Consider the following 72,089-nt stretch of genomic DNA (forward strand, 5'->3'; position numbering starts at 1 on the left):
GGGTCAGGTGCCAGTTAGTGCAGCAGAGTACAATTGAATTTGTTCCTGACTTCATGCAGTGCAGGTCTGCAGAGGAAGTTGAAGTCAGAGAATAAGAAAGAGCCAGAAGATTAGAAGAAATTGCCAAAGTTAATTTGAGGCCAAACAGAGCAACCCAATGAGAAGCTGAAAGAATGAACATTGAATAAATCAGCTGGGAGAGAAATTTTGAGCCAGAAGAGCTGAGTTGAACCCCTTTCTAGGGTTCAGATAAAACTATAAAGGATTAGCATATTCAACAGGAAGCCTCCAAGTTTAGTGGCTTGCTCAGACATCATCAGAGAAGCTTCATCCTGTATCAGATGGGAAGAAATAGAGAGAACTCCAGCCAGATAATATGCAGAGTGAGAAGTCTTGAAACACTGAGTCCTAAATGGATTATCTCCATCAAATCCTTCTTGGGGTTCAGAGAATTCCTTGGAAGAGGAGGTAGGGAGAGTGTAAGAGCCATACCCAATGGAGGCCACAAAGAAACAAAGGGCTCTAAATCAACAAGATCACCAAACTATGAACTCATAGAGACTGAGGCAACTTTCAGAGAACCAATAAAGGTCTGCAGAAGTTCTTTTGCTTATATGTTATTGCTTAAATTTAGTGTTTTATGAGAATTTTAAATATGAAAATGAGTCTCTGATTCTGAAACTTTTTGTTGGACTTCATTCCTTCTGTTGGCTCACTATGTAAAATTATGATGTGGTAGCTTTTGTGTTATAGTAATATATTTTATTTTATTATAATTATATATTATATTATATTAATTATATCATATTAGAGTATACTATATATAATTATCCCATAGAGCATGTTTGCTTTTTAATGAGCTATAGAAAGAATTTGTATTGAGATTACAACAGAGAGAGAGAGAGAGAGAGAGAGAGAGAGAGAGAGAGAGAGAGAGAGAGAGAGAGGAGAGAGGAGAGAGGAATAGATGAAAGGGTCAGTATAATTGATATATTATGTGAAAAAATAACTATTCAAAATAAGAAAAAAAGCACTTGTTTTTCTTCTAGAGGAAATCACATAGATTTGATAATTGTTTGTGTTATTTCCTTGATTTTCATGGAATTAAAATTAATTATTCCCTAATTTTTCTATGACACACTTACACCTTGCGCTGTGTCCCCTCGACTTAAAGGACAGCCACTGTATTTTTATTATACTGCCATGACTTTGTTTTTAAAATAAACAACACAAGAACAGTAACAAATAAAGTAGAGTGTCAGTATTTTAAAGTCTGAATACCCAGTTTAGTAAATAAAGGTAAATGTGTGATTGAGAAATTAATGAGAGAAGCATGAGTCTCTACAAGATTAGTATCATTCGACTGTTTAATTTGTAGTTAAGTGACACCTCCATCATTTGTTCAGAACTGTGTTGGATACCAAAGTTCTTTTATGCATTGTTATCAATTTCACATAATATTCTGTACTTTTTTTTAAACCTTTCTTTTTTTATTAGATATTTTCTTTATTTACATTTCAAATGTTATCCCCTTTCCCCGTTGATTTCCCGTCCAAAACCCCCTACCCCTGCCCCATCCCCCTGCTCACCAACCCACCCACTCCCACTTCCTGGACCTGTCAGTCCCCTATACTGGAGCATAAAACTATCACAGGACCAAGGGCCTCTCCTCCCATTGATGACTGACTAGGCCATCCTCTACTATATATGCAGCTAGAGCCATGAATCCCACCAGGTGTTTTCTTTGGTTGGTGGTTTAATCCCTGAGAGCTCTGGGGGTACTGGTTGGTTCATATTGCTGTTCCTCCTATGAGGCTGCTAAGCCCTTCAGCTCCTTGGGTATTCTGTACTTCTTAATAGCAGTTTAGACATTGGATTTCTTTGAAAGTGTAGTCTATTTCTGATAGAATATCTATATCTTCATTATCTCAATACTTCCATTTATGAGCACATGACATCTTTCTATCCCCTAAGAACTTACTCAGTTTATCATTTCTGTGTTCTAAAGTTTCCATAGAAGAGATTTTTCACTTTTTCAGTTAAATCTATTTCAAGGTATCTTGACATAATAATCAAAGTAAATGGTTTTCTTATTTCTTGATCAGTGTATTTGTTATAGGGATATAGAAAAGTTATTGAAATGTTCTGTTATTTTTATATATTACAAAATTTTTTATCATGTTTGTCAACTATGAGACCCTTTTATCTGGGCATGGTGGCAAATACCTTTAATTGCAGCACTAAAATGGCAGAAGCAGGAGGATCTCTGTGAGCTCAAGGCCAGCCTAGAGTCCATAGAAATCTATGACAGCCAAAGCTATATATGGAGACCGTGTTTCAAAATTTTCTTTTTCTTGGTGAAGTCTTTTATTTCGCTTATATAAAGAATATATATATATATATATATATATATATATATATATATATATAGTGTTTCTGTATGTATACATATTACATGTAATTCAAAAAAAAATAAAAAAGATATTTTGGGCTTTGCTAGGGGAGGTGAGTCCGACCATGGTGGCACCACGGCTGAGAAGGCAGCGGCTGAAGAGAAAAAGGTCACAGCAGCTGTGGAGAAAGCGACCCTGGGCACCGAAGCCAGGTGTGTGTGTGTGTGTGTGTGGTTGGGGGGGGGGGTGGCAGGAGACAGAGCAACCTTGAGCCATGCAGGGGATGTCCCTCGGGGGACCCACCCGCTCTCCCCCCCAACCCTCCTTAGCACAAGCAGCCAGCAGCGGCGGGGGCAGGAGTCAGCCTGATTCCGACCATACCCTGCCCGCTTCCCCGGGCTCCTATTCTTTGGCCCCGGGACCCTAACCTCCTCCAGGGCGGTTCCCTGTGTCTGGGCATACGAGTACTGCCCACTGCTCTTTCATTCCCTCCCTGCACCTTCTTCCCTTCACTTTTGCCAGGGTTCTCTCTCTCCTCTTCTGTCCTGCCTGTCGCCTCCTCACCTCCCTCTCTTCCTCCAGCCTCCTTCCCTGGCTCATTCTGCCTAGGAAAGTTTGGTACATCTCCCCAGTACCCCCAATCAGGTCAACCAGACTCAGAGTAGGGGGCTATGTAGGAAGGCCTGAGAGTTCGAGGGGAGGGAAGCTGGAAGCTGGTTTCCCTGATAATTTCCCCTCATCTTTTTTGATTTAGAGTGGTTTTTTTTTTTTTAATTGTGTTTTTGAGGAGGTAGGAGGTGTTTAGAAAAGGATGTGGGAATGGAAGGGGTTAGATGAGTCAACCCTCTTACAAGATTCCAAGGGTGGCGTGTTACCAGATCCTTTTCACGTGCGGAGTTCAGGGGGTCAGGAGGTTTGGCCTTTATCCCCACATTCAAAGTTGCAACCTCTCCCCCATTAAGAATGGAGTTTTACTATCCACTTGTGGCAGGAATCCGGGGGGGGGTGAGGGGCCCTTTTTCTTTTCCTTTTTTTTTTCCTTCTTATTTTATGTTCTTAACTTTTATTTTGACAACCCATACCCTTCCACATACTCTCACCCCCAAATCGAATACCCAAGATTGTCAAACTTGTTTGGATTGACCGATGAAGACATAAAGTCTGTTCTGCTCTATATTTTTTGAGGTGGAGTGAGTTGTTTTTCTTCATTTTTTTAAGTGGCCAAATGACAGCTTGACCCAGTTTGCTTTCCAACAAAGGGCATTTTTTTGAATGTCTCTTTGTGGCACAAGAGCCAATGCAAAAATGATGGCGGTTTACAATGGCAGTACATCTACAGCTGCAGGTCACCACTACCACCATCATCACCACCTTCCACACCTTCCTCCTCCTCACCTTAACCACCACCACCACCCTCAACGCCACCTTCATCTAGGGTCGGCTGCTGCCGTACAGCCAGTCCAGCAGCATATGTCTTTGGCAGCTGTGGCAGCCCCTGCAGCAGCTACAGCCGCAGCCATGTTAAACCCTGGGCAAAAACAGCTATATTTCCCATCCTGGGCACCAGGTCAGGCTCCTGGGGCAGCCGCAGCAGCCCCAGTTCAGGTACAGGCTGGTGCAGCTGCTACAGTTAAGGCGCACCATCATCAGCACTCGCATCATCTGCAACAGCAGCTGGACATTGAGCCGGATAGACCTATTGGGTATGGAGCCTTTGGCTTTGTCTGGTCAGTAACAGATCCAAGAGATGGAAAGAGTAGCACCCAAAAAGATGCCCAACGTCTTCCAGAATCTTGTCTCTTGCAAAAGAGTCTTCCCGGAATTGAAGATGTTGTGTTTATTTAAACATGATAATGTACTCTCTGCCCTTGACATACTCCAACCTCCACACATTGACTATTTTGAAGAAATATATGTTGTCACAGAATTGATGCAGAGTGGCCTACATAAAATTATCGTCTCTCCTCAGCCACTCAGCTCGAATCATGTCAAAGTTTTTCTTTATCAGATTTTTCGAGGTTTGAAATACCTCCATTCAGCTGGCATTTTTTTTTAACTTTCATTACTTTTATTTATAATTCATCAAAATTCTTCCTATCAAACATAAAGCAAAAGGAACTGTGTCTGTGTTTCTCTCTGAGTATCACAACCAGAAGATGAACATCTAATAACCATCTTACAGTCAGTTTGGAAGAGATTAACAGCTAATATATTTTGAATCCATATTTACCAGATAATTCAAAAACTTCTCTATGGTTTCAATATATATTCCTTGAAAGACCATATTTGTTTTTCCTTAGATTAAAATCTATTTTTATCTTCTTTTTTTATTAGGTATTTTCTTCATTTACATTTCCAATGCTACCCCAAAAGTCTCCCATACCCTCCCCCACTCCCCTACCCACCCACTCCCACTTCTTGGCCCTGGCGTTCCCTGTACTGAAGCATATAAAGTTTGCAAGACCAAGGTGTCTCTATTCCCAATGTTGGCCGACTAGATCATCTTCTGATACATATGCAGCTAGAGACACGAGCTCCGGGGGATACTGGTTAGTTCATATTGTTGTTCCACCTATAGGGTTGCAGATCCCTTTAGCTCCTTGGGTACTCTCTCTAGCTCCTCCATTGGGGTCAGCTGGCATTTTACATGGAGACATTAAGCCAGGGAATCTCCTTGTGAACAGCAATTGTGTTCTAAAGATTTGTGATTTTGGCGCCCTCTCCAGCCAGGCCACACGTGAAGCTGTTCACCTGCTTTGCAGGATGTTGGTCTTTGATCCATCAAAAAGAATATCCGCTAAGGATGCCTTAGCCCACCTCTACCTAGATGAAGGGCGGCTCAGATACCATACATGTATGTGTAAGTGCTGCTTTTCCACCTCGACAGGGAGAGTCTACACCAGGGACTTTGATCCTGTCACCAACCCCAAATTTGATGACACCTTTGAGAAGAACCTCAGCTCTGTCCGACAGGTTAAAGAAATTATCCACCAGTTCATTCTGGAACAGCAGAAAGGAAACAGAGTGCCTCTCTGCATCAACCCGCAGTCCGCTGCCTTTAAGAGCTTTATTAGTTTCACTGTCGCTCAGCCGCCTGAGATGTTGCGGTCTCCTCTGGTGTGGGAGTGACTGTGGAAGACACTGTACTATTGAAGATGTAATGCAGCTTTCACTGGAGTCTGGGATTTGCAATTCTGGAGGGTTAATCATGCTTGTACTGTAATTTTACTAATGCAGTTTTAAATTAACAACCACTACTTATATGATATGAATATTTAGAAATGTTACTAGACTTTTAATCTTGTAAAGTGGTTGTGCTTTTAGAAGAAAAAAAATATTTTACCCAGAGTTGCACATGGTTAAAGAATTCAGTGCAGCTGTTATGGCTCACCTCAGAACAAATGAAAATTGAACCAAATTTGGGCATTTGGGGTTTATGTTTTTATTTTATTATTATTATCATTTAATGAAGTAAGATTGTTCACATGTATACACTGAGACACAGAGGACAGTCATACATTTTGATATTTGAGCCATTCCTAAAGATTAAGGGTTTTCTAAAACTAAAGAATCTAGAAAGCTTGCCAGTGACCAATCTTGGAGCCTTGTGAGCTGACTGTGGCTGTGCCTGGGGCATGGGCGGGAGAGGCTTGCCACCTGTGATTGGCGTCTCATTAGAGCAGTGCTGGTGGTGTGTGCTGTCTAACCTCCAATACTGGGAGAAACTAACCCTCGGTTTCCCTTCCCCGTTATATATATCTAATAATATATATATTATTAGAAGTTTTTCTGCTCTTTCTTACATTAAAAAAAAAAAGACCCAAGCATGCATCTTTCATGTGTGTAAATCATTTCTGGGCTAATTTCAAAAGAATCCCAACACTGTTGTATAGAGAACTAGCTTGCACATTTTAGGTCTGTGAAATTCTGTGAGACATTTTCCTGCACTGGACAGTGAAAAATAATAAATAAAAGACAAAGATTTTTTTTTTTAAGTTACAGCCATAAAGGCACATAGGGAATCATGTCAAATGTGTTTGTGTCCTTAGGCAAAGCTGTGGGAGTCTTGAGATGTCATAGTAGTAAATAACTTATTACTTTTTTGACAAATTCTTTTTCCTGCTGGAACACTGAACTCTGTGCATATGTGAATATGAGCACCAATGGAAGGCCTCTACCTCTTGGAGTTACACAACTTGGCATGTTACCTCCACACACTGAAGATGACTTTTTTTTTTTTTTAAGTTCAATGTGGAGACTTGAAACTTGAATGTCCTTTCCAACTTTTATATTAAAAATAAAAAGACAAGAAAATTGAAGAGTGTTTTTCACCTGTATGAGGAGTACTAATGGAATCGTCTAGAAACAGGTCTAGGAAAAAGCTTGGTGTGTGTTACGGACAATTAACTGTTAAAGTTATTGTAAGTTATCTGTATTTAGCAGCGTATTTTCATCTTGAGTGATCTGAGCTGAATTAGAAGACTATTAAGTTATATTTGGAAGTTTTAACTTCAGTGAAGTAATTATTTGCTGTGAAAGAAACAAACATTGAATTACTAAACAAAGATGCTGCAATATCTTTGTTGTTGTTGTTTTTTATGAGGCTCCTGAGAAGCTACCCAATGGAAGCATTTCAATTCCCTTGAATGAGTATCAAAAGAGCCCGAGAAGACACTGGTATGAAAGGTACAATCTCAGAGGTTGATCAGTTACCATGGCACACTTTCTGGTCACTTTGTACAATGTTGATTTGAAGTACAGTGGTGAGAACATTAAACGTGACATTTGAAAATGAAAAAAAAAAGATAATTTGACTTTTTATAAATGCATTTAAGACATACTACTGTTAAAATAATAGATACAGGGTACTGACTTTGGAGGTTAAAATATAGATACAGTATAAAAACTCAGTACAGACGGAAATGAGTTGATATTGCTCTTTCAAATTCAACTGAATAGCAACAAGATTTCTAATAATAACTCTTTATGCAAATGATTAATAGAATTAACTAGAAATTTATCTGAATAAGACACAAAGAATTGTAAGTATATGATAGAATGCTCACCATCAGTAATGAAGAAATGACAATCTAAAGTGCAATGAGATACAGTCTCACATGTGCGAATATCAAAGAAATAAAATGATACAAAATATAAAATCAGACAAAGGGGGGATGGGAACTCTGAAACATAGGTATTCTGAATACAAATTTATAAATTTATTATAGAAGCATAAGCCTTCAACTCCCAAAATAAAAGCAGAAAGAAAGCCTATGTAGTTCAACAGTGAAGAATAGAAAAGAAAAAAAAAAAAAGAAAGAAAGAGAGAGGGAGGGAAAAAGAAACAATAAATATGTTGAATTTATTTTGAAGATCACTTTATTTTGAGCACTATGTAATGTACAGTACATTTGTTATCAGTTGAAAAATATCAAAGGATGACATGAACAGATTTCTTGATACAAACTTCTATATACCTGGATTTTATTGTATAATTTCTTCCATTCTCTGTGGTTATAAATTATTAAAGCAGAAAATTAATCATTAACATCAAAGATGTTTAAAGCCTATTTAAAAATATTTAATTATATTCACAGTATATATTATTAATAAACAATTCATATTTTACAATTACCCTTGTATTAATTTCCACTTTTTAGAAAAATTTTTAATAAGTTTCATTAAAAGTTACTTTATGATTATTGACCACATTAATTGACATATAATATTAGATAATAGGTACTGAATAAATATTTACAATTTCAAAATGAATGAACATATATGATTTTTAATTTCTTAAAACTATAACACTTTTATATTTCCCTTTTGTAAGCTTCTTTGTGTCTATAAGTTAAGTATGTGGAATTAAATAATGTAAGGAAAACAAGTATTTTTTTAATGCAGTTGTTTCTGTGACCTTAACATATATTTGAATTTTTTAATATATAGAAAAGAATGAGAACATACTGGTTCACTAAGTATCTGTTATGGCTTCTGATTTCTCCTGAGACTCAATAGGAAATGACATTATTAAGAAACATTCAAATGTTGCCTATACTTTTCCCAAGATGAAGCAATTATACAATTGTCAATGGACTTCATTAATAGAGTAGAACAAGTTTCAGAATCACCCAAATAGCTTCACTCTGTTTTCACTATTTCCCCCCAGGATGTAATCATTTGTAATATTTATCCTATCTGTTATGTTTGCTTCAGTAAGTTTAAAGTTCGACTAAAAACTGTACCAAAAGATTGCCATTGATTAGACCCTTTGGGTATTTATTTAGTTAATTTAAATAATCAAAGAGTGCAGGCATTCGTACCAAAAACTAAGAGACAGAAAAGCTAAAATGATGACTTCACAAATAGAAGAGAGTCATATTTAATGTGGCTAGTGTGTTTTAATGATCTGAAGTCATCATTTAGTTATTTGCATTGTTTTTCCCTGAATAATTACAATGATGACAAGATTTTATTTGGTAAAATATACCATTTTGTAAATAATTATGAAAATAATGGTTCAGAGAAAGCTAGATAAGTTGCACTCAGAATGCTTTGCACAATTTCAATTAAGAACTGAAGTGAATTAGCAGTGTTTTACTTATTTATTATTTTTTTAGACAGGCTGTATTGAACCCACTATGTAGCTTAAGGGTGACCTTAAACTTCTGATCTCCCTTAATGCTCTGATTAGAGGCCTATGTATGTATATATAAGAAGAAATTGCAAGAGGGCTATGCATTTATTTATTTATCATCCACCTCTAAATTAAAAATGGACAGAGGTATAAAGACTTTGCAGAACAACTTTGAGTGCGCATTATTTTCTTGAATGGAGTAAAAGTTTTTAACTTGTAAGAGGATTTACTGAGATCAGAAATGCCCCCAGCTGTATATAAAATGAATGTAATGTTGAGACATGAAAGCACATACTAAATGTATTTTATCTTTTATGTTGCAAGCAAACAAGATTCTGAAAAAAATATTTACAGAATTTTTTTCTTTTCTCTGTATTTCTGACCCCATGGATAGAAAAAACATCATAGAATTCTAGTAACCTATTGAAAGAAAACACATGTCTAATAAGTGAAGATTCTGTAAGCCAGATATAACATATAATTCCAGGACTTTTGAGAAAAGGCTTTACTCCAGGCCTGTTCACTCAAGTTTCTAGATTTCTCAGAAAAATGAGAGAGCAATCATTCAAAAGTGCAGGCCCACTGGGGGACATTGCATGTGCAAATGGTAGCAGTGAACATTTCTGTTAGAATATCTCATTATACACCCACCCCAACATGACCTACACAAATATAGTCCAAGTATTTCAAGTTTTCATTAAAAGTGCTTTCTTTTATTTTGTGGATAATTCTATTCTTTCAACACAGAGACAGTGATAGTGAAAGTGTTTGTTATAGTTGCTGTTTTTCCTGAAAAACTCACATGAACAAATGTGGAAGGAAATACCAAATAGTTTTTTTGCTTCTCCTTCCAAATTAAGGTGAATGTTCTGGAAGGTTTGTTTGTTTGTTTGCTTTGTATTGGTTTTCTGTGTGTGAGTTGTTAAGGTAATGAAAAAAATAACAGCAACAAAACAAACTATGCAGATTACAAACTACCTGAAGTTCACTAGAATAATATGTATTTGTGTGTGTGTGTGTATGTTTGTGTGTGTGTGTGTGTGTGTGTGTGTGAGAGAGAGAGAGAGAGAGAGAGAGAGAGTTGTGTACATGCAGCACACATACCATGGTGCATATGTGGATGTCAGAAAATAATTTTCAGAAATCCCACTTTATACTCTGCCTTGTAGACACAGGATATTCCTCATTACTCTCTCATTCTACTACATAGCTAGGGATAGCTGGCCCTTAAATTTCAGGAATTTTTTTTCTACTCCCTCTCTTGACCTAAGTGTACTAAGATTGTGGATGTGTACTACACATGAAGTGCATTGTACAAGGTCTAGAGTAAAACACAAGCCATTATGTTAAAGAACAAAAACTGTATCTGTTGAGTCACCCTCCTGGCTCAATTCTCTGGCCTCTGATGATGTATTACTCATTATAAACATACATACTAATCTGCTCAAATTCATAAAGTGTATAACATACTTATTTTCCACACATATCCATTATTACTACATGTATAATTGGAGAAGAGTTACATTTACATTAGAATCAAATGTATATTTACATTAGAATCAGACTTTACACTAGACCTGTGTAATAAAAAAATAACAAGAGACAGGGCATGACTCAACAACTATGTGTCCCAGAGCTATTCATGTCAAAGGACAGGGCAGCTCCTGGACACTTTGGTAGAATCTTTTTATCTGTTTTACAGTTCTTCATTTTTCATAGTCTTTGTTCCCTAACTACTGATTGCTAGAATTTTTTAATTTTTTTATTAGATATTTTCATTTACATTTCAAATGCTATCCCAAAAGACACCTATACACTCCCCCCACCCTGCTCCCCAACCCACCCACTCCTACTTCCTGCCCCTGGTATTCCCCTGTACTGGGACATATGATATTCACAATACCAAGGGTCTCTCCTCCCATTGATGGCTGACTAGGCCATCCTCTGCTACATATGCAACTAGAGACACAGTTCTGTGGGGTACTGCTTAGTTCATATTGTTGATCTGCCTATAGGGTTGCTGACCCCTTTAGCTCCTTGGGTACTTTCTCCAGCTCCTTCTTTAGGGGCCCTGTGTTCCATCCAATAGATGACTGTGAGCATCCACTTCTGTATTTGCCAGGCACTGGCATAGCCTCACATGATATCAGGGTCCTGTTAGCAAAATATTGCTGGCATATGCAATAGTGTCTGCATTTGGTGGTTGTATATGGGATGGATCCCTGGGTGGGGCAGTCCCTCCATGGTCCTTTTTTCTGTCTCAGCTTTGAACATTGTCTCTTGGGTATTTTGTTCTCCATTCTAAGAAGGAACAATGTATCCACATATTGGTCTTTATCAGTGACTGCATATCATGTGTGTTCTTTAGTGATAGGATCAAGTATATGTGGATCAAGGAACTCCACATAAAACCAGAGACTCTAAAACTTATAGAGGAGAAAGTGGGGAAAAGCATTGAAGATAATGAGCACAGGGGGGAAATTCTTGAATTTAGGGGGACTAATATCCAATATATATAAGGAACTCAAGAAGCTGGACTCCAGAAAAATCAAATAACCCTATTAAAAAATGTGGTACAGAGCTAAACAAAGAATTCTCAACTGAAGAATACCAAATGGCTGAGAAGCACCTGAAAAAATGTTCAACATCCTTAATCATCAGGGAAATGCAAATCAAAACAATCCTGAGATTCCACATCACACCAGTCAGAATGGCTAAGATAAAAATTCAGGTGACAGCAGATGCTGGCAAGGATGCAGAGAAAGAGAAACACTCCTCCATTGTTGATGGGATTGCAAGCTGATACAACCACTCTGGAAATCAGTCTAGAGGTTCCTCAGAAAATTGGACATAGTACTACCTGAGGATCCAGCAATACCTTTCCTGGGCATATACCCAGAAGATGTTCCAACTTGCAATAAGGATACCTGCTCCACCATGTTCATAGCAACCTTCTTTATAATTGCCAGAAGCTGGAAAGAACCCAGGTGTCCCTCAACAGAGCAATGAATACAGAAAATGTTGTACATTTACACAATGGAGTACTACTCAGCAGTTAAAAACAATGACTTTATGAAATTCTTACGCACATAGATGGATCTGGATGATTGCTAGTTTTTAATCTACAAATGTGTATTGTTGTTTATTAAATGAGAAGCCCTTCTTGCAGAGAGACATTTGATCATGAAGTTTCTGCTGTGCAGGTCAAACACATTGCCTGCTCTTAATATCAATATCCTATTTTATCTATTTTACAGTTTTCAATTTTTGTAAGTTACATGGCACTCTCAAATAAGTGAAAGGAGAAAACAGACACCCTCTTCTGCCCTACAAAATGTTTTTGGTTTTTTTTTTTGAGATTATAATATAATTACATCATTTCCCTCTTTCCTTTCCTCCCACCAACCTTCCTATACACCATTTTGCCACTACCTTTATATTCAGTTGTTGTTACTCAGTCCTTTGTAACTTGAAGCTTTGTCAGACTAATTTTGCATGATTGTTAGGATCATCCTTGTTCAGTTCATATTTGAGAGTTCAGGTTAGTAAAACTTTATATGAGTAGCATCTAGTAATATTAGGAGACACAATACTATGACTCTCATACACTTTTTACTCTTTCTTAGGCAATGCTTGCTCCCAGAGTCTTAGGTGAAAGAGTGTGTTGTACATATATTTTCGGGACTGGACCCCACAGGTCTGTATTTTTATTAGTTGTATTTTAGTGTAGTGTTCTCCATCTGTTGCAAAGAGAAATTTCTTTGATTAAGAATGAAGACTATGCTTATCTGTATGTATAAGAATTGGTAACTACAGATTGTTATAAAAGATTATGCTGGTTTAATAAATTAGAGGCTGAAGATTCTCCCCACAATGACTATGACTTACTAACAGTATATATTCAGTTAGTAACAGGGCTAGTGTACCTCTTGTTAAACAGGTCTTAAGTCCAATTAGACAGGTATTGGCTACTGCTCCTACCACTGTTGTACAATTAAGACTTTCCTGCCATGCTGGTCATTGATGTGGATTACAGGTGTCACAGATGGGTAGAACTGTTGGCTACCTCCATCCTTTGGAAGCTTATATGCTATCTTCCCAGAGAGGAGCCATTCAGCTGAACTTTTTTTCATCTGGACTAACAATGCTCCCTCCAAGAACCAAAGACTACCTAAGAAAACCCCAAGTAATAGGCAGGAGAAGCCTCTGTTAAGCTGTCTAAGCACTGTCCAAGAGACTCCAAAACATACAATATTTGCTCTTGTTCACCCTCTGAGGTGTAAAGTAATTTCCTATTGCTGAAAACAGCATGCACTTCAAGAGAGCCTAAGAATTCCAGAAATGGAAGTGACCTAAAAGAAGTTTCAATCAGTTGTTTCTGTGTGTTGTGCCTGAGAATCTCTGTGCTGCTACTTGTTCTGCTCAAGAGTTATCTTTTTCTGATTGAATTCCTTTACTGGCATAGAAAATGATTAAGCCTCCTAGACATTATTCTTCCAAATATCACTGAACCTATACTTTGTGTTTTCCTCATATAAGTATCCTTCAAAGACTCCTGCAATCGTTGAATTCTCAATGGAAATTTACAGAGACTATAGAGGCATGTCAAGGAAAAAAACAAATTATTCTTAGGGTTTATAATGAAATATTGCCTTGTGATGTAAAAACAAATGTGATGTTTATTCTTTTTTTTTTTTTTGGAGAAAATAATAAAAATTTAATTGAAAGAACTCCTGGTGGAAAATAAGCAGGACAATATGAGCAATGAAATTAACAACATAGCCTTATACTATAATTCAAAGTAGGAAAAATAACATTGATGAATCAATAGTGACATGAATGAGTTTGCATAGGTAAGTAGGTAAATGAATAAAATAAATGCCCTATCAAGGTGTATTCTTTGTTTTGTTTTGTTTTGTTTTTTGATATTTAATTTTTATTGGTCATTTGTATTTCTTTTATTTTAAAGTGGATATTTTCTTTATTTACATTTCAAATGTTATCCCCTTTTCTTGTTTCCCCTCCAGAAACCCCCTATCACTTCATCCTTCCCCCTCCTTCTATGAGGGTGCTCTCCCACCACCCACCCACTCCCACTCCATGCCCTGGCATTATCCTACATTGGCTCATTGAGCATCACATGACCAAGGGCCTCTCCTTCCATTGATGTCCAACAAGGCCATCCTCTGCTACATAGGTGGCTGGAGTCATGGGTCCCTCCATGTGTACTATTTGGTTTAGTCCCTGGGAGCTCTTGGGGGTCTGGTTGGTTGATATTATTGTTCTTTCTATGGGGTTGCAAACCCGATCACCTCCTTCAGTCCTTTCTTGGTTTAACTCCTCCTTTGGGGTTCCCATGCTTAGACAGATGGTTGGTGGCAAGTACCTACATCTATATTGATCAGGATCTGGCAGAGCCTCTCAGGAGATGGCTATATCAGGCTCCTGTCAGCAAGCAGTTCTTGGCATCCACCATAGTGTTTAGATTTGGTGTCTGTATGTGGGATACCCCAAGTGGAGCACTCTCTTTCATGGTCTTTCTTTCAATCTCAACTCCACCATTTGTCACCATATTTCCTCCCTTGAGTATTTTGTTCCCTCTTCAGAGAAGGACTGAATCATCCACACTTTGGTCTTCCTTCTTCTTGAGCTTCATGTTGTCTGTGAATTGTATCTTTGGCATTCCAGGCTTTTGGGCTAATAACCACTTATCAGTGAGTGCATACCACGTGTATTCTTTTGTGACTGGGTTACCTTGGTCAGGACCCTGAAATTTCACCTCACACCAGTCAGAATAGCTAATATAAAAAACTCAGGTGACAGTGGAAAAAGGAACCCTCTTCCATTGTCTGTGAGATTGCAACTTAGTACAACCACTGTGGAAATCAGTCTGGTGGTTTCTCAGAAACTTGGACATAGTACTATCGGAGGACCCAGCTATACCATTCCTGGGCATATACCCAAAAGATTTTTCAAAATATAACAAGGACACATGGTCCACTATGTTCATAGCAGTCTTATTTATAATAGCTAGAAGCTGAAAAGAACCCAGGTGTCCTTCATCAGAAAAATAGATACAAAAAATGTGCTATATTTATACAATGGAGAAATTAAATTTAGTTAGCTATTAAAAACAATGACTTCATGAAAGTCTTAGGCAAATGGGTTGAATTAGAAAATATCATCCTGAGTGATATTTATTCCTATATAAGAGTCAATCATGCTGTTACTCTTCATTTTATTTCATTTAAAAGAACTCAGCTAAGTCATTTCTCTGCAGAGAATAATTGGCTGCACAGTTGTCCATAGGGAAGACAATCACTCTGGGATAATATCACACTTGTCATGGACTGCAGGATAAATAGCGATCTCTCACAAGCTTTACTTCCAAAACCCGGGGAGAAATATTGTCTCCAAAGCAAAACAGGTTCTACTGTTAAAAATCTTAAATGGTGCTGAGGTAAGTGTTTTAATTCCTTATGTAGCAGCAAATATCGAAGGTTAATGTTACAAAGCCAATGCTTATGCTTAAGATAATATGTGTCTTTGTTGATTCCATATGAGAGCCAGCCTTCATGAGGGCTAAGAGAATAGGTGGCAACAGACAGTATAATATACCTAAACTAGCCTCACCTATGACAATTAAACAGAAACACTGAACACTAATTTACATACTTCCAAGAGAAGAAAGCTGACTTTTTTTACATTTTAGAAACTTGAGAACCAATGGCAAAAAACACTCCGTAATTTTATTTACAGAACAGGAAGTTTTTTATTTTTCTTTTATTGGATATTTTATGTATTTACTTTTCAAATGTTATCCCCTTTCCCAGTTTCCCCTCCAGAAACACCCTGCTTCTATGAGGGTGTTCCCCTACCCACCAACACACTCCTGCCTCCCTGACCTGGCATTCCCTGAAACTGGGACATAGAACCTCTACAGGACCAAGAGCCTCTTCTCCCATTGACACCAGACCAGGTCATCCTCTGCTACATATGTGGCTGGAGCATGGGCTCCACTCTTTGGGTGGTGGTTTAGTCTTTGAGAACTTTTGGGAGGTTTGGTTGATAATGTTGTTCTTCCTATGGGGTTGCAAACCTCTTCAGCTATTCTTTAACATTTACTTCAACTTTTTGTTAAATTGTTAACAAATACAAGAACCCCTTTTATTGAGATTTTTATCCTCTTTTTGTGTGGATGTTTGTCTATCCTCTGTGTCCCACTCTTGTGCAGTCAACTGTTTTCTGTTATAAATATCAGATAGAAGGATTTGGCATTTCACTGTGTGGTACTGGAGACACAATGGCCATGATGGAACAGAGAGGAATAATAATGGTATAATGAGGAATAAAAGTACTTCCATACATCTGTAGTATGTTTTTGAAAGAGGGGATAGAGTAGCAACAGTTAAAATAATTAGGGAACACGTTGTTGGGTGATTGTTTTCAAACTATTCAGACACTTTATTTAAAAATTTACAAATATGGACTAGATCATTCCTAAGCTTCCACAACTGTAACTAATACTCTTTAATTATATAACCCAACCTGTAATTTCTACAGCAGTATAAAATAGTTCAAGATCATAAGCATTGCAGTAGAGTAAAAAGGCATGTGAACTTGGATAAATTAATTATATCTTTTGTTTCAGTGCAACTGTAAAAAAATTTTTCTCTAACATTATATATTACAATCAAGAAATCTAAATAAAATGAGACATGCAAATACACTGTCTACTGTCTATACTTCATAATTTATACTAGTTATTTATTACTTTTATCAGGACCATCATCAACATCATCCTTATCAACTACCATGGGTAAACAGGTGGTGTATGAAACTGTACCCCAGCTTTAAATCCTATAAATAGGAATAATCAAGATTTAAATTATATAAAGCTATTCTATGTACTGTTGCTTTATGGTTACAGGGTTGGTATTATAATGATTATACCTTATTTTTTTGTAGTGGCATTTATGCAATTATTAATTTTTTTCTTGCCTGTTTATTGTTCTGTTGTTTCCAATAAATATATTTTGATAAGTGTGGCTTATTTATGAAATTCTAAAAGCACATTTTAGTATTACATAAAGGTTTCTGATAAATTTTAGAGTTATAAAATATACTTGATCTAATTTTAGCCCCAAATTGTAATTCCAACATGGTATGATTATTATTAATGAGAAAATAGTGATGCCTAAATGAAATAATGTAGGCTATCCTATTTATTTAAAAATTGTGTCTATCATATATAAGTATTATTCTTGCTTCCTTAGAGGAGAAAACAAGGACATTGGTTCATCTGTCAACCAGAGAACTTTACATTGCTGGATATCATCAACTGCCAATGAGAAAATCAAGAAGCCCAAGAAGATGCAGTATACAAACTATACCAAGCTAACAGAGTTTATATTTATCGGATTCACAGATTACCAGCCATTAAGACTCACACTGTTTTTGGTGTTTTTCATAGTTTACACCTTAACTTTGGTGGGAAATATCGGCTTAATAATCCTAGTTAATATTGACTTAAGCCTTCAAACTCCCATGTATCACTTTCTTAGCAATCTGTCTTTCTTAGATATTAGCTATTCTACAGCCATTGCACCTAAAATGCTGGTAGACTTCTTAGCCTCCAAGAAGAGCATCTCATTCTATGGATGTGCTATACAGATGTTTTTCTTTGCATGCTTTGCAGATGCTGAGTGCCTTATCCTGGCTGCAATGGCATACGACCGCTATGCAGCCATTTGCAACCCACTGCTTTACTCTACATTGGTGTCTCGAAGGGTCTGCTTCAGCCTTGTTGTGTTGGCTTATTTTAGCGGAAGTGTGACCTCACTGGTGCATGTGTCCCTTGCATTTATGCTTCCATACTGTAGGTCCAATATTGTCAACCACTTTTTTTGTGATATCCCACCTCTCCTTGCTTTATCATGTGCAGACACTCATATTAATGAGCTTCTGCTCTTTGCTCTATGTGGTACAATCCAGACCAGCACTTTCATGGTCATCCTTATTTCTTACTCCTGCATCCTCATCACTGTTTTGAGCATCAAGTCCACAGGAGGCAGGAGCAAAACATTCTCCACTTGTGCTTCTCATCTCATAGCAGTCACCTTGTTTTATGGAACACTGCTGTTTATGTACTTGCGTCCCACCACTAGCTATTCCCCAGACACTGATAAGGTAGTTGCTTTGTTTTACACTGTTGTATTTCCTATGTTGAATCCAATAATTTACAGCTTCAGAAATAAGGATGTGAAAAATGCACTAAAAAAATTGTTTGATAGACTGGGGATCTTCAAGTGAATGAGAATACAAGTTGCTTATAAATGTTAATTCCTGGCTGGCTTTAAAGATATATGTTCTCATTATTAAAAAAATCCACAAATACTGTACTTTTATAATATAACTTTACCATTTTATTTACTCCAGATACACAGACACTGTTAAGTGTTTATTCTTCCATTGAGTAAGATACTTCTCCATTTATTCACATCCTCAATTACTTTCTTTAAGATTTTATGATTTCATTCAATATTGAATACATTCAAAGTAATTTCTTGACTGTATCTACTAAGACAATTTTTTCAATTCTTTTTCATATTCTTCGCAGCTAGTATATATGAAGGCTACTTAATTTTAATACTGACAATGTATTTTGAAACTCTACAGGATATATTGCCACAGTCTTTTTTCATAGTCTTCAAATTGTTTTGTGCAAGATTTCATGTAATTTTTAAACAGAGAAAATTTAGTTTTTAATTTTTTCAAAATACAAGACATTTTCTTCTTTTTCTGTATAATTATCTGACTACAAATTCTACTACTCTATGACTTAGTAATATCAAATATATGTGTACATTTAGAAAAATATCAGTTTTTTGTTTTCTATACATAGGTTTAATATAAAATTATTTCTTTAATTCGACATCATGAATTTATTTATTCAAATATCTGCTACATTTAAAAGTTCATTTGAAGAAATTATTGAAGGAATTAAGTAAATAAATGGTATGTTTAATCTCTTACATCAAAACTCACCATAAAACGTTCTACTCCAGAGAAGTATTGCATTTGTTATGGTTTTACTATTAGTAATATTTTAATCACATTTCAATGTGTTAAGTATACAATATGAAAAGAAAATTAGTGAGATATAATTCACAGTTTTAAATTAAATATGATAAACTACATTTCCATACTTGAAACTTACAAAGTTCAATTGTATGAGTGTGTGTGTGTGTGTGTGTGTGTGTGTTTGTGCATATGCATGTGCATGTTTAAACAGGGGTACATTGACATGTGTACATATGTAAATTCACATAATGATTGACACTGGGTGGCTTTTTCAGTTGAACCCAACCTTAATTTTCTCTCCCTGTGTTATGGGGTTCTCTCTTTTTCTTTCTTTCTTTGTTTCTTTTTTTTTTTAATTTTTAAATTTATTTTTTCAATTAGGTATATTCTCCGTTTACATTGCAAATGCTATCCCAAAGTCCCCCAGACCCTCCCCCGACCCCACTCCCCTACCCACCCAGTCCCACTTCTTGGCCCAGGCATTCCCCTGTAGTGAGGCATATAAAATTTGCAAGATCAAGGGACCTTTCTTCCCAATGAAGGTCAGCTAGGCCATCTTCTGATACATATGCAGCTAGAGACACGAGCTCTGAGAGTACTGGTTAGTTCATATTGTTTTTCCACCTATAGGGTTGGAGACCCCTTTAGCTCTTTGGATACTTTCTCTAGCTCCTCCATTGGGGGCCCTGTGTTCCAACAAATAGCTGACTGTGAGCATCCACTTTTGTGTTTGCCAGGCCCCAGCATAGCCTCACAAGAGACAGCTATATCATGGTCCTTTTAGCAAAATCTTGCTGGTGTATGGAGTGGTGGGTGATTATGGGATGGTTCCCTGGGTATGGCAGTCCCTAGATGGTCCATCCTTTGGTCTCAGCTCCAAACTTTGTCTCTGTAACTCCTTCCATGAGTGTTTTGTTCCCAATTCTAAAAAGGGGCAAAGTGTTCACACTTTGGTCTTTGTTCTTCTTGAGTTTCATGTGTTTTTGCAAATTGTATCTTATATCTTGGGTATTCTAAGTTTCTGGACTAATATCCACTTATCAGTGAATACATATCATGTGAGTTCTTTTGTGATTGGGTTACCTCACTCAGGATGATGCCCTCCAGGTCCATCCATTTGGCTAGGAATTTCATAAATTCATTCTTTTTAATAGCTGAGTAGTACTCTATTGTGTAAATGTACCACATTTTCAGTATCCATTCCTCTGTTGAGGGACATCTGTGTTCTTTCCAGCTTCTGGCTATAAATAATGCTGCTATGAACATAGTGGAGCATTTGTCCTTCTTACCAGTTGGAACATGTTCTGGATATATGCCCAGGAGTGGTATTGCAGGATCCTCCAGTAGCACTATGTCCAATTTTTTGAGAAACCGCCAGACTGATTTCCAGAGTGGTTGTATAAGCTTGCAATTCCACCAACAATGGAGGAGTGTTCCTCTTTCTCCACATCTTTGCCAGCATCTGCTGTCACCTGCATTTTTTATCTTAGCCATTCTGACTGGTGTGAGGTGGAATCTCAGGGTTGTTTTGATTTGTATTTCCCTGATCATTAAGATGCTGAACATTTTTTCAGGTGCTTCTCAGCCATTCGGTATCCCTCAGATGAGAATTCTTTGTTTAGCTCTGAGCCCCATTTTTTAATGGGGTTATTTTATATTCTGGAATCTGCCTTTTTGAGTTCTTTATATATATTGGATATTAGTCCCCTATCTGATTTAGGATTGGTAAAGACCCTTTCCCAATCTGTTGGCCTTTTTGTCTTATTGACAGTGTCTTTTGCCTTAGAGAAGCTTTGTAATTTTATGAGGTCCCATTTGTCAATTCTCGATCTTACAGCACAAGTCATTGCTGTTTGATTCAGCAATTTCCACCCTGTCCCCATGTCTTTGAGGCTTTTCTCCACTTTCTCCTCTATGAGTTTCACTGTCTCTGATTTTATGTGGAGTTCCTTGATCCACTTAGATTTGACCTTAGTACAAGGAGATAGGAATGGGTCAATTCACATTCTTCTACATGATAACAGCCAGTTGTGCCAGCACCATTTGTTGAAAATGCTGTCTTTTTTCCACTGGATGGTTTTAGCTCCCTTGTCAAAGATCAAGTGACCATATGTGTGTGGGTTCATCTCTGGGTCTTCAATTCTGTTCCATTGGTCTACTTGTCTGTCACTATACCAGTACCATGCAGTTTTTATCACAATTGCTCTGTAGTACACATAAAACCAGAGACACTGAAACGAATAGAGGAGAAAGTGGGGAAAAGCCTCGAAGATATGGGCACATTTGACAGTGTCTTTTGCCTTACCGAAGCTTTGCAGTTTCATGAGGTCCCATTTGTCAATTCTCGATCTTACAGCATAAGGCATTGTTGTTCTATTCATCATTTCAAATTTTCTGATATACTAGAAGAAGATCATCACAGCCTATGAGTGCTTTCCCAGATTTCAAACCCATTCTTCATTCACAAAATGAATTTACTTTGGTTACAGATAAATGGATGTAAATTAAAACATAAAATTCCATACAAGGAATGATGCCTTATACAACAAATGGACAAACAAAAACATTGTAAACTAGTGTGAATGATTTGAAGGACAGATTTTTACATCCTTAGAACCACTTTACACATAAATGCATAACAAATATTAAATAAACGAATAACAAAAATGCACTTACAATTTTATAATACTTATCTTTACAAACACTTTAGAAAGATTTTTTTTTTTAAAAATTCACTAGCTTCATTCTCCAATATGTCTAACATACATCTTTACTCTGAGACCTCATTTCAAAATTTTTGTTGTTTTTTGTTTTTAATCAAGTCATAAGGGCACAGATATAACAGGCAAAGTGATAATAATTGACTGTCTTCTGGAATGTAAAGTTAACATATATCCAGGATTCTTCTCATGTCTCCCTGGAGTCATGAGGAGGAAAGAAGTTTATGTTCTGTGTTTTAAAGATGTCTATCTCAGGTACTTCATTAAATGAAAAATTTTCCATTAAAACTGAGGTATGATTTCAGCCTTCACCTGATTCATCACATTCAGAAATTCAATTGTCTGAGAATCTGTTTATTTAGAGTTACAGGAAAATCAAATAATTGATTATTTTTTTTAAACAAAGATATACTGTCTAGTCATCAATGTGATTGGTTATATGAGGTATAAAGACACACATGATTTAACAGAGTCCAGGCAAGTCTTAAAAAGCCAGGCAACTTTCCATAATCATTCCTAGTATTCTTAAGTTCTTTATATTTTTGTAGACATATGAGTATTAGGGGGTTATTGTCTTTACCTGTATGTATTTACATGTAGAAGCTAGATAGAAAACCCTGGCACTGTTCATGAAGCATAATCCACCCTACTTTTTGAGAAAGGTTCTCTCAGTGGTATGGACCTTATAGAGTATGCTATACTTGATGGCAAGTTTCTCCCCTAATCTAATAGTCTCTGCCACTCAGAGTGGTATTAAAAATTGTGTGCCACCTTAACTGGCTGTTTTTCTAACACAGGTCTGTGAATTGAACGCAGACCCTCACCTTTTCATGGCAAATATTTTACCAAAACCACAGATATTCTTTAGACAGTTTAAAAACCAAAATATTTATACTTTGAAGATAATTTCCAAAGTGGCAAAGATTTAAATATATTTTTTATTAATATATTTCTCATTTTTTATTTACTGAAAAGTTCCAATATGTGATATTATCTTTTGGTATATGTTTTAATTTATGATCTGCTTCCTGAACTCTTGAAATTTAAAAGATATTTTTGTCACTTACCAATTATATGAGTTGATGTGAAATTAAATGGAAAAGTTCATGTGATTTGGTAGACAGGTACATATAATATAAAATATGTTTTGACCTTGTACCATGTCAGCTTATGATAATTAAACTACAACACACTTGAAAACAACTAAACTCTTAGTATCTTTTTTGTAAAAAAATAATGCCATCTTTCTCATAAAAGGTAGAGGATGTTGCTGAAATAAATGCTTTTATTCAGGGTCCACTTTAGAATGAAAATTATGTAGGAAGAATGTTAATTCCTGAAGATGTTTTTCTGAAAAATAACAAGTTTAAATTGTTTTAGTTGCAGAACACTTTAGCTATCATCCATGTGGTTTAAATATGACATTTTTCTCAACTTCTTCTCCTGTATTCACGGTCTTTATTCATCATTGTAACAGAATGCTTGAATTTAGAAAACAGTTACTTCCAAGGAATATTATTTGTAAAGGATACCCTTTCATAGCTTCAGTGCTGAAAGGAAAGGTATCCACTGAATAGATATCAGGAGTTCTGTCAGCTCATAGATTAGTTTAAGTCTCAGGAGATGAGAAGGATGGTAATAACTCAGTGTTGGCAACTGAGACACATAAAGAAGTAGAAGTAGATTTTTTCCCCCAGTAGAGCAGAAACTTCTATCTGCAACCCTATTATAAAGATCAAGTCCTTAAAGACTTGCGGAAGCCAGCTCTTGTATGGCAGATGTCTTGTTCTGAGCTTTGTTATGTTGAAAGAAAGAAAGTGTTAAGTTTCCATTTTAAGATTTTGATGTTTTCTGTTATTTCCAAAACGCTAAAGGAAACTCATTGCCAGTTATCCAAGTATAGTACTTATAGTACGGCTTAGAACATTATATTATTATTTGTGGATTATATATCTTTCAACCTTCCAGATCTCATAGACGAAAGCTTTATTTACCCAATGCTTATACACTTACATTAAATCTATATTCACTATTTTCTAGCATATGGTAAGTACAAGATTGTTTTTATTATTCAATACAATATTCACATAGTACCTTAAAGATATTTGCAAAGTCATGTAATTTCTAAAAATATGACTATATGAGAATTATAATTTATATATAATATATTGTTTCAGCCTAATTTTATAAAATAGTACTTTTAGATCATTTAGACATAATTTCTTCAAAAGTTTCAATACAGTATTTATAAAACTATTTTCTATTTTTCTTCCATCCATTTTCCATCCTGGTAGATGTTTACTGTTCAGAGTTCTGAGTTTAAGATGGCTCAGACCAACTTTGGTATGACAAATTCCACACTTTGCCACAAAAGCTCTGGTCTTCAGTCTGATACAGATATTAATTGTGAATATCTAGCTTGTCTCACTTATTTTATGCTATTATTGCTATAATACAGTTTCAATATTGGTTTAATCCTCAATGTCAAAATTTTATGTTTCCACATTATCTGGCATTTTACTTTATTTGTCTTTTACATTCAAACTATAAACTACTCAGTTTGTGTGTTTTAAAGTATATCCCATCATGCGGGATTCAGATATTCGTGGGTGTGAGGGGAACCGCAAACCTGGAAGGAGATGGGAGGAAAAGAAAGAGAAATAGGAGACCAGGAAGGGTACCTATAGAGGTCTCGTTTATTATGCTGAGGTGCCTTCTTTTTAAAGCATACATCACGGGGAATATGGGAGGGGTCAAGGGAGAATTATACAAAGAACAAAGAAGTGGGCATCTGCTGACATGGGGGCCGAAGTCAGAAGCCAAGCAGTGGGCACTCTGCATCTTATCTTCGAAACATCGATCCTCCTTGACAGCCTTGGGTGTCAAGCTGGGCTCAGGCATAACTCATGTCCTTGGATGTCATGGGAACTCAGGAAGAGATAGGGAAGAGGGGACTATAATTATTCAGCTTTTAATGCCTCAGGTGCCAGGAAGGGAATAGGGAGGAAAGGGGGTGATAACCAGCTCTTAGTACAAGGCCATTTGGCCTGTTAGGGAAATTGTGAAGGGCTCACTTTCTCACAGGATGGTCCCTGACATCTCCCCCTTCTGAATTAAATTTAATAAGACCACACTTAACTGAGGTGATCAAATAATTTTCTCATCCTTAGATGAGCGGGCGTTACCATGGCTGGGAGGACATTGACCCAATTCCTCCCGTGGGTGCTGTCACAGACCCACACTTGTGGCTCTTGGTATCTTTTGGGGAGGGGAGGCAGAGCCTTAGAAAATTTTTTACTTTTAATTGTAACTAGATACCAACCTCTTCTAAACCGGGTTTGTCTCTCAGGGAACTCAGAAACGGTCTGTTTGGACCTTCCCCTGCAATACTTAGTTTGCACCCAAACTGGGCCCATACCGGATTCGTATTTATCATGAACCAGCATTCACAGTTCTGAGTTCTGTGCAGCTCCCGTAGGAGAATTGTCAACCTTAGACTCAGTAAACCCTCTATAAGAATTATGCCAATTGTAACACCACAATTTGTGGTTCTCAAGCTGGAGAAGCTCAAGTAGAAGCTGGAGGTCACCCTTCTTTGTCCCTACTGTCTCCAAAGCCTGAGGAACCAAGAGGACTCTGCACTAGCACCAAGGGTGAAAAATTGGAGACGAGTCATTGTTTCTGCCTCGGTGGGAGGAGGATCTTCTTTGTCTGAGTCCTGGATATCCAGCTGATGGTAGTGGACTGCAACCGGCTTACTTAAAGCAGCTTCAATCTGTGACTTAACAAAACTGGTTAATTTTCTAAAGGCCCAGGGGCCAAAAGATAAAAGCAGTAAAATACCCAAAAAAAGTTCCCAAAAGTGTGGGAAGCAAGGTGGTGACCCAAGGAGAAGTAGAAAACCAATTTTTATACCAATATTCTTGTTTCTCTCTGCTGCATTTTCTCTCTTCCAAACTAGCTCTAACTTTATCTATACTATCTTGAACTAAGCCGGTCTTGTCAGAGTAAAAACAACATTCTTCTTTGAGAGCTGCACTTAACCATCCTTCTTTAAGAAACACTAAATCAAGACCTTGCCTATTTTGTAATACTACTTCAGACAGAGAGACCAAGGAATCTTTTAAATTTTTTAAGCCACTCTGTAGCTCTTGAATATCTCTGTCCACAGCAAGGTGAAGCTGAGTATATTGCTGTTGAGAAGTGACCAAGGAGGCAATGCCTGTTCCTGTGCCTGCAGCTCCTAAGCCTAGGATTACTGCTAAGGTTACTGCAGAAATAGGCTCTCTCTTATTACGGGGTAGATCTGTGTCACTCTTCCATAATTGGAGGAGGTCTTCTGCATGGTGTACTGTCAGCTTCGGGAGAAGCTGAACTGCAACACAATAATCTCTGTCATTTAAAAATGTCTGAGTAACTATATAAGTAGTAAGTCCAGTAGAACATGCTAAATAAGTACCATTAGGTGCTCCAAGGTATCGAGAGGTGGCCTCTACAATAATAGTTTGATTGCAAACCTCTAATAAGGCCTGGGGAGGAAGCATGGAAGGCCCCAAAAGGCAAAAGCCAATGCCAGACACCTGTCTCAGAGTGAGTCCATCATGGCTCTCGGGGTGCCATCCAAGTTTGCTAGAATCATTAATTGCAGTAACTGATCCGAATGTTGCCACCCCTTCGTAAAAGGGAGGTTGAAGAGAAAAACACACCCAACATTCTTCATACTGAGTAGCATTAGTTGTGTGGTTAGTAGCAATTGATGCATTTACATCTATGAATACAAATTTGTATGTGAATATGTAAGTATAAATTACATATACAGCTATTCATGCACAAATTATTTGGTTGTACATTCATGTCTAAAACATAAATGACTTGTTAATAACAAATATATTTAAATTCAATATTTCATAAAATTAATAAAAAATTTTAGCATGATCAAATCCTTTGATTCACACTTTTTGGTATTGGAAATCATTCTTTGATGTCTACCAGGATGACAGTATTAAATGGACGATAGCTCTGAGTTTATTTCTGAGATGGATATGTGTCTAGATTTGAGATCCAATAATTTAGAGGCTAACGAGGTATTGACAGATGGTGATACATTTCTGCATTAATCACTTAGTCACGTGCATTCAGTGGGTAGTAGCATAAACATAACTGAATATTATTTCCATCATACATAATTTTCTACTTTCCCTTTTCTCATTCATGGGGATCATCCATTAAAACATGTCTTTATTCAGAAATTTAAAAATACAGAATTAATGCAACTGGCCACAACATTACACATCTTGGTACTAAATATCTTTTATTTATATATTTAGAAATATCTGAATGTGTATATAAATACACATACATGTATTTAAATAAATCTAGTGAACTTGAAAGCGAGCAAGAAAAGGTATAAAGAAGAGGGTTTACTGAGGGGAAATTTTATGGAAAAATATCTAGCTGCATCACAATCTAAAAATATAAAAGAAGCATTTTTGTAAATCATTGATATGTTCAAAGGCACCTATTCCTGATCCTTTTTACACAGCAAAAGTAGATTCACTATTCTTCCAAAGGCCACTGATTTGGAACATAGACAGGGAACATAAGTGTATTTAGTTTCAGTCTATCAACATGGAACAGGACATGCCAGATTTACCTAGATCCTGACTGGGATATATGAGGTACTACAATATTTCTTTGAATTCTGTAGTGATTCACATGCATTCATAAGGAAAGTAAATGTTTTCTGATTGTTAAGCAGACATTGAAATTATCTGCTTATGAGATAAACACATTTCACAAATATCAGGCAAATTTATAATTTCAAAAGAAAAATGCTTGTTTTTTGCAAAATTAATTTTGTCCAAGCAAGATAAGTGACAAATGATAAAAATGAGAGTATGTAGCAAATAAATGTATACTAGAGTAAACCAGAAATATGGAATTGATGTACTATGATATCTTATGCAAACTTTCTCTCACTGAGAGTTTTCAAGTACTTTTCAATACTTTTGAATCATTTCCATTTACCCTTGCTTTTTCACCTCACATTTATGCAAATTTAGGAGCTTCTACTACATAACATTCTACATTATGGTTTGAACCAGCAATGTTCTTTCCAAGCAAAGTCTTTGCTTACACATCGACAAATCAAATTAATCACTTTTGTCATTTTGCACACGCAGTGGATCTTAAATTGAGTCCTTCATTGGACAGTTTATATATGACCGATTGAATGATAATTTCTAGTGTTATTTAAATAGGAATCTCCATTGTGCATAGATGCTGCCTCATATTGGAAAAGAGATTGTTCACATGTGAATCAGAGGAAGTCCACAAGACACAGGGAAAACCTTGGATTGTGAGGGTAGGAATTGTACATTACTCAATTGCTCTTACAAACTGAGACAGGAAGAAGGCAGAATGATGAAGAAAAAAAATCATTATATTTTTGCCTTAGAGGAAAGGGTCTTGTGCTACAGAGAGTAGTGTTATAGGCTCAAAAGGGCTATTTGGTTAAAAAATGTTTCCCCTCTTAGAGCCTCCAGTAGGAGTGTGGCATCATAGCAATGTATATTTCATCTAAAAAATATTAGATATGATTGTCATGTTTCTGACTTCCAAACTGTATGTAAATGAATATTTATTAATTTAAGCTATATATTTTTAGAAAAATTTCACAGTAAACATAATAAAACCGAAAATAATATTACTTATAGCACTACAATAATTTTACATACTAGTTATCTTTTTTGCTTATATCTACAAATGTTTATATTTCTAACAGTGCCATATGAAGACATGGTGTTGCTGATTTAAGTGCATCAGCATTTAAAAAGAGTCATAGAGGCTCATTATAGTAAAGTATACATATTTATCAACTGCATGAGAGAATATATGTATAATTTAATTATCTGATATATACCACAACTCTGAAGAATTGATAATGCATCATTTCAATAGGAAATGATGTTATGTTGTATTTTACCTTTCTAAATAGAAAATATATCAGGAAATTACAGGTTTCAGTGTATCACACAACTTATTGCTTCCTTATGATGCATGTAATGGATTGTTTTATTATTTTTAAGAATATTTGAGAATAAAAACAATATATAAAACTAAAATTTCACAAAAATGTGAAGGCAAAATTGTCATACAAACAACACTTCTAATGATTAATCATTTTAAAACAAAGAACAAATGAAAACAACTATGTATTTTTTTCCTGGTTCAGTTTTCCTAAATAATATGACAATGATTATGCCAGTCAGAGATTCAGGTGGAAGATGAGAACAAATTTGAAGCAACACATTTAGAAATAGAAGGTGACATGGTACTGAAGTCGGTGTGTAATTTCCAGGGTAACTGGAAATTAAATACATTGAATGGTTGCGTACAGGATAATGAAAATTCCCTTGCACAGATTGTTGATAGCTCATACTGCTCCAAAGCAGAAGTCTGAGGAATTTTGAAGAATAAGAGTCCATATATCACACTCAGGATCCAAGTCTCAATTGTATCAACTGACAGCTTTCTATTATAAAAGACATTTTTCTTAACCTTAGTATTCTGTCATAATTGATAATAGGGAATAAACTAATGTGGGTTTAATCTCAGCATATAGATTGTCTGAAATTGTAGAACACAAATTGACTATGGCTGAGGTTGCTGTTTTGATTTATCTTCCCCAGGGCAACTCTTCATGACCATGATGGTTATCAGATTCTGGAGAAAATCCTTTTTATAGTCCTTAAGTGAAATGACTATTTTGGAATTAAGTAGACTACTGAAAACATGGCAATTTGGAATCATACAGGTGTGAGTGAATTCATTCTGGTAGGCCTGACTGAAAATCCTAATTGGCAGGTTCCTCTCTTCTTGCTTTTCAGTGTAGTGTATTTCATCATTCTTGTAGGTAACTGGGGAATGATTATCTTGATCTGGTTGAATGCCCAACTTCATACACCAATGTACTTTTTCCTTAGTAACCTTTCTTTCTGTGATATCTGCTACTCTACTATCATTGCTCCAAAGATGCTGCTCAATTTCTTGTCAGAACACAAGTCTAGTACATTCTTTGCCTGTATTCTGCAGAGTTTCTTTTTTGCAGTTTATGTAACGACAGAAGTAATCCTCCTGTCTATGATGGCCTATGATCGCTATGTGGCAATTGCAAATCCCTTAATGTATACAGTTATCATGACACACAACATCTGCACTCAAATGGTTCTTGCATGTTACTTGGGTGGCCTCATTAATTCCCTGACTCACACAATAGGTTTACTCAGACTGGACTTTTGTGGTCCCAACATTGTGAATCACTTCTTCTGTGACATCCCTCCTCTTTTGAAGCTTGCGTGCTCTGATGCACACATCAATGAGATGCTGCTTTTGGTCTTCTCTGGAATGATTGCTATTTTCACTTTTATCATCATCATGGTGTCCTATATCCACATTATCATTGCCATCCTGAGAATCCGTTCATCTGAGGGGAGGCGCAAAGCTTTCTCCACTTGTGCCTCACATTTGACAGCTGTGACATTATTTTATGGGTCTTTGACTTTTAATTATATCCAGCCAAGCTCTCAGTACTCCATGGAACAGGAAAAGCTCTCTGCTATGTTTTATACCTTGGTCATCCCTATGCTGAACCCTCTGATTTATAGCCTGAGGAACAAGGATGTAAAGGAAGCAGCAAAAAGATTGATTTGTAGGGAGAACAGTACCTCATGAGTCTGTATTATCTCTCCCTCTGAAAACTGAATGAGAATATTCAAACCCACTTTATTAAAGTTATGTCAGTGACACACCCAACATAAACTACAATTGATTCAATTTTATGTCGGGCAAAAATCTCCAATTTGACCTCAAAACAAAAACCAGTCTTTACTAATCAACAGCATAAAATCTTTATTATTATGAAACCTGATAAATACTTAAGATATATTTTCCTGTTAAAATCTGAAGAATATTAACCCTTTAAAAGAGTTAAATATATTTTAGATCAAAAGAGTATTTTAATAATCTTTATTAATAAATTAGTGTTTTACTGAAAACTTACAATGTGCCCAATAGCATGGCTTTTATAAACTTTGTATACTTGCTTCTACAAATGTCCCCATGTAAGTGACATAACTATTTCTCAGTTTGCATATAATTGTAATAGTATAGTAACTGGATGCATAAGAAATAAAATTCATGACTTAAAGTTTTAAATAAATTAACTATATGAGGTCCTGGATTGTGACAATTACTGTAAAAAATAAATGTAACTCTTATATATTATTTTTTGTTGCAAGCCTAGCCTTTAATGGCTGAGCCATTAGCTTTCTCCCGAGAGGTTCTGCATAGCCTGACCAACACAGAAGCAGATGCTTGTAGAGAACCATTGGAATGAGCGTGGGGACCACAATGGAGGAGTTAGGGGAGGAATTGAAGGAGTTGAAGTGGTCTGCAACCCCATAGGAAAAACAACAATAACAACTAACCAGATGCCCCAGAGCTCCCAAGGACTAAACCACTAATCAAAGAGTACACATAGAGGGACTCAAAAGAACACTTGCTTAGTTGTCTTCATAGCAGCCTTATTTGTAACAGCTAGAAAGTAGAAACAACCTATATGTCCCTCAACTGAAGAATAGATGAAGAAAATGTGGTTCATTTACACAATGCAATACAACTCAGCTGTTTTTTAAAAGCAACATCATAAGTTTTGCAGGCAAATTGATAGAACTAGAAAATATCCTTACTGAGGTATTCCAGACTCAAAAAGGATATACATGTTGTGTATTTAATTATAAATGGCCAATTATTAGTCATAAAACATTACAATCTACAAATCTGGAGAAACCAAATAACATAGCAGGCTCAAAGGAGGCTGATTAAATCTGTCTCAGAAGGTAGAATAAAATAGACATTGGTGGTATATGTAGGGAGGGAACTGGGTGGAAGACGTGATGGAGAGGGGAGCAGGGTTGGGGTAATCATGTGTAGGGAGAGCAGGGGAGAGAGCAGAGTACCTATAGGATGTGCCAAAGACCTGGGATGTGGGAAGGTACCATGGTGGCTATGGGGGTGACTGTAGCTGGAACTCCTAGTACTGATGTATATGCATCCTGATGTGGCCATTTCCTTAGCCAGCCATGTCTCCCAGTGGAAGACTAAACACAGTAACCCACCCATAAAACTTTTGACCTAAAATATGTCCTTCCTTCAAGAGGTTCAGGTAAAGATACAGCAGAGATAGAAAATATTTTAAAAATTTTGATACTTACATAATTACGTGGGAACAATCTATAAACTCTAAAGTTAGACAAAATTAAGTTTTCTCAGATGAATATTCAGTTTAATTGAGAGAGTTATATTATTTATTAAGCTAAAAGACTAACTAGACAAATAAAGTATATGTCCACAGAGAAGTAGCTAATGAAATTTTAAAATAAAATGTAATGAAATGTTTCCCCATTTTTATTCAGGTATTTATTATTATGAAGTTCTCTTATGATATAATTTTGAGTCTTTTCTTGAGCCATTCTACAATTAAAAATTTGTATATGAGTATATATATTTCAGGAGAAAGTCAATCTTTTAAAATAAGACAAAACTTTTTCTAAATATACATTAGTAATTCTATGGCAAGAGGATCCAGCAATACCACTCCTGAGCATATACCCAGAAGATGCTCTAACATGTAATAAGGATATATGCTACACTATATTTACACAGCCTTATTTATAATAGCCAGGATCTGGAAAAAACCCAGATGTCCCACAACAGAGGAATGGATAAAGAAAATGTGGTACATTTACACAATAGAGTACTACTCAGCTATTAAAAACAATGAATTTATGAAATTCTTAGGTAAATGGATGGAACTAGAAATTATCATCCTGAGTGAGGTAACCCAGTCACAGAAGAACACACATGGTCTGCATTCACTGATAAGTGGATATTAGCCCAGATGCTCAGAATACCCAAAATACAATTCACAAACCACATGAAACTCAATAAGAAGGAAGTCCAAAGTGTGGATACTTTGATCCTTCTTATAAGATGGAACAAAATACCCATGGAAGGAGTTACATATACAAAGTCTGGAGCAGAGACTGAAGGAATGACCATCCAGAGACTGCCCAACCTGGGGATCCATCTCATATACAATCACCAAACCCAGACACTTTGGTGGATGTCAACAAGTGTTTCCTGACAGGAACCTGGTATAGCTGTCTCCTGAGAGGATCCACCAGTGCCTGACAAATACAGAGGTGAATCCTTGCAACCTACCACTGGACTGAGCACAAGGTTCCCAATGAAGGAGCTAGAGAAAGGACCTGAGGAGCTGAAGGGGTCTGCAGGCCCATAGGAGGAACAACAATATGAACTAACCAGTACCCCCAGAGCTCATGTCTCTAGCTGCATATGTATCAGAGGAGAGGCCCTTGGTCTGGCAAAGATTATATGCCCCAGGACAGGAGAATGTCAGGGCCAGGAAGCGGGAGTGTGTGGGTTGGGGATCAGGGTGGGGGGAGAGTATAGGGGTATTTTGGAAAGGAAACTAGGAAAGGGGATAACATTTGGAATGTAAATGAAGAAAATATATAATAAAAAAGGGGGGTCTCTTCCCCAGTTAGGGGAATGCCAGGGCTAGGAAGCAGGAGTGGGTGGGTTGGTGAGCAGGGGTAAGGAGTACGGGGTAGGTGGTAGAGGGTTTTCAAAGGGGAAACTAGGAAATGGGACAACATTTGAAACATAAAGAAAATATATAATAATAATATTAATTACAAAGGAGATTCCTACAAAGAGAATATCTTCACAGGAAGAAAACATTCATTAGGACACAATTTGGATTCAGGGACCGATGTAAGCTTGACCAAGTTTCTTGCTCTTAGAATGTATACTTTTGGAATGTTAGATTAGGATAAAACAGGCCTCCTAGGAACATCAATCAAAAAGAGCATAACAAGCTGCAATAAGACTAGGTATATAGCATCACATCAAGGCTTGAGAAGGCAACCCAGTAGGAGGAAAGGGGGCTACATATAGGCAAAAGAGTCAGGGACAGCTCCTGCTCCTACTGTAAGGATTTTAAAAGAAGACTAAGCTTTTCAGTTATAACATGCATATAGAAGACCTAAATCAGAACTCTACAGGTTCCCTGATCTCTGAAATTTCCCATGAGTCCTGGTGAGTTGATTCTGTGGGCTATGTTCTCCTTGTGCATCCCTTACCTCTCTGATCTCTTTGATGATGATTCTGCTAGGCTCCAGACCCAGCACTCTCTTCAGTCAGAGCAATCTCTAGGTTGAAGGTTTGTGACTGGAGTTCCACTTGCAGTTCCTCCACTTGAGGTCTTGTCTGGTTACAGAAAATAATCAGTTCAGTCCCCACATACCCCATTACTCAGAGTGTTTGCTAGGGATACTCTTACAGATTCCATAGAGTTACCATTGCACTAGGTTTCTAACTCACCCCACAAATACATGCCAATTTCAGTTGTTTCGCCCAATATTTTCTCTCCATTCCCATCTGATCCATCGTGTTCTCAACCCCATATATACCCAGTTCACCTAAAAAACTCTATTCTGTTTTCTCTCCCTTGAGAGATCCTTTTGTCACCATTTAAGAACTTGTTACTTAGTTTCTTTGTGTCTAAAGATTGTAGCATGATTATACATTACAGTGAATATCCAATTATAAGTGAGTATATACCACAATTTCCTTTCTGGGTCTATGTTACCTATGCAGAATGATTTTTTTTTTCTAGATCAAACCAGCTGCCTATAAATTTCATGATGTCATTTTAAAAAAATTTTTATTAGGTATTTTCCTCATTTAAATTTCAAATGCTATACCAAAAGTCTGCCATACCCTCCCCCCCCCAAACCCCCTACCCACCCACTCCCACTTCTTGACCCTGGAATTCCCCTGTACTGAGGCATATAAAGTTTGCACGACCAATGGGCCTGTCTTTCCACTGATGGCCAACTAGGCCATCTTCTGATACATATGCAGCTAGACAGATGAGCTCAGGGGGTAGTGGTTAATTCATATTGTTGTTCCACCTATAGGGTTGCAGATCCCTTCAGCTCCTTGGGTACTTTATCTAGCTCCTCAATTGGGGACCTTGTGATCGATCCAATACCTGACTGTGAGCATCCACTTCTGTGTATGCTAGGCCCCAGCATAGTCTCACAAGAGAGAGCTATATCAGGGTCCTTTCAGCAGAATCTTGCTAGTGTATGCAATGGTGTCAGCATTTGGAGGCTGATTATTGGATGGATCCCCAAATATGGCAGACTCTAGATGGTCCATCGTTTTGTCTCAGCTCCAAACTTTGTCTCTGTAACTCCTTCCATGGGTGTTTTGTTCCCAATTCTAAAAAGAGGCAAAGTGTCCACATTTTGGTCTTCGTTCCTCTTGAGTTTCATGTGTTTCACAAATTGTATCTTATATCTTGGGTATGCTAAGTTTCTGGACGAATATCCACTTATCACTGAGTACATACCATGTGAGTTCTTTTGTGTTACCTCACTCAGGATGATGCCCTCCATGTCCATTCATTTGCCTAGGAATTTCATAAATTCATTCTTTTTAATAGCTGACTAGTACTCCATTGTGTAAATGTACCACATTTTCTGCATCCATGCCTCTGTTGAGGGGCATCTGGGTTCTTTCCAGCTTCTGGCTGTTATAAATAAGACTGCTATGAACAGAGTGGAGCATGCGTCTTTCTTACCAGTTGAAACATCTTCTGGATATATGCCTAGGAGAGGTATTGCTGTCTCTGGTTTTATGTGGAGTTCCTTGTTCCACTTAGATTTGACCTTAGTACAAGGAGATAGAAAAGGATCGATTCGCATTCTTCTACATGATAACTACCAGTTATGCCAGCACCATTTGTTGAAAATGCTGTCTTATTTCCACTGGATGGTTTTAACTCCCTTGTCAAAGATCAAGTGACCATAGGTGTGTGGGTTCATTTCTGGGTCTTCAATTCTATTCCATTGGTCTACTTGTCTGTCCCTATATCAGTACCATGCAGTTTTATCACAATTTCTCTGTAGTACAGCTTTTGGTGAGGCATGGTGATTCCACCAGAGGTTCTTTTATCCCTGAGAAGAGTTTTTGCTATCCTAAGTTTTTTGTTATTCCAGATGAATTTGCAGACTGCTCCTTCTAACTAGTTGAAGAATTGAGTTGGAATTTTGATGGGGATTGCATTGAATCTGTAGATTGCTTTTGGCAAGATAGCCATTTTTACTATATTGATCCTGCCAACCCATGAGCATAGGAGATCTTTCCAACTTCTGAGATCTTTAATTTCTTATCATACAGATCTTTCATTTCCTTAGTTAGAGTCACACTAATGTATTTTATACTATTTGTGACTATGAGAAGGGTGTTGATTCCCTAATTTCTTTCTCAGCCTGTTTATTCTTTGTGTAGAGAAAGGCCATTCACTTGTTTGAGTTAATTTTATATCCAGGTACTTCATTGAACCTGTTTATCAGGTTTAGGATTTCTATATACTATCATATCATCTGCAAAAAGTGATATTTTGACTTCTTCCTTTCCAATTTGTATCCCCTTGATCTCCTTTTGTTGTCAAATTGCTCTGGCTAGGACTTCAAGTACAATGTTGAATAGGTAGGGAGAAAGTGGGAAGCCTTGTCTAGTCCCTGATTTTAGTGGGATTGCTTCCAGCTTCTAACCATTTACTTTGACATTGGCTTCTGGTTTGCTGGAGATTGCTTTTATCATGCTTAGGTATGGGCCTTGAATTCCTGATCTTTCCAAGACTTTTATCATGAATGGGTGTTGGATTTTGTCAAATGCTTTCTCCACATCTAACATGATGATCATGTGGTTTTTGTCTTTGAGTTTGCCTATATAATGGATTACGTTGATGGGATTCCATATATTAAACCATCCTGGTATCACTGGAATAAAACCTACTTGGTCAGGATGGATGAATGTTTTAATGTGTTCTTGGATTTGGTTAGCGAGAATTTTATTGAGTATTTTTGCATCGATATTCATAAGGGAAATTGGTCTGAAGTTCTCTATCTTTGTTGGATCTTTCTGTGGTTTAGGTATCAGAGTAATTGTGGTTTCATAGAATGAATTGGGTAGAGTACCTTCTGCTTTGATTCTGTGGAATAGTTTGTGCAGAATTGGAAATAGATCTTCTTTGAAGGTCTGATAGAATTCTGCACTAAACCCATTTGGTCCTGAGCTTTTTTTGGTTGGGAGACTATTAATGACTACTTCTATTTCTTTAGGGGATATGGGACTGTTTAGATCATTAATTTGACCCTGATTTAACTTTGGTACCTGGTATCTATCTAGAAATTTGTCCATCTCATCCAGGTTCTCCAGTTTTGTTGAGTATAGACTTTTGTAGAAGGATCTGATGGTGTTTTGGATTTCTTCAGGATCTGTTGTTATGTCTCCCTTTTCATTTCTGATTTTGTTAATTAGGATGATTTCCCTGTGCCCTCTAGTGAGTCTGGCTAAGGGTTTATCTATCTTGTTGATTTTCTCAAAGAACCAGCTCCTTGTTTGGTTGATTCTTTGATTAGTTCTTCTTGTTTCCACTTGGTTGACTCCGCCCCTGAGTTTGATTATTTCCAGTAGTCTAGTCCTCTTGGGTGAATTTGCTTCCTTTTGTAATAGAGCTTTTAGTTGTGTTGTCAAGCTGTTGGTCTGTGATTCTCTCTAGTTTCTTTTTGGAGCCACTCAGAGCTATGAGTTTCCCTCTTAGAAATGCTTTCATTGTGTCCCATAAGTTTGGTTATGTTGGGCTTCATTTTCATTGAACTCTAAAAAGTCTTTAATTTCTTTCTTTATTCCTTCCTTGACCAAGGTATCATTGAGAAGAGTGTTGTTCAGTTTCCACATGAATGTTGGCTTTGTATTATTTATGTTGTTACTGAAGATCAGCCTTAGTCCATGATGATCTGATAGGATGCATGGGACACTTTCAATATTTTTGTATCTGTTGAGGTCTGTTGTGTGACCAATTATATAGTCAATTTTGGAGAATTTACCATGAGGTGCTGAGAGGAAGATATATCCTTTTATTTTAGGATAAAATGTTCTGTAGATATCTGTTAAATCCACTTGTTTCATAACTTCTGTTAGTGTCCATGTGTCTCTATTTAGTTTCTATTTCCAGGATTTGTCCATTGGTGAGAGTGGGGTGTTGAAGTCTCCCACTATTATTATGTGAGGTGCAATGTATGCTTTGGGGTTTACTATAGTTTCTTCAATGGATGTGCCTGCCCTTGCATGTAGAGCATAGATATTCAGAATTGAGTGTCCATCTTGGAAGATCTTACATTTGATGAGTATGAAGTGCCCCTCCTTATCTTTTTTGATAATTTTGGGTTGGAAGTCAATTTTATTCGATATTAGAATGGCTACTACAGCTTGTTTCTTCATACCATTTGCTTGGAAAATTGTTTTCCAGCCTTTCACTCTGAGGTTGTGTCTGTCTTTTTCCCTGAGATTGGTTTCCTGTAAGCATTAAAATGTTGGGTCCTATTTGTGTAGCCAGTCTGTTAGTCTATGTCTTTTTATTGGGGAATTCAGTCCATTGATATTAAGAGATATTAAGGAAAAGTAATTGATACTTCCTTTAATTTTTGTTGTCAAAGTTGGCATTCTGTTCTTGTGGCTGTCTTCTTTTTTGTTTGTTGAAGGATTACTTTCTTGCTTTTTCTAGGACGTGTATTTCATCCTTGTATTGGTTTTTTTCTGTTATTATCCTTTGATGGGCTGGATTCATGGAAAGATAATGTGTGAATTTGTTTTTGTCATGGAATACTTTAGTTTCTCCATCTATGGTAATTGAGATTTTTGCCTGGGTATAGTAGCCTGGGCTGGCATTTGTGTTCTCTTAGTGTCTGTATAACATTTTTCCAGGATCTTCTGGCTTTCATAATCTCTGGTGAAAAGTTTGGTGTAATTCTGATAGGCCTGTCTTTATATGTTACTTGACCTTTTTCCCTTACTGCTTTTACTATTCTATATTTATTTAGTGCATTTGTTGTTCTGATTATTATGTGTCGGGAGGAATTCCTTTTCTGGTCCAGTCTGCTTGGAGTTCTGTAGGCTTCTTGTATGTTCATGGGCATGTCATTCTTTAGGTTTGGGAAGTTTTCTTCTATCATTTTGTTGAAGATATTTGCTGGCCCTTTAAGTTGAAAATCTTCATTCTCATCTACTTCTATTATCCATAGGTTCGATCTTCTCATTGTGTCCTGGATTTCCTGGATATTTTGAGTTAGCATTTTTTGCATTTTGCATTTCCTTTATTGTGCCAATATTCTCTATGGAATCTTCTGCACCTGAGATTCTCTCTTCCATCTCTTGTATTCTGTTGCTGATGAATTTATGGTTCCAGATTTCTTTCCTAGGGTTTCTATCTCCAGCGTTGCCTCACTTTGGGTTTTCTTTATTGTGTCTACTTCCCTTTTTAGGTCTAGTATGGTTTTGTTCATTTCCATCATCTGTTTGGATGTGTCTTCCTGTTTTTCTTTAAGGATTTCTATGTGTTTGGTTGTGGTTTTGTGTTTTTCTTTGAGGACTTGTAACTCTTTAGCAGTTTCTCCTGCATTTCTTTAAGTGAGTTATTAAAGTCCTTCTTGATGTCCTATACCATCATCATGAGATATGTTTTTAAATCCGGGTCTAGCTTTTCGGGTGTATTTGGGTGCCCAGGACTGGGTGAGGTGGGAGTGCTGCATTCTGATGATGGTGAGTGGACTTGGTTTCTGTTAGTAAGATTCTTATGTTTCCCTTTCGCCATCTGGTAATCTCTGGAGTTAGTTGTTATAGTTGTCTCTGGTTAGAGCTTGTTTCTCCAGTGATTATGTTAGCCTCTATCAGCAGACCTAGGAGACTAGCTCTCTCCTGAGTTTCAGTGGTCAGAGCATTCTCTGCAGGCAAGCTCTCCTCTTGCAGGGAAGGTGCCCAGATATCTGGCGTTCGAACCTGCCTCCTGGCAGAAGTTGTGTTCCACTCACCAGAGGTCCTAAGATCCCGTGGAGTGTCCTCTGGAGACCTTGGGGAGTATCTGCTGACTCTGCGCCCCAGGTGACCCGGTGCTGGTGCTGACCAGAAGGGCAGGTTCAGAGGTACAGTCTAGCAGGCGTGGTGCAGGAGGAGCTGAGAATTCTATATTATCATCTGAAGGCTGCTACAATACTTCATGATGACATTTTTAAAAACAACTGGGTTATACCCAATTGTGCAAATGAGCTTTGCGGCTGCTAGAGAGAACATTCTCATCCAGAGAAGAATTCTTTGGACTCTTTATGGGCACTTGAGGAGGCAATTTTTTTCAAAAACACATTGTTTGCCTACTCTGAATCTGAGATGCTAGAAAATTATTTTTTTTCCCATGGGCCTCAGTCCTATTCTTTGTCAATTTATTCAGAGATGCTAAGATCAGCTTACCAGTATCATCATTTTTCTTATTTTTTAAAGACTATCAGCAGTTTTTAAACAGAGTCACCAAATTTGTTTCTGCCTACAAATGATAAATCAGATAATCATTTGTAGTTATCTCCTCACATCTGTAAAATAGTTTGACACCATGGATTTACTACACTCTAAGCTCCCAGGAGAAGCTTCAGTAACTAGAGAGACTTTGACACTTGCAGGTGTTGGCAAAATGGAAAGCCTATTCCAGATGCTTAAAAGAGTCACACTTATATTTATTTTGCTAAAGAACCACGACTGGTATGAAAATTGGTAATTTGTATGACTCAGTGGCCTCTAGAGTAGAACTTATAGAAGGACTATCTAACTTTCTATCTCTTTCTTTCTTACTTACTTTCTATCTATCCATCTATCTATCTCTGTCTAACTACCTCTCTATAGTAAATAAACTATATATTTACATTTTAAACTATACATTTTTATCTATCTAATCTATCTATCAATCAGTCATATATATTTATATTTGCAATAATTTATAGGCTATGGTTTATATACATAAATATATGATTTATTGTATCTATGGGATATACATACATACACACACACACACACACACATATACACATATATATATATATATGTGTGTGTGTGTGTGTGTGTGTGTATGTATGTATATATATGACTGATTATATAGGATGTAAAGACAAACATTCTAGACTAGTACAGTAAGATCTGTAAAAGGGGGCTTCGACAGAGTAGTGCTTTTGTTCGTGGCTTTCTGAAGGTGTTCACTGAAGCGATAGGTTGGAGAATTCAGCTACAATGAGGTGAAAGACTCTAAGACTCCCAAGGGGAGACACCCACTCAAGCCTCGGGACAGTCGCGCACCCAAGAAGACACTGAGACTAAACTTAAGATGTAGAGAGTAAGATTTAATACAGCAGCAACAAGAAAGCACATAAAAAGCACATAAACCAGAGCCCTATAAAGCAACAGCAAGCAAATACATGAACTAGAGCTCTGGGGTCGAAACCCATACACCCAGCATGGTGTAGAGGAGATTCGACAACCGGCCCAAACTTTTCACAAGCTTTTATAGGAAGGAGGCAAGGGGGGAGTAGGGCAGGGAAAATACAGGTTTTACGTCACTAAGAGATTCAGCCAAGGGTTTTTTTCAAAGTGCTTTTCGCAACGCGTCCCACACTTTGGCCATGTACTTGATTCATTGGAACTGAGGTTTTTACTCACACCCTTATCTCAAAAATGTCCCTGGCACAGTCCTTAGTTGGGAGGGGTTGGACTCCGGTGTGAGAGTTCAGAATGTACTCTGGGGTGAGAGTTCTGGTGGTCAGTAATTTTCCTCTTTCAAGGAATGTTTTTGAAAAGCTGTTTGAAAGGCTATTTGGGAAAAAGGAAATGAAGATTCTCATGGTGGACTTAGATGCAGCTGGAACAATGATGACCTTGTTCAAACTGAAGCTGGGAGAGATTGTGACAACCATCCCTACAATAGGTTTCCACGTGGACATCTTAGAACATAAAAACATAAGCTTCACTGTCTGGGTTGTTGGTGGCCAGGACAAAAATCAGACCTTTGTGGCAACATTACTTCCCAGATACTCAAGGTCTGATATTTGTGGTTTACTGAAGTGACAGAGCCTGTCAACAAGGCCCGGGAAGAACTGACTAGAACGCTAGTAGAAGATGAGCTCAGAGATGCAGTCTTATTGGTGTTTGTAAACAAACAGGATCTTCCTAATGCTATGAACACAGCAGAGATCACAGACAAGCTTGGCTTACATTTACTTCACCAGAGAAACTGGTACATTCAGGCTACCTGTGAGACCAGTGGAGATGAGCTTTATGAAGGCCTGGACTGGTTCTCCAACCAGCTCAAAAACTGGAAGTGAACAGAAGCAACCCATTCCTCCATGCACTGTCGCAAAACCGGCTGGCCTTTCCTGTGTGCATGTGAGCATGTGAGGAGCCCATGGGGCTGTGTGGCTGGGAGTGGGGCAGCTTTCTCACACTGTGCCTTATACATGTTATATTAAAACCAGTATTCCATTTTAAGAAAATCAGTATTACAATTTGAATGCTACCTTCCATTTCACTAGTTTTGATGGTCATTTTTGCTGACGTCTTCCCGGGTGTGATAGCCAGAGGGTCTCTAGGCTGGAAACGAAGAAAGCTGGAACCAGACAGGTTCCCTTGTTGCGATCCTGGGTTTGGCCTTTCCATACACCAGTAATCCTGTTGGACTTCAGTGTCCTTTAATAAAAAGAAGGGGAGGACTTGTCATTCTTTCCATTGTGTCAAAGCTAGCAGCCGACTTGTAGTGCTTCAAAGCTATCAAGAAGAACAAATAGATTATTTCCACAGGTGTGAAGAGGTTCAGAGGGGAATACTTCCCCAAAGTTCTGTTACTTCAAAATGACTCATTAGTTTGTTTTAACCAAGAAATCAGTGACCTTTTTCAGTAGAGTATCAAGACTAACACTAGTGACATTTACAGCCTGCACCATACTTGTCAAATGGAAAGAAACTGTGGGCTGCTCTTCTCCTAAGCCTCATAGTCCACAGTGGAGTGAAGGTTGGCTGAAGGAAGTGAAGTGAGGTAGCTCTTATGTTCTGACATCATGGCTCAGGCCCTCAAGGCTGCTGCTCCCACTTCTAGGCTATGTGCTGAGTGTTCTTTACATGAAACAGACAGTTGTCCTGCATGGAGTTGTCACTATGTCTGTGGTCTTGGTTAGTACCTGTTTCCAGAACTGCACACCCATGACTTCTGAGAGTTTGTGAGAAAGTCAGGTTAATGTAGGAGATGATGATCCGAGTGGCCCCTGATACTCCCTAGGTTGGTGATAAACTTTGCTCTTTTACTAAGCATCTTTTACTTAGACTGCTCTCGCTGCATATACTCCCTCCTTAATGGCATTGGCATCTGAGGAGTGGCTTGGAAATGTGTGCTGTGTTGTCTTGGAGATGTAGTGATAGGAAGGTCCCGAGAGGATCTGGCTTCTGCCCTAAATCCTTCTGACCACACAGCTCTGGGCCACATTTGTACCTAAGCCCTTTTACTGCTTAACGTTTTAAAACTCCTTCCAGAAAGAAAACTGGTCCCTGCTACAGGAGGGGGAACACAAACTGGACTTCAAATAAATCTTGTTCATTGTTAACAATGTTACACTAAGAAAAAAAATTGCATGCCATTGTAAATGTGGGCTGTGATTTTTTTAAATATATATATGTCATTTTTTGTTTATGAGTTTTATTGTGGTTCCATGATGTAATATCCCACTTCTATTCAGTTTGATTTTTTGATTTTTATTTTTTATTAGATTTTTTCATTTACATCTCAAATGCTATCCCCTATCCTAGTTTCCTCTCTGAAAATCTCCTATCCCACTCTCCCCTCCTCCTGCTCCCCAACCCACCCACTCCTGCTTCCTGGCCCTGGCATTACCCTATACCAGGACATAGAATCTTGGCAAGACCAAGGGCCTCTCCTCCCATTGATGGCCAACTAGGCCATCCTCCCTTACATATGCAGCAAGAGACACGAGTCCCACCATGTGTTTTCTTTGATTGGTGGTTTAGTCCCAGGGAGCTCTGGGGGTACTGGTTAGCTCATATTGCTGGTCCCTTATAGGGCTGCAAACCCCTTCAGATCTTTGGGTACTTTCTCTAGTTCTTTCATTGGGGACCCTGTGCTCCATCCAATAGATGACTGTGAGTATCCACTTCTGTATTTGTCAGGCACTGGCATAGCCTCACAGGAGACAGCTATATCAGGGTCCTGTCAGCAAAATCTTGTTGGCATCTGCAATATCTTAAAGACTGTTCATTGCCATATTAGAGACTTTTAAATCACAGATGAATTCTTGAGAAATGTTGAAATTATATACCTCCCATTAGCTGGGATCCTCTTGCCTTTTTTTTAAATTTTGTTTTTTTTTTATTAGGTATTTATTTCATTTACATTTCCAATGCTATCCCAAAAGTCCCCCACCCACTACTACTTCTTGGCCCTGGAGTTCCCCTGTACTGAGGCAGATAAAGTTTGCACGACCAATATGCCTCTCTTTCCACTTGTAATTACTCTTGTTTGTTTGTTTGTTTGTTTGTTTTCCGAGGCAGGGTTTCTCTGTGTAGTCCTGGCTGTCCTGGAACTCACTCTGTAGACTCTGCCTGCCTCTGCCTCCCAAGATCTGGGATTAAAGGCGTGTGCCACCACGCCCAGCCTTGTAATTACTGTTAATGTGCCTGTCCTTATGCTAAGCCACAGTAAGCATGTGGTGACTGGTTAGACAATAAAGAACTTACTTGGGAAGTAGGGGATATGGTCATGTTAAAAAAAATCTAGAAAAGGTAGGATATTTTACATAATAATATCTGAGGGTAATAGACATTTTAAAAACTAAAATATTTGTATTTTTACACATCCTTTTAAGAAGTGAAGACTGAAATATGCTATTGAATATTGTGTTACCTATTTTTTCATTTTGATGAAATTCTCTAATATGTGTGATTCTAATTTTTAGAATGAATTGGAATCTATGTGCTATTCCAAATTCTTCTTGCAATTTAAACCATTACCATGTTTTAAAGTGTTACTTATTAATTATACATGTGAAGGAGAACCACAACAGAAAATTACATGTTATACGGTAATGAGGGAAATAAAATCTATAATATGTTTATGATCATCCACATTGTTAGTTTATGAAAATTAAACAACAATGTATTTGCAAACTACTTAATATTTTATGATTTTATATAGTATAATATGTCCCAAAAGAGTAACCATTGAAGATTTTACATGGTGTCAAATAAGAATGAATATACTATAGGAAGAATATGTATAGCTACATCAATTTTGGAGAAATTTTAATTAATTTCAGTTGTTTTATTACCAGAACATTATAACAATCTTCCAAGTGACTTCCAGAGGATTGCAACACCTTTGTTCTCAAATTCTGCTGCTTTATTCCAAGTCTTTATTGAGCATTAAAGCAAGATGCTTGAATTTATAGAAAATTCTAGATGCTTTAAAGATGTTTGTGAAAGATAGATTTTACTTTTTCATGCTTGCAGAAAGAATTATCCACTTAACAGACACCAGAAGGTTTGGCAATTCTCTGATTAGTTTCACACTTAAAAGACAAGAAAAAAGATAATGACAATCCTATGGACAGCTGAGACCTACACACACAAGGGATTACAGAGTCTTTCCCCAGTAGAGTAGAAACTACCATCAGCAACCTTCTTCCAAATAATGTATTTAAAGATTTTTGAAAGCCAGGTCTCTAAAACAGATATGTTGTTCATGCTTTGGTAAGTTGTAAGTAAGGAAGTGCTCAGTTCCTACTTAAAGATTTTGACATTTTCCCATTATTTCCTTAACACTAATGGAAGCTAATTGCCAAGAGTCCCAGCGCAGCAACCCAGTCAAGAATATAGAACATTATGTTCTAACTGCTAGAAATATATATATATACATATATATTTCAAACCTTCATATCTCATAGACAAGAAGACTATATTTTATATATTTACATTAATATATTATATATTAATATATTCATATTAATATTTATATATTAACTCTTGTTGAATATTATAATTACATATTAAATATGTGTATTACTTTTATTGCCACACATTTTATTGACTGTGGTAAATATAATTATGTATTTGTTATTTGATATTCTATTTATACATTTTAAAAAATATTTAAAAACTGCACATTTAAAAACTAGATTATATAAGGATTATAATTTATATATAATACATATGATTTATTATCAACTTAATAAAGTAACAGTACTTGTAAACAATTTAAAGTTGCATTTTTTAAGGATTACAATGAAATATTTTAAGAATTCTTTTCTATTTTTCTTCCACTTGTTTTATCTCCTAGTGAATGTTCATAGTTCTGATTTTAAGAACACTCAGACTCTTTGTTACAGCTGTTCAATTCTTCCCCATGATGTGCAGATTTTCATTCATCGCTTTGTCTCATGTAATTTGTATTAAGGATACTGACTGTGGGGTTAAATGTTTATTTATTCTTAATGTTAAATTTAATAATCCCATAAATCTTGTGTAATATTTTTCTTCATTTGTCTTTTTTATATGTTTTCATTGGCTATTTTATTTATTTACATTTCGAATATTATCCCTGTTCCCAGTTTCCCCTCTGCAAATCCCCTTTTCCATCCTCCCTCCTTCCTTCTGCTTCTATGAAGGTGCCCTCCCAATGTGTATTGTTTTTAAATATATCTATAAACATAAATTAAGATAATTTTGAATTTTGAATGTTTATGAAGCATTTCATGTAAAATTTAATATCTCATTTATTCATGTCTAAAACATGAATACTACATAAATAACACACATGTATTTATACACAATACTGAATAGAAGAGTTTTGAAAAATACTTGTCAATTTGATCATGATTTCTGAGGTAATATGACAAATTGCATGAGCAGCTCTGTCCTTGTTTATAAAGGTGAAAACATGTTGATAATCATTAGCTCATTTAATAAGCATTTGCTGGGTTTCTTATTTAAATATAGTGAAAAAAAATTTAAAGGTTCTAACTAATCTCACTGTACTCCTCTTCATCAGTGAACATGCATTCTGACTGTTGTCCTGGAATCATAAAATGACTGTGAATGAATTTCAAATTCTTTATACAGGTTTATTTGTGACAATTCATCAGCCTGGTAATATGGAAGTTTCAAATCAAAATTGAATATGTTTGTAGAAGTAAATATTTTTGAGGATAGAATACTCACAGTTACTAGTGTTGTAAATCAGCCTTTTATTTCTGTCAAGAGGGCAATATTAAGTAGAGAAAAGAGGCAAATTTAATCTTGTGGGGTCTGCAGATTCTAGTTATAACTCTGACATCACAGAGGCTTTCCATATATTGTCAGATGGTGATATATTTTTGTATTTTTCATTTTCTACTTCAAGCTTAGTGGGTAATGCCATACAAAAAACTGAAATTTACTGCTGTCACACATGCTTTCCTCATCTTGTATTCATGTGATCATTAATCAAGCCATCATTTTACATACACTTTGAAAATTTAGACACAATCCAACTGCCCACTGCTTGTGTGTGTGTGTGTGTTTGTGGGTGTATGTATGCATGTATGCATGTATGCGTGTATGCGTGTATGCATGTATGCATGTATGCATGTATGCATGTATGCATGTATGCATGTATGCATGTATGCATGTATGCATGTATGCATGTATGCATGTACAGGCCCTTGGTATTAACTGGGAATATTATACACACTCTGGTGTCTTTGGTTTTCATTTGGGGATATAGTTTTAAGCAAGAGAGACAGATGACCAAGAGAGGGACTCTGAAGCTATATAGACTGAGGAAGTTGGATTTATATGTTTAGGAATATATGTATATAGGCCTACATATGTAACAACAATAGGTGGAAATGTGGGCCATGGATTTGAATGAGAGCAAGATGGGTATATGGAAGGGTCTAGAGGGAGGAAAGGGAAGGGAGGAATGATTTTATTACAATAGAATTTCAGACAAATAAATAAATTTTAAAAATCACTGATATCTGAAATGCATCCTTTCTTGTCCTTAGCATTAAGAGAAATTGCATTCACTATTCTTCACAAAGTTTCTGATAATAGAATATAGGCTGGGATTAAGGTACCTTCCTACATTTAAGTGTTTTGGTGATCATTTCAATGTTACTGCATCAACGTATATCAATATAGAACTGTATGAAAGTCTTAGTATTTCCTGACTAATAAAGTGAGGTACCAAATTATTTTACTGAAGTCTCAAGTTCCTCGCATGAGACCATAAATAAAGGGCATGTTAACCAAATTGTAAAATAAAGTGTTTAATAATGTAAACACAGTCCCCAGGTAACACAGATGAATTTACATTGCCATACAATTCAATACAGGAGTTGATTTGAGTAAAAACATCGATTTTATGAAATTTATTTTTATAAGTAGTAAAAATAAAAAATGGTAAAAGAGATGGTTGAGAACAACATACTTTTGTAAGCTTGAAGTATGGAATTTCTTTTTTTTTTTTTTTGGTTTTTCGAGACAGGGTTTCTCTGTGTAGCCCTGGCTGTCCTGGCACTCACTTTGTAGACCAGGCTGGCCTCGAACTCAGAAATCCGCCTGCCTCTGCCTCCCGAGTGCTGGGATTAAAGGCGTGCGCCACCACGCCCGGCTGAAGTATGGAATTTCTGATCTATGATATCTTGGGCAAATGTTTTCCCAATCTCACTGTGGTCACATTTCAATGATTAATAATAATAATAATAATACCTTTAATCCTCAACATTGACTCATGCTTTTCTTTTCATTTAGGGATATTTAGAACTCCTTTTGTCACAGTAAACTCTACTGTAGGTTTTGAACATGCTGTTATTTTCTTGGATCACTACTTTTAAACACAAACATATCTCATTAAATTACTTGATCATTAAATTTTTGATCAGTCTTTCTTTGGATATCTTACATAGTAAAGATTGAATGACAATTCCTAGTATTTTTTAAATCTCAAAATCTAGGATCCATCAATACTTTCATGTGAGGAAAACAGATCTTTGACATGTAATTCAGAGCAAGATTATCAGAGACAAAGCTTACCTTGGAATACGAAAGGAGGATTTATACATAATTCTATTGTCCTATCAGACTGAGAAAGGATCACAGTGCTCAAGGACAAGGGACCTGTATTGATGACTTAGAAGAAAGGATCAGGTTTCTTCTGAGACTCCAAACAGGGTACTGGATGACAAAACTGCTTGCTTTCTTAGGGCGTCTAGTAGGAGTGTAGCCTTGTAGCTATGTACATTCCACGTAGAAAATGAAATAGTGCCATGCTTCTGACTTCCACACTGTAAGTGAAGGAACATTTGTTACTTTAAGCCACTGATTTTTCAGTAAATTGATGTAGAAACTGAAATAAAAACAGGACATTAGTGTAACTTAAATATAACACAACATTTATTTCTATTCTCTGTCATACCTTTTATATGCTAGTTATTATATTTTCTTATATCAGTACATTTATTTTTCTAGAAGAATGTCATCTCTTTTTTGGTTTTTCAAGACAGGGTTTCTCTGTGTAGCCCTGGCTGTCCTGGAACTCACTTTGTAGACCAGGCTGGCCTCGAACTCAGAGATCTGCCTGTCTCTGCCTCCCTAGTGCTGGGATTAAAGACGTGCACCACCACACCCAGTGAATGTCATCTCTTTAAAGGCAATATGTTAATGATTTAAGTGCTCCATCTTTTCAAAAACGTGGTGACATATTGCTATGGTTATGGTCAACTATGTGCTTAAGCTGGCAATTAAGCATCTGAGTTTATGGTGATAATAGGTCTTGACAGCAATCTGGGTTTGTCTTTCATGGATAGGTGGTTTGCTCCATGATTTGTGTTTTCTTTTTGGTCTTCCGGTTTGTGTAGTCTGTGGTTGATCATAGGGTCTCCACCTGAGTTGTGGGCAGGAATTGATTTTATTTGTCAGTGTGGCCTCTCATTAGAAGAAATCTCCACTAAGTTTTCTAAGTTGGATACTAGAGTTTAGGTGGCTAGTATGGCATTTAGATCAGTAAGAAGTGTTTGCTCATCATGAATGCTGGCATAGGGTGATGAGGAAGGAAATGGGATTTGTGATAGCATATGGAGCCTAGATGGTCTTCTGTCAGGAGTTGTCTGCCCAAGGAAACCGTGATAGTCGGGGAGCTCCACATCTTAATGCCTTACCTGGTCTTCTGGCAGGCAAAACCTGTTGTTGAGCAAGGGCTGTCTGATGTTCTGGCAGCCATGGCTGGTGTTTTTTTTTGGGGGGGGGAGGGGAGGGGTGCTCGTATTTTGCCAGAAAACCATCTCCTAGCTCTGGTGGAGCTCCCGGTTGGACCAGAGGCATGGGTTTGAACTACGCCTTCTTAATGCATTCATTGCTTTGTTTGTTTGTTTGTTTGTTTTTGTTTTCTTGTTTTGTTTTAGTTTGGGTTTTTTGTGGGAGTACCAGTGTGACTCTGAATCTATTGCCTGCTCATTGGATGCTTTTCCTCCTACTGGATTATCATGGTTCAGCCCTAATGTGAGGGTTTATGCCTAATCACATTTACTCCTGTTGTGACCTGTTTGTTTGATATCATTGGGAGGACTGCCCTTATCTGAAGCAAAATGGAGGAGCTGTGTATCTCAGGTAAAGAGGAGGTTAGGCGAGTACATAGTAGGATGTGAGGTCAAGAATTGTGTGGTGGGATGTACTTTTGACTGAATAATAAATGAAACGGAACAAGTCTAATAATTATTAACCTTTGGAAACTAATCAAAGGAAGGAAAGAAGGAAGGATGGGTGGAAGGAAGGAAGGAAGGAAGGAAGGAAGGAAGGAAGGAAGGAAGGAAGGAAGGAAGGAAGGAAGGACAGACTAAAAAATACTTGCTCAAGGTATTAAGGAATGCATATTTATCAGCTTTTTAAGGAATGAGGGGATTATTTATTTCTCTGATATTTACATTATTATTGAATATAAAGTAGGTCATTTAAATTTTATGTGCAGTTCTAACTTATCTTTTTGAACAGAAAATATATAGACAATTGAAGGGTTTAGGTTTCACACAATTTATTTCCTCCTTACAATGTATATTCTTGATTGTTTTATTATTGTTAATACTGAAAAAACAATACTAACAAAATGAAAAGAGAAAATTGAAGAAAAATGTGAAGACAAAAATTGTCATATATGACAGTTATGATAATTAATCATTTCTAAACCAAAGGAAATTTGAAAACACCTATCTATATTTTTTTCAGGCCCTCTACAGTTCCTCTCAATATGATAGAATTAATCACAGGAGTCAAGAGATCTAGGCAAAAGGTGAGGATATATTTCTGCTTAGGTATTTGGAAAGGGGGATATGATGTGATACTGAAGCCAGTGTGTTTAGATTGATCAAATGAGAAATATTTTGAAATGTTTATCCACAGAATGTTGGAAATTCCCTTGTCACAAGACGGTAGCAAGTCTATATTTCATTTAGGCAAATGCTGATATACAGGAGAATAAGACTGTTGAGTATGATATTCTAAATTCTAATGTCAATTCTATCATTTGAGTGCTTTGTGACAAAACAAAGGTTATCTTCTCATTTTCTATTCTGAGATAATGGATGACAGAAAATAAAATACTTAAGTTACAGTCATTTGAGTCTCTGTGAATAGATTAGAATCACAGATATGGGCTGCTTACTGTTGAGATTTCTTTTTTCTTTTTGCTTCATCTACCACAGGGCAACCACTCAGTGTATGAGACAATAAGATTATCAGATTCTGGAGGAAATCCTTTTATTTCACTACTGTTTCTTTAAGTCTCATAATCTTAATTTGTAACAAGGAACTGTAGACTACTGAAAGCATGGGAATTTGGAATCATACAAGTGTGAAAGAATTCATACTGATCGGCTTAACAGAAAACCCTAATTGGCAGGTTCCTCTCTTTTTTATTTTTTGCATAGTTTATTTTATCATTCTTGTGGGTAATTGGGGGATGATCATCTTGATTTGGTTAAATGCTCAGCTTCATACACCAATGTACTTCTTCCTTAGTAACCTCTCTTTCTGTGACATCTGCTATTCTACAATCATTGCTCCTAAAATGCTCATCAATTTCCTATCAGAACACAAGTCTACTAGGCTGTTTGCCTGTATTCTGCAGAGTTTCTTTTTTGCAGTTTATGTGACCACAGAAGTAATACTCCTGTCTATGATGGCCTATGATCGCTATGTGGCAATTGCAAATCCCTTAATGTATACGGTTATCATGACACACAACATCTGCACACAAATGGTTCTTGCAAGTTACTTGGGTGGTCTTATAAATTCCATGATTCACACAATAGGTTTACTCAAACTAGACTTCTGTGGTCCAAACATTGTGAATCACTTCTTCTGTGATGTTCCTCCTCTTTTGAAGCTTGCATGCTCTGATGCACACAACAACGAGATGCTGCTTTTGATCTTCTCAGGTGTGTTTGCTATTTCCACTTTCATCATTGTCATGGTGTCCTATATCCACATTATCATTGCCATCCTGAGAATCCGCTCAGCTGAGGGGAGGCGTAAAGCCTTCTCCACTTGTGCCTCACACCTAACAGCTGTGGCATTGTTTTATGGATCTTTGACATTTAACTATATACAGCCAAGTTCTCAGTACTCTATGGAACAGGAAAAGCTCTCGGCTGTGTTTTACACCTTGGTCATCCCCATGCTGAACCCTCTGATTTACAGCCTGAGGAACAAGGATGTAAAGGAAGCAGCCAAGAAATTAATTTGTGGGGAGAGAAATGCCCCTTGAACCTGATATATCTCTAGCTTTAAAATCTCGATGTGAGTACTCAAACTGGCATTGCTAACATTTATTAGTCTCTTATGAGAGTAAAATGGAATTTAGACCAAGTATGTTTTACTAAATTTTATTTAACAAATATATTATCGCAGAGAAATGTTAAAATTTTCAAATTGCTGGACTTTCTTGTATCCTTAACTTTCGTCTATATAAAGTCTTGGTAAAAGTTTAAATGATTATATTCCAGTTTGTATATAACTTTAATAGTATGATAACAGGCTGCATAAAAATTAAGCTCATTACTTAAAGTTTTAAATATACTAAATTTTAGAAAATATTTACAATGTGTAAAATGTTCTTACATATAATTTAACTATCAGATGGAACTAAAATTTTTAGATAATGAAAGAAGGAAGAGAAGTTTTCAGTTTAACAAAATATAGCAGTTTGACAAATGTTATTTCTAAATAAAGATACCATCCATTTCTGACAATGCCTAGCCAAACAAGATCTTGAATGTGAGAGGATCTATAGTTTTTCTGTATTCTGTTGGATTCGTTTCCTTTTGTTTGCTTTTGTTGAATTACAATGCATTCGAGTTTTTGTTATCATATTTTATTATATTATTAGACTATGTTATATTACCCACTATTAGATCCTGGTTAGTTTCTTAATGACAGAGAAAAGTGGAGTGGATCAGGATGTGAGTAGAGATTTAATCATTCAAATTAAAAAACAAACAAACCAAAAAAACTATGCAGTTCATTGCATGGTGGTCAACTATTCTTGAACATGAGGCCAAACAACTGATATTTACACTCTCAGCAGACATTCCATATCTCAGTTTACTTGCTAATTTTAACATTTCAACTGTTTTCATTCATTCTTTCCTCTATTCATTCACATTTTAAAAATATAGCAAAATAAAATATAATATGAAACCAAAACTATCACATTGTACTTTGACAAAATAAACCAGTAGAAGAAAACAAAACCAAGAGGAGATACAAGAATCATAGATTAATTCATTTGCTCACTCAGGAATCCCATAAAATCACTAAACTGAAAGCCATACTATATAGAAGTGGTTCGGGTATAGACCCAGGAAGACCCCACACATTCTCTTTCAATCTTTGTAAGTTCTTATGATTTTTGTTCATGTTGACTTAAAGGAACTATTTTCTTGGTGTTCTCTTTTCCCTCTGGCTTAACAAAAAAATTTTTTTTTTATTTTGGTGGGTTTTATTAAAAATGTATTTAAAAATCATTGTGATGGTTGAGGCTTACAATAATTTCTTTTTTTTAAATTTTTAATATTTTTATTACATATTTTCCTCAATTACATTTCCAATGTTATCCCAAAAGTCCCCCATAGCGCCCCCACTTCCCTACCCACCCATTCCCATTCTTTTGGCCCTGGCATTCCCCTATATTGGGGCATATAAAGTTTGCAAGTCCAATGGGCCTCTCTTTCCATTGATGGCCGACTAGACCATCTTTCGATACATATGCAGCTAGAGACAAGAGCTCCGGGGTTCTGGTTAGTACATCATGTTGTTCCAACAATAGGGTTGCAGATCCCTTTAGCTCCTTGGGTACTTTCTCTAGCTTCTCCATTGGGAGCCCTGTGATACATCCAATAGCTGACTGTGAACATCCACTCCTGTGTTTGCTAGGCCCCGGCATCGTCTCACAAGAGACAGCTATATTTGGGTCCTTTCAGCAAAATCTTGCTAGTGTATGCAATGGTGTCAGCGTTTAGAAGCTGCTTATGGGATGGATCCCTGGATACGGCAGTCTCTAAATGGTCCATCCTTTCATCACAGCTACGAACTTTGTAACTCCTTCCCTGGGTGTTTTGTTCCCAATTCTAAGAAGGGGCACAGTGTCCACACTTTGGTCTTCATTCTTCTTGAGTTTCATGCGTTTAGCAAATTGTATCTCATATCTTGGGTATCCTAAGTTTTGGGCTAATATCCACTTATCAGTGAATACATATTGTGTGAGTGTATTTATAATAGCCAGAAGCTGGAAAGAACCCAGATGTCCCTCAACAGAGGAATGGATACAGAAATTATGGTACATTTACACAATGGAGTACTACTCAGCTATTAAAAAGAATGAATTTATGAAATTCCTAACCCAATGGATGGACCTGGAGGGCATCATCTTGAGTGAAGTAACACAATCACAAAAGAACTCACACAATATGTATTCACTGATAAGTGGATATTAGTCTAACAAAATTTTTTGCCTCTTCTTCTGATACTGTGTGTTTGAGAAGAACTTAAGATTAGGTAGCTGATGGACCTAAGGGAACACCAATTAATATTGTTCTAAAAAAAAAAAAGGAAAAAAAGTGGAGTAATAAAATGACCCATAATCGCAGTTCCTGTTCTCATAGACCAATGTTCCTCTGATGAACAGAGAAGACTCATCTTCCTCCAGCAGGAGATAGAAACAAATATAGATCTCCACAGCTCAAATTAGAAAGTGAGAAACCTTGGAACATTCAGGCATAAATGGGTTTTTACGTCAAATTATTCATCTCAGAGTCCAAAGAATTCTGAGGGTGCCATACTTTATTTTACACTGTGTACCTTGATATGTTTCACATTAGCTACTTTTAATATGATCCAAAAGTATCAGGATTTTTTCACTAGAAATGCAGATTAAATCTATATCATCAATTCTGTTTCATTAACTAGGGGTTTTTTTTCTTATAAAGAATTTTTAGATTTTATGTGCACATTCATTATTGTACATAAATGTAACATTTTGCTTATTATTTAGCATTTTTATTCACGTAATTTTTCTATGGAAAACTTAAATGAACAGTGTTTCAAAAACACAAAAACTTTTTAGTTTGTATGTTTATACGTAGGAAAATCAGGATAGAAAATATTTTAATTCTCAAGTTTCAGATATTCCACTATTGCTGCGAATTTACCTGAATTTCTACCATTAAGTGGTTCCAAGGCACACACGACAGATATCAACTTCACATTAGTCACTGAGTTGTACTTTTAGGACTGAAGAGTCTGATGATTCTGATGTTTTGCTTCATGTTGTTCCTTTTGGTCTATGCCATCTTCTAGCTGGAGAATCCAGGATGTTCCCTCTGATCATTTAATTCCCAAACTACATATACCCATGTGATGTTTCCTTCTCTCTCTCCACCCTTTACTTTCATGAACACTGGTATAATATTACAAATTTGAAACTTTTTGTTACTTTAGAGTTTGTCCATCTTAGATACTTCTCCATTTGTTTACGTCTTCAATTACTTTCATTAACATTTCATGAGTTAATTCAATATTTAGCTATATATGCTATGAATTGTTTTCCCGTTTCCCCAACTTTTTGCAGCATGAATCTGCAAATGCTATTTGTTTTAACTATGTATCTTGAAGCTCTGCTGGATTTTTTGATATTAGCCGACCTTTTAAAAAAATATATAGTCTTCAGTATTTTCTGTGCATAGGGCTATGCCATTTTTTAAGCAGAGGGAATTTGAGTTTCATCTTTCCAAAAGAAGTTTACAGTTCCTACTGTGTAATTATTCTGACTAGCATTTCTATTGAAAAAAATATCAGCTATTGTTTTGTTATACCCAGCTTTACTGGTTGAAGATAATCAATATTTAACTCGAAATATTTATTATATGTCTTCATGTTAGTCATTTGAAAATATACCTGCTACATTTAAAAGTTCATTAAAACAAATCAATGAAGAAAGTCAATAAATAAATTTATAATTAATATTTTACTTCATTTTCTTAATTAGATAGGCACAATGACACCTTACACAAAGCAAAATCATAATGTATTTTCAGTTTTATTATTTTTTGATTTTGTTTCAGGTGTTAAGTGAATAAAATTCAAAGAAAGCTCTTGAGATAAAATATTCAGTTGTAAATTAAATTTAATAAATTGCATTTACACATTTGAAAGCTATAAAATCCAATATTTGTGTGTGTGTGTATGAGTGAGTGTGTGTGTGCATGTGTGTGTGTTTCTGTATGTGTTTCTGTAGCTGTATATGTACAGGTAAACATTCCCCTGTGTTCATATGCAAATTTAGACCAAGAATAGATAATGGGTGATTTAAAAAAAAATGTATATTAAATTCCACCTATCGCTAGGTGTGTGGATATCACAGTTCAACAATGCAGGGTGACCCACAACTTCCAAAGATTCTTCTGTCTCTACCTGTTTAGGACTATGATTAGAGACACAGACTCACCATGTCAATCTTTTCTGTGGCTACTAGGAGTCAGGTTTAGTATTTCCTGTTTGAATTGCAAATATTTTCTGACAGAATTCTTGCTTTAGTTTTTGAAAGCATTATTTATCTACAATTATCAATGTCATGGGCAGCATATTAAAGGGATTATGTTGAAATATTTGATGAATCTTTATAATTAATCTCAGAAATGTAGCAACCATGTTATAAACTGTATTGCATGTGACAGCATGTTAATCATTTTGATACTTACATAATTGCCTGACATCAAACTCTAAACTCAAAAGTAATTGGCAAGGAGATGCTGTTTTGACTTTCAGAGCATGATAACTAAGAAAATCACAATTACATAAACAGTTTTTTAACAAACTTATTTAAGTTGTTTTTTCTATAAAATTGCAAAGATTTAAAACAGAAAAAAGTTAGAAAACTTTAAATTTTCTCAGATGAAGATTCAGTTTAATAGGCAGAGTTCCATTATCTACTGAGCTAAGAGACAAACTAGATAAATAAATGTATATGTCCATAGAGGAGCAGCTAGGCAATGAAATTTTACAATAAAGAATAATGAGAAGTTTTCCAGTTCTATTCATGTATTTGTGACTATGAAGCTCTCTCATGACATATTTTTGAATCCTTTCTTGAGGCATTCTGTTGTTATTATTTTAAATGGAAACCTGTGTAGTCTATGACACACAGTGGTCATCGGGTTTTATATCACAATGCAGTGCATGAATGAAGCAAAAGACAATTTACTTTGCTATGATAAATGCAATGGCCAAAGCCAACGTAAAGCTGAAAGCATCTATTTCACTGATACTGAAGTCAGGGAAAGAACTCAAAGGACTATGAAGCACTGAGGCATGCTGGTATTGCCTTCTCACAGGCTATTTGCAGCTAATTTTCTTACATAGCAAAATCACACCTGGAAAGAGATGTGAAAATCCCATGTGAGTAGCAAAATCTTACATTAATTAGTAACAAATGAAATGCTCCACAATCATGACTTCCGGGACAATCTGACAGGAGAAATGCTTTATTGTGTTACCTTTTATGTCCTATCAGCAGGATATAAAAACCATGATGTTAAGGTACAATCTTTCTTTCACCCCAAGATTCATGCTATTAACACAATACAAAACACTATTAACTTTAATAATCTCATAGTCTTCATATTTCAACCCTTAGAAGGATATAATCTTTTTTATTGGATATTTGTTTTATTTACATTTAAACTCCTACATTGTGGACCCTCACCCAGTCCAATGGTTGGCTGCAAGAATCCACCTATGTATTTGTCAGCCATACCAGACTACCCTCAACAAGTACTTCCCTGCACCTGAAATAGCATCCACGTTTGGTGACTGTATATGGGGTAGATCCCCAGGTGGGGCAGTCTCTGCTCCGCACTTTGTCTCCATATTTCTTCCTGTGATTATTTTGTTCCACCTTCTAAGAAGCACAAACATGTTAGTCTTTCTTTGAAGGGTTAGGGTTAGGATGGTTGTGAGCCACTGTGTGATTGCTGGGATTTGAACTCAGGACCTTTGGAAGAACAGTCAGTGCTCTTAACCACTGAGCCATCTGTCTCACACCTCAGGATGATATTTTCAAGTTCCATCCATTTGCCTGGGAATTCCATGAAGTTGTTATTTTTAAAAGCTGAGTAGTATTCCATTGTGCAAATGTATCACATTTTCTGTATCCATTCTTCTGTTGAGAGACATCTGGGTTGTTTCCAGCTTCTGGCTGTTATAAATATGGTTGCTATGAACATAGTGGAGCTTGTGTCCTTATTACATGTTGGAGCATCTTCTGGGTATATGCCTAGGAGTGGTATAACTGGGTCCTCATGGATTGCTATGTAAAATTTTCTGAGGAACCACCAAACTGATATCAAGAGTGGTTGTATAACCTACAAACTTGCAATCCTGGTTTCCAGAATGGTTGTCAAAGCTTGCAATTCCATGAAAAATGGAGGAGTGTTCCTCTTTCTCCACATCCTTGTCAGCATCTGTTGTCACCTGAGTTTTTGATCTTAGCCATTCTGACAGGTGTGAGGTAGAGTCTCAGGGTTGTTTTGATTTGCACTTTTCTGATGACTATGGACGTTGAACATTTCTTTAGGTGTTTCTTGGCCATTCTAGTTTCTTCAGTTGAGAATTACCTGTTTAAATCTGTTCCCCATTTTTTAATAGGGTTATTTGGTTCTCTGGTGTCTAACTTCTTAAGTTCTTTGTATATATTGGATATTACCCCTGTATTGGATGTGGGATTGGTAAGCATCTTTTCTCAATCTGTTGGTTGCCATTTTGTCCTGTTGAAAGTGTTCTATGCCTTACAGAAGTTTTGCAATATTATGAGGTCCCATTTCTTGATCTTAGAGCATAAGCCATTGGTGTTCTCTTCAGGAATTTTCCCCCTGTACCCAGGTGTTCGAGGAATTTTCCCACTTTCTCTTCTATTAGATTCAGTGTATTTGGTTTTATGTGGAGGCCCTTGATCCACTTGGACTCGAGCTTTGTAAAGGGAGATAAGAATGGATCAATTTGCATTCTTCTAGATGTTGACTGCCAGTTGAGCCAGCACCAATTGTTGATAATGCTGTCGTTTTTCCACTGGATGCTTTTAGCTACTTTCTCAAAGACCAAGTGACCAGAGTTGAATGGGTTCATTTCTGGGTTTTCATTTCTATTTCATTGATCTACCTGCTTGTCATTGTACCAGTACCATGCAGATTTTAGCACTATTGCTCTGTAGTAGAGCTTGAGATCAGGGATGGTGATTCCACCAGAGGTTCTTTTAGTGTTGCGATTAGATTTCTCTATCCTGGGATTTTAGTTAACCCAAAAGAATATGAGAATTGCTCTTTATAAGTCTATGAAAAATTGTGTTGGAATTTTGATGGAGATTGCATTGAATCTGTATATTGTTTTCTGCAAGAGGGCCACTTTTACTATTTGAATCCTGCCAATCCAAAAGCATGGGAGATCTTTCCAAAGTCTGAGATTTTCTTTGATTTTTTTTCTTCAGACACTTGAAGTTCTTGTCATACAGACCTTTTCCTTGTTTGTTTAGAGCCACACTGAGATATTGCATATTGTTTGGGACTATTGTGAAAGGTGTCACTTCCTTAATTTCTTTTTCAGCCTGTTGGTCCTTTGAGTATAGGAGGGCTACTGATTTGTTTCAGTTAATTTTGTATCCAGCCCTTTGCTGAAGTTGTTTTTCAGCTGTTGGCATTCTCAGGTGGAATTTTTGGGGTCAATTAAGTATACTATCATATTATCTGCAAATAGTGATATTTTGACTTCTTCCTTTCCTTTGTATCCCTTTGACCTCTTTTTGTTGTCTAATTGTTCTAGGTATAAATTCAAGTACTATATTAAATAGATAGGGCAAGAGTGGGCAGCTTTGTCTAATCCCTGATTTTAGTGGGATTGCTTCAAGTTTCTCTTCATTTATTTGATGTTGGCTACTGATTTGCTGTATATTGCTTTCACTATGCATAGGTATTACTGTTGTGTCAGTGTTTTCTATTGTATCTTCTGTACCTGAGAGTCTCTCTTCTATCTCTTGTATTCTGTTGGTAATGCTTGCATCTATGAGTCCTGATCTCTTACCCAGGTTTTCTAACTCTAAGGTTGTCTCCCTTTGTGATTACTTTATTGTTTCTAGTTCCAATTTTAGATCCTGGATGATTTTTGTTCCTTTCCTTTGCCTGTTTGATCGTGTTTTCCTGTAACTTTTTAAGGGATTTTTGTGTTTCCTCTTTAAGGGCTTCTAGCTGTTTACCTGTGTTCTCCTGTATTTCTTTAAGGGAGTTATTTATGTCCTTCTTAATATCCTCTATCATCATCAAGAGAAGTGATTTTAGATCTGAAATTTGCTTTTCCAGTGTGTTGGGGTATCTAGGACTTACTATGGTGAGATAATTGGGTTCTGATGATACCAAGTAACCTTGGTTTCTGTTCCTTATGTATTTATGCTTGCTTCCCACCATCTGGTTATCTCTAGTACTGAAAGACTCTAAGACTCCCAAAGGGAGACACTCACTCAAGCCTCAGGGCAGCCGCGCACCCAAGAAGACACTGAGACCGAACTTAAGATGTATAGAGAGTAAGATTTAATACAGCAATGACAAGAAAGCACATAAAAAGCACATATACCAGATATCTGGGGTCGAAACTCATGCAGCCAGCAAGGTGCAGAGGAGATTCGGCGACTAGCCCAAATTTTCACAGGCTTTTATAGGAAATAGCCAGGGGAAAAGTACAAGTTTTACGTCACCAAGGGGCTTTGCCAAGGGGCTTTACATAACCAAGGGGTCGTGTCCTATATTTTGGCAATGTACTCGATCTATTGGAACATTCTGGGGTAGTACCAGGAGGCCCCTATCTCAAAAATGTTCTTGGAACAGTCTTCAGTTAGGAGGGGTAGGACTAGGTTTGTTCCAGGAGACCCCTTATCTAAAAAATGTTCCTGGAACAGTTTTCAATTGGGAGGGGGTACCTTGGGGTAAAAAGTTCAGGAGTGCTCCGGGAACAGTCTCTGGATGGGAGGGGTAAGAGAGTTTAGGAAAAGTTCAGGTGTCCAGTAATTTTCCTCTTTCAGTACTACCTGCCCTGGCTATGTCTGACTGGAGCCTGTCCTTCTAGTCATCCTGGTTATGTCAAAACTCCTCTGAGTCAAGTTGTCTCAGTGATTCTGTGATTCTGTGATCCTGTCATTCTGAGATCCTGGGTGTGTCTAAGCTCCTGGGAATTAATCTGCCTTTGGGACCTTGAGATCCTGGTGGGACCAAGCGCCTGAAATCCTGTGATCCTCTGATTCTGGGTGTGTTGGAGCACCTGGGAGTGGAGCTTCTTCTGGGTGCTGTGGTATTGGCTGAAGAGTTTGTGCCCAAGGTGCTGGCCCAGACAGACCAAAAGGAACCCTTGCCACTGGTCTGGCAGAGTTTCTGTGTTCCTGGGTCCTACTAGTCCCACTTACTGCCGGTTTTGGAGACAGATGTTTTGTCCTCCTCACCTCTGATTCTCTTTTCCTGGGCGCATTGGAGCACATGAGAGTGGAGCTGCCTAAGTGTTGTGGGGCTTGCTGCAGAGTTTGCTCATAACGTATACTCCTGGTGTTTTGACTATTATGCGACAGGAAGAATTTCTTTTTTGGTTAAAGCTATTTGGAGTTCTGTCAGCTTCTTGTGTATTTATTGTCATGTCTTTCTTTCCTCTATAGTTTTTGTTGAAGATATTTACTGGCCATTTTAGTTGGGAATTTTTACTCTCTTCTGTACCTATTATACTTATGTTTAGTCTTTTCATTGTGTCCTGGATTTCCTGGATGTTTTGGGTTAGAAGATTTTTGCATTTTGCATTTTCTTTGACTGTTTTGTCAATGTTTTCTATGGTGTCTTCTGTCCCTGATTTTCTCTCTTCTATCTCTTGTATTCTGTTGGTGATGCTTGAATCTTTGACATCTGATCTCTTTCCTAGGTTTTCTCTCTCAAGGATTGTCTCCCTTTGTGATATCTTTATTGTTTCTGTTTCCATTTTTTTGATCCTGAATTGTTTTGTTCAATTCCTTCACTTGTTAGTTTGTGATTTCCTGTAACTCTTATATGATTTTTTCGTGTTTCCTCTTTAAGGACTTCTACCTGTTTTCCAGTATTCTTCTGTACTTCTTTAAGCAAGTTATTTATGTCCTCCTTAAAGTCCTCTACCATTATCTTGAGATGTGATTTTGAGTCTTGCTTTTCTGGTGGGTAGGGTATCCAGGGCTCACTGTGGTGGAAGAACTGGGTTCTGATGATGCCAAGTAGCCTTGGTTTCTGTTGCTTATATTTTCGTCCTTGCTGCTCACCATCTGACTATGCCTTGACTTAGCTGTTCATGCTATGACTGTGACTTGCTCCACCTGCAAGCCTGTATGTCAGTACTCATAGAAGACCAGTTATCTCTTGGAGGAATTTGTGTGTGGAGCACTGAGGCACATGGTCACCTCCAGGGTGCACGTGAAAACCAGAAGGATCCTGTCCTAAGCTGATCCATGGTTCCTGTGTCTTAATGGCTCTGTGTGGGTTTCTTTTGTGCCAGGAATTTGATCAGAATTGGTGCTCCTACCTGTGCTCTTGGGGGAGACCATCTCTCTGCAGGCAGTATTTGTGTATGCAGTGCTGTGGAACAGGAAAAGCTCCTGGTGCAGTAGGAAACAAAAAGGATCTGGTCCCATGCTACTCCTCAGTTCCTGTGTCCTGAGGGCTCCAGGCAGGTCCCTTGGAGCAGAAGTGGTAGTCTTACCTGTGCTCACAGGTATGTCCATACTCATGAGAGACCAGCTCTCTCCAGGCCATATTTGGGTATGGAGCACTGTTTCACAGGACCAGTTCGAGGTACAGATGGAAACTGGAAGGATTCTGTTCCAGGCTGTTTCTCAGTTCTTGTGTCCTGGTGGTTCCAGGCAGGTTCCTCTGAGAAGAAGTGGTGGTCTTACTTGTGTTCACAGGGTTCTCTACACTCCGGGGAGACCAGCTTTCTCCTGGTGGTATTTGGATATGGATCATTGTGACACAGGATCAGCTCCATAAGTCTATCATCTTTTAACTGTAGACTCTTGTCAAAAAAGTTTTAAGTTACATATTTCCCATTCGAAGTGTATCAAGTATGTTGAAGACAGTTATATACCTTTCCTGTTGCTCCTGATGTCCAATTCTACGATTCATAACTGAGTTATGAATTAAACCACCTGCTGTGGTCTCCCTTTACTTTCTGTCCCCATCTTCAAAAGATCACAAGGATCTTCTCCTGCAACTGTCCTCACACCAATATCAGCAGACATTCACTGGGAACACACCAGCTAAACCAAACAGGGAAACAGGTAAGCTAACTAAAGACCTTCACCATTAATTCTTCTCCAAATCTAATTTTCCATTCTGGTTTCTAGTTCTGAAGCCGAACACCTGCTGTGGTTCTCCTTTTCCTCTATGCCTCCTACAGCTCATCCTCATCCAATTTTCATTTTCTCCATCTTTGATTTATCCTAGGCTCCAACTCCCACAGGCACCTGTTACTTCCATAGGCCATGCCTACAGGAAAAGCAGTATCATTGCTTGCAATATCTTTTATACTCTCTGTGTTTCCCTAGATCCAATTACCTAGTCTGATCTCTAGTTCTGCATCAGATCACCTGTGGCAGCCTTACTGCCCCCTCTGCTTCTATCTTCTGTTCTCTTTTCCCTTAACTCCTGCTATATGACAGGCCACAACAGAAGCAAGGACCACTTGTTAGCCCAAGGGTTGCTTGTTCTCTGATAACAAGTACGCTGAAGGTTAAATCATGCTTTTGGTTACACTGTTTGAAGGTACATCTCTGTATATTTAATTGTTAATTCTGTACTGCCAGAGATATTGGCCCATCACCAGTCTGTTTTATTATAAGTTTAATATGTCCTGGTACAGGGTTGCTACCCAACTCAATGGTTTATGTTTCCAAGTGAAGGACACACATGTATAGTCGTGATATTTTAATATCCTTTAAGCACCACAATGGCTAGGTGACTGTCTAGTCTCTATGTTAGAACCTAACTCCCACTGAAAATTCTTACTTACTAATTATTAACTTCTATATTCCATCTTCGCTATTCTGGTCCCACTTGTGCAGCTTTCTGGGCCACATTTTCTTGAACTGGAGCCCAGGACACTCTCCTTTGTTTCTACTCTATGACTCTTTCTCTCTTCTCTTCACAGTCTCCTAAAGCATGGCAGATTTCCTCTTCCTCTCTTCCTGGTACCAGCCCTGGAAATCCTAAAATCCAGCCCCTGTCTATCCTTACCAGCTATTGGCTGCTGGGATCATTATTTACAAATCAGAACCAACTGGGAACAGGTTCCCAGAAGCTACTCCAGACCTCTTCTTACAAGCAGATTTCTGAGGATCATAATTTCATTCATAATACAAGCTGCTACACCAGTCTGATATTTTGAAAATATTCCGTTTTCCTTAACAGTGTAAGGTATTCTATAATTGTTTCTAATTGGCTTTAATAATGATCTAATAATGATCACATGACAGTACATAGGCCAGTTAGTTGTGATAGAGTAGTTGTGAGACTCCCAAGCTAAGACTTAAACTTTAAAATATTAGTAAGCCTCTGTGTCATTATTTATAACAGTGGAGGTCTAAAAAAGTCTCAATATAATATATTTCCTACTATTCCTGATTCCAATCTACACAGCTTTGGTTCAAGCTCTGTAACATGAACCCTGATGTGGTCTCACATTTCTATCTAAAAATATTTCCAATGGATCACAACCTTAAACCTTTAACATTTCTTCTCCCAACCCATCCTCTAATACCAATAGGCACTTTCTATATTATCTGAGCATGCAAGGAAATCAGAAAAACATAGGCATCATACTTTCAAAATATCCAGAGAGGAAACAAAACAACATGAACATAAGTAACAAAAACAAATCCAGAAATTTTCATCTACATCTGTACCCAACCCCTTTTCAGATGCTAGCATGAAAGTTCAATCAACAACATCATAGCAATATGTCTCCACTAGGAACCTGCTATTTTACCACAGCAGGCCCTGAATTTCTCAACATAACTATGGTCAATGGTTCTGCTAAAGTGCTAGGCTCTGCCTCTCAAGCACGGGGATTCATATATGGTCCACTTCTCCTGGCATTTTATTGGTGGTACTATTTTGTTTTGTTCTGTTTTGGTTTTTCTTTTCTTTTCTTTTCTTTTCTTTTCTTTTCTTTTCTTTTCTTTTCTTTTCTTTCTGTTTTAAGCATATTGTCTGCAGTTGGAGAAATAATTTTTTTTATATTCATAGGAAAATATTTATTCAAGAAAGCCAACTATTAAAGTGTTCTTTAGACGTATTATTCATTTACTAGTTTATTCATTCATTCATCTAATGTATTTGACGGCTCTGTTTGCACGAATGTCTGAATGCAACAGGAGAACATTGTATCCCATTATTCCTGGTTGTGAGCCACAATATGGTTGCTGTGAGTTGAACTCAGAACCTCTGAAAGAGCAGCCCGTGATCTTAACGGCTGAGCCATCTCTCTAGCTGCTATTCTTTAGTTTTCAAAAGCTAAGTTTTTTTGTATTTTTTACATACTTTCCAAAGAGACAAAGATGGAAATTAATTTTTGAATTGAATATTAATTATTTTAATATTTCTAAACTGTTCCAACATGTGATTATATTTTTGGTGTAAATTGTAATTTATGAGCTGGTTTGAATTTGTCTGGCAAATTAAACCATTATCGTGCTTTAAAGCATCATTTACCAATTATACAAGTAGATGTTAAACATTTTGAAGACTTACATGTTATTTGGTAACATGGAATCTAAAGTGTGATTTTGATACTCCTCAATATCAGCTCATGATAATTAAATTAACATACAATTGTAAATCCATGAAACTCGGTTTTATATAGTACAATGTTTCTCAAGAGAATTAGCATTAAAGATCTTAGAGTATCTTCTATCTTGGGTATCCTAAGTTTTGGGCTAATATCCACTTATCAGTGAGTACATATTGTGTGAGTTCCTATGTGATTGTGTTACCTCACTCAGGATGATGCCCTCCAGGTTCATCCATTTGCCTAGGAATTTCATAAATTCATTCTTTTTAATAGTACTCCATTGTGTAAATGCACCACATTTTCTGTATCCATTCCTCTGTTGAGGGGCATCTGGGTTCTTTCCAGCTTCTGGCTGTTATAAATAAGGCTGCTATGAACATAGTGGAGCATGTGTCCTTCTTACTGGTTGGGACATCTTCTGGATATATGCCCAGGAGAGGTATTGCTGGATCCTCCAGTAGTACTATGTCCAATTTTCTAAGGAACCGCCAGACTGATTTCCAGAGTGGTTGTACAAGCTTGCTGCCATATACAGGGATCCATCCCATAATCAGCTTCCAAATGCTGACACCATTGTATACACTAGCAAGATTTTGCTGAAAGGATCCAGATATAGCTGTCTCTTGTGAGACTATGCCGGGGCCTAGCAAACACAGAAGTGGATGCTCACAGTCAGCTATTGGATGGATCATGGGGCTTCCAATGGAGGAGCTAGAGAAAGTACCCAAGGAGCTAAAGGGATCTGCAACCCTATAGGTGATACAACATTATGAACTAACCAGTACCCCGGAGCTCTTGACTCTAGCTGTATATGTATCAAAAGATTGCCTAGTCGGCCATCACTGGAAAGAGAGGCCCATTGGACACGCAAACTTTATATACCCCAGTACAGGGGAACACCAGGGCCAAATAAATGGGAATGGGTGGGTAGGGAAGTGAGGGGGAGGGTATGGGGGACTTTTCGGATAGCATTGGAAATGTAATTGAGGAAAATATGTAATAAAAAATATTAAAAATTAAAAAAAATATCTTAGAGTATATTGATAGAATGCCCTTTTTGATGTCAAAATAAGAACAAAAATCTGTATAGATACAGCAGTATTGAAGAAACAATAATGAACTTATGTTATTTTCTTGGCAGAATGTTTTCACAGTATTCCAAGTGGCTTACAAATAATTGCAATATCCCTTTTTGTCACCTCTGCTGCTTCGTTTCTTGTCTTTATTGGGCATTAAAGCAAGATGCTTGAATTTAGGGAAAATTCCCGCTTCTTTAAAAGCAGTACTTATGAAAGGATCCCCTTTTACTTCTTTGTGAAAGTAAAACTATCTATTGAACATAAATGAGAATGGATGGCAGCTCTCTGATTAGTTTTACTCTTGAGAGACAAGAAAGCTGCTAATTACTCCTGTGGACAACTGAGACTTACACAAACACAGTGGGATATGGATTCTTTCCCCAGTAGAATAGAAACTATCTCAGCAACCGTGTTCCAAATAATAAGTCCTTAAAGATTTGTGAAAGCCAGATCTTCTACAGCAGATATGTTGTTCCTTTGAGCTTCTATAGGTTGCAAGTAAGTCTCCATGTAAAGAATTTTCTATTTCTTATTTTCTGAGCATTATGAGAAGAAAGTTGCTCTTGTCTATGTGTAGCATCACACTCAACAATTTAGAATATTATGTTCTAATTTGTAGGCTATTCGTTTTCCAATCCTTTACATATCATAGATAAGAGTATTATTTATATAATGTACACAAATTTATACTATAATTATATTAGCTTTTATTGCAAATAGTAAGAACAAGGATATTTTTATGGTGTAATACTGCATTCATACAGTACTTTAAAGATATTTGCACACTTATGCAAATATAAAAACTACACAATTTAAGATTGTATATAATTTATATGGTTTTCAATTAATTTAATAAAATAATGGTACTTTTAAATAACTTAAAACTGTATTTCTTTAAGGTTCCAAAAACATATTTTGAGAATTTTTCTACTTTTCTTTCCATTGTTTTCCATCCTGGGACATGTTTATAGTTCTTATTTAATTAAAGCTGAAATAATTTGCCACAGAAGCTCTTTGGTTCATTATAAGGCCACTGATCTGGAGCATACACAGGCACTAAGTGGGTGGGCTTGTGGTTATAGAGTGATCATTTCAGTATTGACACATCAATACCCATTGATATGGAACAGCATGCCAGGATTACCTACATAATGACTAGAAAATGTGAGGTACCAAATAAGTTCTTGAAGTTTCAAATACCTTACAGGGTTTCTTAATATACAAAATACTCTTTGAATATGAAAACTGATTGTATGCTATGCTTAATGAGGTAAACACATGTCCCATTTTGAAACAAATATGTATGATAAGATTTGATATAGGAGTTGATTACAGCCACTCCAGTATTGTGTTGATACTCCTGTGTTTTGTGTTTTTTTAAAAAAAGATTTATTCTTTTGCAAATTACTTTTGTAGAAGTAGCTCAAATGTAAAATGCTAAAATGAAATTATTTTTAAAAAAGGTGAATACATTGCTAACCACAAAACATGGAATTCATGTACTGTGATATATTGTCCAAATACTTTCCCCATCTCACTGAGAGATTTCAAACACAATTTAATGGCCACAGGAGCAATAATGCCAAATCCTCAGAATTTTCTCTTACTGTTCTTTTTACTTAGGAATATCTAGAAGTCCTCGTATTACAAAGAACTCTAGGTTTTGAGCTTACTGTGTTCTCTTCTTGGAACACACATTTTTACACACCCACATATCTCATTAAATTATTTAATTATTTCATACTTACTGTATATATTATATAAATGTGACAGACTGAATGATAACCCCTAGTGTTGTTTAAATCTCAGTCTCTAGGATTCATACACACTACTTCATATGAAAATATTGTGTTGACATGTGATTAAAAGGAAGAGCATGAGAGGCAAAATATACACAATCAAGTGTTCTTTCAAGGTGAGAAGGAAGAAAAAACAGTGCTGAAAGTCAAATGCATTATATTGTTGTTTTAGGAGAATATGCTTATTCTTAAAAGTCAGTACAGTTTGGGGGTTCAAAAGGGCTATTTGGCTATAAAATGTTTCATCACTTAAATCTCCTAGTAAGAGTATCGCCACATAGCCATGTAGATTCCACCTAGGAAATCAGATAGTGTCATGTTTCTGACTTCCAAAATAAAAGTAAATGAATCTTCGTTACTTAAAGCCACCAATTTTTCTGTAAATTTTGGTAGCCATTGGGATAAAAACAGGAAATTAATCCCATTTGTATTATAGCACTCATCATTTTCTTCTGTTCTCTGTCCTACTTAAATGTGTATGTGCTAGTTATTCTGTTGCTTATGAGTGCGTGATTAGGTTGCTAACAGTTCATCAGCTGCTTCAGGTCACGACACTGCTGATTTAAGTGTTCCATCTCTTCAAAGGAATCAGTTCTTTTTTCTTTTCTTCTTTTTTTTTTTTTAAAGATTTATTTATTTATTATATGTAAGTACACTGTAGCTGTCTTCAGACAGTCCAGAAGAGGGCGCCAGATCTCGTTACAGATGGTTGTGAGCCACCATGTGGTTGCTGGGAGTTGAACTCTGGACCTTCGGAAGAGCAGTTGGGTGCTCTTACCCACTGAGCCATCTCATAAAAGTAAGTGCTAGATATTTATAAACTGTGTGAGAATGCATATTTATAGTCATATTAACCTTACCAAATGTTGAATTGAAAATGGATCATTTCAGAAGGAATTAGGAGAAATTCAACCTTATCTTTTTGAAAAGAAAATATACAAAAAGTTGCAGGTTTTGCTGTTTCACACAATATATTTTCTTTTCAAAATGTACAAAACCTAGAATGTTTTATTGTTTTTAGTTTTCACGACATTGCTAGAATGCTAAAAGAAAATTGAACAAGAACATGAAGGCAAAAATTGTCACAAAAAATGACACTTGTGATAATCATTCTTCTTCTTTTTTTTTTTTTTTTTTGGTTTTTCAAGACAGGGTTTCTCTGTATAGCCCTGGCTGTACTGGAACTCACTTTGTAGACCAGGCTGGCCTCGAACTCAGAAATCTGCCTGCCTCTGCCTCCTGAGTGCTGGGATTAAAGGCATGTGCCACCACTCCCGGCTGTGATAATCATTCTTAAAACAGCAGATGAAAATATTGTTCTATACATTTGACCTGGCTAGGTTCCTGTATTAGATGGCATTGGTCAAATGTGTCAGACATCTAGGCAAAAGGTGAGAAAATATTTGAGGTGATGTATATGGATATGGAGGTCAGTCTCACCATATAGATTTTATATCACACATATGGGATATTGCTGACATTCCTTTTTTTTTTTTTTCAACTACTACAGTGTTATCTCTTTGTGTGTCACACAATGATGGCTCTAAGATTCTGGAAGAAATATGTTTAGGTATTTGACTTTTATACGTCTCATGAAAATATTTTGTAACAAGGAACTGTAGACTACTGAAAGCATGGACCCAGGGAATCATACAGTTGTGAAGGAATTCATACTCCTTGGCTTAACAGAAAATCCCGATTGGCAGATTCCTCTCTTTTTGCTTTTCAGCATAATTTATTTAATCATTTTTGTGGGTAACTGGGGAATGATCTTCTTGATCTGGTTGAATGCCCACCTTCATACCCCAATGTACTTCTTTCTTAGTAACCTCTCTTTCTGTGACATCTGCTACTCTAATGTCATTGCTCCTAAGATGCTCATCAATATCCTATCAGAACACAAGTCTAGTAGACTCCTTTCCTGTGTTCTGCAAAGTTTCTTTTTTATGGTGTATGCAACCACAGAAGCCATCCTCCTGTCTATGATGGCTTATGATCGCTATGTGGCAATTGCAAACCCCTTAATGTATACAGTTATTATGACATTAAGCATCTGTATTAGCATGGTTCTTGCATGTTACTTGTGTGGCATCATTAATTCCCTGACTCACACAATAAGTCTACTGAGATTGGAATTCTGTGGTCCCAACGTTGTGAATCACTTCTTCTGTGATGTTCCTCCTCTTTTGAAGCTTTCATGTTCTGATGCACACATCAATGAGATTCTGCTTTTGGTCTTCTCTGGAGTGATTGCTATTTTCACTTTCATCATTGTCATGGTGTCCTATATCCACATTATCATTGCCATTCTGAAAATCCGCTCAACTGAGGGGAGGCGTAAAGCCTTCTCCACTTGTGCCTCACACCTGACAGCTGTGACATTATTTTATGGTTCTGGCGCATTTAGCTATATCCAGCCCAGCTCTCAGTACTCCATGGAACAGGAAAAAGTCTCTGCTGTGTTTTACACCTTGGTCATCCCTATGTTGAATCCTCTGATTTACAGCCTGCGGAACAAGGATGTGAAGGAGGCAGCAAAGAAGTTGATTTGTAGGTAGAGTAACACCTCTTGAACCTGTCATTTCTCTAGCTTTGAAAACTTGATGTTTATTGAATTGCCTCTGAATCCCTGGCATGAAGTCTACTTGATTGTTATAAATGATCTTTTTGATATGTTTTGGGATTTGGTTTATGAGACTGTTATTGAGTATTTTTGCTTCTATATTCATAAGTGAAATTGGTCTGAAATTCTTTCTTTGTTGGGTCTTTGTGGTTTTTTAGGTATCAGAGTAACCATGGCTTCATAGAATGAATTAGGTACTGTTCCTTCTGTGTTGGGGATTTGACTTGTGTTTACAAGGGAATTTGCAAACCTAATTAAGTCAAACCAAAAAGATCACTTACCATGAGCAAGTAGACTTCATCCC

At 36.9% G+C, this 72,089-nt stretch overlaps 3 protein-coding genes and 3 pseudogenes across 3 annotated transcripts; all 6 read left to right on the plus strand.

Moving 5' to 3' along the window:
* The first annotated feature begins 3,665 nt into the window (after nucleotides 1-3,665).
* LOC110306471 (serine/threonine-protein kinase NLK pseudogene) lies at nucleotides 3,666-5,522 on the plus strand (annotated as a pseudogene).
* Nucleotides 5,523-17,403: 11,881 nt separating this feature from the next.
* LOC110290389 (olfactory receptor 5AS1-like) lies at nucleotides 17,404-18,342 on the plus strand. The gene has a single exon (XM_021156912.2). It carries the CDS (start codon nucleotides 17,404-17,406, stop codon nucleotides 18,340-18,342), a length of 939 nt encoding a protein of 312 aa, XP_021012571.1.
* An 11,285-nt stretch (nucleotides 18,343-29,627) lies between these two features.
* Nucleotides 29,628-30,566, plus strand: LOC110290206 (olfactory receptor 5J3-like). Its single transcript, XM_021156701.3, has one exon. It carries the CDS (start codon nucleotides 29,628-29,630, stop codon nucleotides 30,564-30,566), a length of 939 nt encoding a protein of 312 aa, XP_021012360.1.
* Nucleotides 30,567-41,087: 10,521 nt separating this feature from the next.
* Nucleotides 41,088-42,190, plus strand: LOC110306460 (ADP-ribosylation factor 2-like; annotated as a pseudogene).
* A 9,536-nt stretch (nucleotides 42,191-51,726) lies between these two features.
* On the plus strand, nucleotides 51,727-52,665 carry LOC110290208 (olfactory receptor 5J3-like). The gene has a single exon (XM_021156703.1). It carries the CDS (start codon nucleotides 51,727-51,729, stop codon nucleotides 52,663-52,665), a length of 939 nt encoding a protein of 312 aa, XP_021012362.1.
* An 18,131-nt stretch (nucleotides 52,666-70,796) lies between these two features.
* Nucleotides 70,797-71,735, plus strand: LOC110290241 (olfactory receptor 5J3-like; annotated as a pseudogene).
* Nucleotides 71,736-72,089: the final 354 nt, after the last annotated feature.

Source organism: Mus caroli, unplaced genomic scaffold, assembly GCF_978045245.1.
Source record: "Mus caroli unplaced genomic scaffold, Mus_caroli_1 scaffold_2, whole genome shotgun sequence".
Lineage (NCBI taxonomy): Eukaryota > Metazoa > Chordata > Mammalia > Rodentia > Muridae > Mus > Mus caroli.

Coding starts and splice junctions, on each gene's coding strand:
- LOC110290389 (XM_021156912.2), top strand. CDS start 17,404: ATGCAGTATACAAACTATACCAAGCTAACAGAGTTTATATTTATCGGA.
- LOC110290206 (XM_021156701.3), top strand. CDS start 29,628: ATGGCAATTTGGAATCATACAGGTGTGAGTGAATTCATTCTGGTAGGC.
- LOC110290208 (XM_021156703.1), top strand. CDS start 51,727: ATGGGAATTTGGAATCATACAAGTGTGAAAGAATTCATACTGATCGGC.